Raw genomic sequence first — 72,089 nt, 5'->3', positions numbered from 1 at the left:
TGTATGTGCTGTACTGTATTTATATCAGTGTGTAGATCCCTATATAGAGCGTACTGTATGTGCTGTATTGTATTTATATCAATGTGTAGATCCCTATATAGAGCATACTGTATGTGCTGTATTGTATTTATATCAATGTGTAGATCCCTATATAGAGCATACTGTATGTGCTGTATTGTATTTTATATCAATGTGTAGATCCCTATATAGAGCATACTGTATGTGCTGTATTGTATTTATAACAATGTGTAGATCCCTATATAGAGCATACTGTATGTGCTGTATTGTATTTATATCAGTGTGTAGATCCCTATATAGAGCGTACTGTATGTGCTGTATTGTATTTATAACAATGTGTAGATCCCTATATAGAGCATACTGTATGTGCTGTATTGTATTTATATCAGTGTGTAGATCCCTATATAGAGCATACTGTATGTGCTGTATTGTATTTATAACAATGTGTAGATCCCTATATAGAGCATACTGTATGTGCTGTATTGTAGTTATATCAGTGTGTAGATCCCTATATAGAGCATACTGTATGTGCTGTATTGTATTTATAGCAATGTGTAGATCCCTATATAGAGCATACTGTATGTGCTGTATTGTATTTATATAAATGTGTAGATCCCTATAGAGCATACTGTATGTGCTGTACTGTATTTATATAAATGTGTAGATCCCTATATAGAGCATACTGTATGTGCTGTATTGTATTTATATCAATGTGTAGATCCCTATAGAGCATACTGTATGTGCTGTACTGTATTTATATCAGTGTGTAGATCCCTATATAGAGCATACTGTATGTGCTGTATTGTATTTATATCAATGTGTAGATCCCTATATAGAGCATACTGTATGTGCTGTACTGTATTTATATCAATGTGTAGATCCCTATATAGAGCATACTGTATGTGCTGTACTGTATTTATATCAGTGTGTAGATCCCTATATAGAGCATACTGTATGTGCTGTATTGTATTTATATCAATGTGTAGATCCCTATATAGAGCATACTGTATGTGCTGTATTGTAGTTATATCAGTGTGTAGATCCCTATATAGAGCGTACTGTATGTGCTGTACTGTATTTATATCAGTGTGTAGATCCCTATATAGAGCGTACTGTATGTGCTGTATTGTATTTATATCAATGTGTAGATCCCTATATAGAGCATACTGTATGTGCTGTATTGTATTTATATCAATGTGTAGATCCCTATATAGAGCGTACTGTATGTGCTGTACTGTATTTATATCAGTGTGTAGATCCCTATATAGAGCATACTGTATGTGCTGTATTGTATTTATAGCAATGTGTAGATCCCTATATAGAGCATACTGTATGTGCTGTATTGTATTTATATAAATGTGTAGATCCCTATAGAGCGTACTGTATGTGCTGTATTGTATTTATATAAATGTGTAGATCCCTATATAGAGCATACTGTATGTGCTGTACTGTATTTATATCAGTGTGTAGATCCCTATATAGAGCATACTGTATGTGCTGTATTGTATTTATATAAATGTGTAGATCCCTATAGAGCATACTGTATGTGCTGTACTGTATTTATATAAATGTGTAAATCCCTATATAGAGCATACTGTATGTGCTGTACTGTATTTATATCAGTGTGTAGATCCCTATATAGAGCATACTGTATGTGCTGTATTGTATTTATATCAATGTGTAGATCCCTATATAGAGCATACTGTATGTGCTGTATTGTATTTATATCAATGTGTAGATCCCTATATAGAGCATACTGTATGTGCTGTACTGTATTTATATCAGTGTGTAGATCCCTATATAGAGCATACTGTATGTGCTGTATTGTATTTATATCAATGTGTAGATCCCTATATAGAGCATACTGTATGTGCTGTATTGTATTTATATCAATGTGTAGATCCCTATATAGAGCATACTGTATGTGCTGTACTGTATTTATATCAGTGTGTAGATCCCTATATAGAGCATACTGTATGTGCTGTACTGTATTTATATCAATGTGTAGATCCCTATATAGAGCATACTGTATGTGCTGTATTGTATTTATATAAATGTGTAGATCCCTATAGAGCATACTGTATGTGCTGTGCTGTACTGTATTTATATAAATGTGTAGATCCCTATATAGAGCATACTGTATGTGCTGTATTGTATTTATATCAATGTGTAGATCCCTATAGAGCATACTGTATGTGCTGTACTGTATTTATATCAGTGTGTAGATCCCTATATAGAGCATACTGTATGTGCTGTACTGTATTTATATAAATGTGTAGATCCCTATATAGAGCATACTGTATGTGCTGTACTGTATTTATATCAATGTGTGGATCCCTATATAGAGCATACTGTATGTGCTGTATTGTATTTATATCAATGTGTAGATCCCTATATAGAGCATACTGTATGTGCTGTACTGTATTTATATCAGTGTGTAGATCCCTATATAGAGCATACTGTATGTGCTGTATTGTACAGGTTGAGTATCCCATATCCAAATATTCCGAAATACGGAATATTCCGAAATACGGACTTTTTTGAGCGAGAGTGAGATAGTGAAACCTTTGTTTTCTGATGGCTCAATGTACACAAACTTTGTTTAATACACAAAGTTATTAAAAATATTGTATTAAATGACCTTCAGGCTGTGTGTATAAGGTGTATATGAAACATAAATGAATTGTGTGAATGTACACACACTTTGTTTAATGCACAAAGTTACTAAAAATATTGGCTAAAATTACCTTCAGGCTGTGTGTATAAGGTGTATATGAAACATAAATGCCTTCTGTGCTTATATTTAGGTCCCATCGCCATGATATGTCATTATGGTATGCAATTATTCCAAAATACGGAAAAATCCGATATCCAAAATACCTCCGGTCCCAAGCATTTTGGATAAGGGAGACTCAACCTGTATTTATATCAGTGTGTAGATCCCTATATAGAGCATACTGTATGTGCTGTATTGTATTTATATCAGTGTGTAGATCCCTATATAGAGCATACTGTATGTGCTGTATTGTATTTATAACAATGTGTAGATCCCTATATAGAGCATACTGTATGTGCTGTACTGTATTTATATCAGTGTGTAGATCCCTATATAGAGCATACTGTATGTGCTGTACTGTATTTATATCAGTGTGTAGATCCCTATATAGAGCGTACTGTATGTGCTGTATTGTATTTATATCAATGTGTAGATCCCTATATAGAGCATACTGTATGTGCTGTATTGTATTTATATCAATGTGTAGATCCCTATATAGAGCATACTGTATGTGCTGTATTGTATTTTATATCAATGTGTAGATCCCTATATAGAGCATACTGTATGTGCTGTATTGTATTTATAACAATGTGTAGATCCCTATATAGAGCATACTGTATGTGCTGTATTGTATTTATATCAGTGTGTAGATCCCTATATAGAGCGTACTGTATGTGCTGTATTGTATTTATAACAATGTGTAGATCCCTATATAGAGCATACTGTATGTGCTGTATTGTATTTATATCAGTGTGTAGATCCCTATATAGAGCATACTGTATGTGCTGTATTGTATTTATAACAATGTGTAGATCCCTATATAGAGCATACTGTATGTGCTGTATTGTAGTTATATCAGTGTGTAGATCCCTATATAGAGCATACTGTATGTGCTGTATTGTATTTATAGCAATGTGTAGATCCCTATATAGAGCATACTGTATGTGCTGTATTGTATTTATATAAATGTGTAGATCCCTATAGAGCATACTGTATGTGCTGTACTGTATTTATATAAATGTGTAGATCCCTATATAGAGCATACTGTATGTGCTGTATTGTATTTATATCAATGTGTAGATCCCTATAGAGCATACTGTATGTGCTGTACTGTATTTATATCAGTGTGTAGATCCCTATATAGAGCATACTGTATGTGCTGTATTGTATTTATATCAATGTGTAGATCCCTATATAGAGCATACTGTATGTGCTGTACTGTATTTATATCAATGTGTAGATCCCTATATAGAGCATACTGTATGTGCTGTACTGTATTTATATCAGTGTGTAGATCCCTATATAGAGCATACTGTATGTGCTGTATTGTATTTATATCAATGTGTAGATCCCTATATAGAGCATACTGTATGTGCTGTATTGTAGTTATATCAGTGTGTAGATCCCTATATAGAGCGTACTGTATGTGCTGTACTGTATTTATATCAGTGTGTAGATCCCTATATAGAGCGTACTGTATGTGCTGTATTGTATTTATATCAATGTGTAGATCCCTATATAGAGCATACTGTATGTGCTGTATTGTATTTATATCAATGTGTAGATCCCTATATAGAGCGTACTGTATGTGCTGTACTGTATTTATATCAGTGTGTAGATCCCTATATAGAGCATACTGTATGTGCTGTATTGTATTTATAGCAATGTGTAGATCCCTATATAGAGCATACTGTATGTGCTGTATTGTATTTATATAAATGTGTAGATCCCTATAGAGCGTACTGTATGTGCTGTATTGTATTTATATAAATGTGTAGATCCCTATATAGAGCATACTGTATGTGCTGTACTGTATTTATATCAGTGTGTAGATCCCTATATAGAGCATACTGTATGTGCTGTATTGTATTTATATAAATGTGTAGATCCCTATAGAGCATACTGTATGTGCTGTACTGTATTTATATAAATGTGTAAATCCCTATATAGAGCATACTGTATGTGCTGTACTGTATTTATATCAGTGTGTAGATCCCTATATAGAGCATACTGTATGTGCTGTATTGTATTTATATCAATGTGTAGATCCCTATATAGAGCATACTGTATGTGCTGTACTGTATTTATATCAATGTGTAGATCCCTATATAGAGCATACTGTATGTGCTGTACTGTAGTTATATCAGTGTGTAGATCTCTATATAGAGCATACTGTATGTGCTGTATTGTATTTATATCAATGTGTAGATCCCTATATAGAGCGTACTGTATGTGCTGTACTGTATTTATATCAATGTGTAGATCCCTATATAGAGCATACTGTATGTGTTGTATTGTATTTATATCAGTGTGTAGATCCCTATATAGAGCATACTGTATGTGCTGTATTGTATTTATATCAATGTGTAGATCCCTATATAGAGCATACTGTATGTGCTGTATTGTATTTATATAAATGTGTAGATCCCTATAGAGCATACTGTATGTGCTGTACTGTATTTATATAAATGTGTAGATCCCTATATAGAGCATACTGTATGTGCTGTACTGTATTTATATCAGTGTGTAGATCCCTATATAGAGCATACTGTATGTGCTGTATTGTATTTATATCAATGTGTAGATCCCTATATAGAGCATACTGTATGTGCTGTACTGTATTTATATCAATGTGTAGATCCCTATATAGAGCATACTGTATGTGCTGTACTGTAGTTATATCAGTGTGTAGATCTCTATATAGAGCATACTGTATGTGCTGTATTGTATTTATATCAATGTGTAGATCCCTATATAGAGCGTACTGTATGTGCTGTACTGTATTTATATCAATGTGTAGATCCCTATATAGAGCATACTGTATGTGCTGTATTGTATTTATATCAGTGTGTAGATCCCTATATAGAGCATACTGTATGTGCTGTATTGTATTTATATCAATGTGTAGATCCCTATATAGAGCATACTGTATGTGCTGTATTGTATTTATATAAATGTGTAGATCCCTATAGAGCATACTGTATGTGCTGTACTGTATTTATATAAATGTGTAGATCCCTATATAGAGCATACTGTATGTGCTGTATTGTATTTATATCAATGTGTAGATCCCTATAGAGCGTACTGTATGTGCTGTACTGTATTTATATCAATGTGTAGATCCCTATATAGAGCATACTGTATGTGCTGTATTGTATTTATATCAGTGTGTAGATCCCTATATAGAGCATACTGTATGTGCTGTATTGTATTTATATCAGTGTGTAGATCCCTATATAGAGCATACTGTATGTGCTGTATTGTATTTATATCAGTGTGTAGATCCCTATATAGAGCATACTGTATGTGCTGTATTGTATTTATATCAATGTGTAGATCCCTATATAGAGCATACTGTATGTGCTGTACTGTATTTATACCAATGTGTAGATCCCTATATAGAGCATACTGTATGTGCTGTATTGTATTTATAGAAATGTGTAGTTCCCTATATACTAGAGCATACTGTATGTGCTGTATTGTATTTATAGCAATGTGTAGATCTCTATATAGAGCATACTGTATGTGCTGTATTGTATTTATAGCAATGTGTAGATCCCTATATATGTTTTTAAACACACTACATGATAACTACTTAGTCCAACTAATTGAGGAACCAACTAGGTACAATGCAATCTTAGACCTGGTATTAACAAACAATGGGGATTTGGTATCAGGTATTATAGTAGGGAAACCCATAGGAAACAGCGACCACAATATGGTCACATTCAATATCAGTTTCTACAAACAGCCCTATACTGGCTCAACTAGGACTTTAAACTTTAGCAAAGCAAATTTTGAAAAGATGAGGGTATTTTTCAGGGATATTGAATGGGAAGGTTTGTTTTTAGGAAAAAATACTACGGAGAAATGGGAGGCACTAAAATTCCTGCTAGCTAAAAATACACTCAAATATATTCCTATGAGTAGCAAAAAAGGGAATAAAAATCATAAACCGATGTGGCTTAACAAAAAGATTAAGGAATTTATGGGCAAGAAAAGGCGAGCATTTAAAAAATACAAATCTGACGGGGAAGCAGAGTAATTACAGCACTATAAGGAATGTAACAAAAATTGCAAAAAGGAAATAAGAGCGGCTAAAGTAGAAACTGAAAAACTAGTAGCAAAGGAAAGCAAAGCGAATCCCAAAAAATTCTTTAAATACATTAATAGCAAGAGATTAAAGAAGGAGAGTATAGGCCCTTTAAAAGACAAGTTGGGTCCCTTCACACTGTTGGACTGGAACAACCCACTAGACACATTACTACAAAATCAAAGCTTGACACAAAAAGCCATTTCCTTAACGTACAATTGCATACGGCAAGTGTTTATACCAGACAAATCCTCTACGAACCTAGCTCCATGGCTTTCACGACTTCCAAATATATCATCAAACGATATACTTCGTTCTCACACCAGAGCATGTGCTCTATTGCCTTACTCTCCATATACAACTATGTTTCTAAACATACTGCATAGAGCTTACTTGTCCCCTAACAGGAGTTTCTTGATAGGCAATTCACTAAATTCCAATTGTTACAAATGTGGAGCTAACTCAGCGGATTTATTTCATTGTCTTTGGGATTGCCCCGTAATTCGAGGTTTTTGGACTCAGGTCAGGAAATATTCTGCTGATAGCTTGATCAACTATATCCCTATGACACCTGAATGGGCCCTGTTTGGTATGCTTCCCCCTAATATTCGTACATCACATGGGGGCAAGAGGCTCTTGCTGGCTATAGGAGCAGCGGCCTGCAAAACCATTTTACAGACTTGGTTACAACCCTCTCAGCCACTGTTGGCACTTTTTAAAGCTAAACTACACTACCTATTTAGAATGCAGTGGGTGGAGGTGGTGCTGGATAGAGAAAACAAAGTTGAGAGGTTCTTTCTAACGTGGGAGTCATATATAGCTACCCTGTCACTTCCGTTAAGGACCCAAATCCATAATAGCTTTAAGGATACAGTTTGGTATATGTCGCAGGTGGTCGCTAATGACCCTCCGATCCCTCTGTGATATTACATTTTAGTTAATGTCAGATCTCGGATGGGGTATTTTATGCAAAACATGAAGTGTTCGGGGAGATGGCAGGGGGGAGGGGTGGGGCTCTGGTGGCACGGCAGGCATTCACATAGATTATATTTGATTTGACTTTTATTCTCACCTAACGTGGATAGATGAATACAAATGTGCTTTACAACATTAATGTGAAAATGTTTTATTCAATGATAACACGATAATTTGATATATGTGGTACAGTATGTTGATGGACCTACCTTTCGAAAATGTTGAACCGATTTACCACAATGTTGTTGAACTGACCCGATGATGCTTCAATAAAAAGAAATAAAAAAATAAAAAAAAAAGACAAGTTGGGAGTCTTAAGCAAAAATGATAATGACATAGCGGACACACTAAATTAGTTTTTTTCAACAGTATTCACTAGAGAGGACCCAATTCAGGGAATGACACACAATCTCAATAATGAGAATATCACACTGATAGGTACTTATTTAAGCGAGGAAGTAGTCTGTGACCGATTAAAACATTTAAAGATTAATAAATCACCAGGGCCCGATGGTATTCATCCAAGGGTTCTAATGGAGCTTCACTCTGAACTGGCAAAACCGCTATCTTTGATCTTTGAGGATTCAGTTATATCAGGTATGGTTCCCAAAGACTGGCGTATAGCGGAAGTAGTGCCTATATTCAAAAAGGGAAGTAAAGCTGAACCAGGTAATTATAGACCAGTTAGTCTTACATCTATAGTGGGGAAAGTATTGGAAGGTATTCTAAGAGATAGTATTCAGAAGTTCCTTGAAACCAACAAGGTCATTAAAAGGAATCAACATCGGTTTATGAAGGACAGATCCTGTCAAACCAACTTACTTGGCTTTTATGAAACAGTAAGCGCAAACCTAGATCAGGGTAAAGACGTGGATGTAATCTTTTTAGACTTTGCCAAAGCGTTCGATACTGTACCACACATGAGACTTATCTACAAGCTACAAGAATCAGGGCTAGGAAGCACAATATGCACTTGGGTCAAAAACTGGTTAGATAATAGGAAGCAGCGCGTTGTGGTTAATGGATCTTTTTCAACTTGGACTGAAGTGCTAAGTGGTGTGCCGCAAGGCTCAGTATTAGGACCGCTATTGTTCAATATTTTCATTAACGACCTAACAGAAGGTCTAGAGAGCATGGTGTCAATTTTTGCAGAGGATACCAAATTGTGTAAGGCTATAAATACAGGAGGATCCCGAGTCTCTTCAGAACGACTTAGTTAAATTAGAAGCATGGGCAGCCAAATGGAGAATGCGCTTCAACACAGACAAGTGTAAGGTAATGCACTGTGGTAACAAGAACAAAAATTACACCTACCTAATAAATGGGGTAAAATTAGGGGATTCTGTACTGGAAAAGGACTTAGGTGTCCTCATAGATAGCAAGCTAAGCAGTAGTACCCAAAGTAGGACTGCAGCAAAGAAGGCTAATAAGATATTAGCATGCATAAAACGGGGTATTGATGCTAGGGACGAGAGTATTATACTCCCGTTATATAAATCACTAGTGAGGCCACACCTTGAATACTGTGTACAATTCTGGGCACCGTACTACAAAAAGGATATCCTGGAGCTTGAAAAGGTACAGAGGAGGGCGACCAAACTAATTAAGGGCATGGAGACAATGGAATACAAGGAAAGGCTTGAAAGACTAGGCATGTTTACATTGGAAAAGCGGAGACTAAGAGGGGATATGATCAACATCTACAAATATATAAGGGTACAATACACAGAGCTTGCGCGGGACCTGTTTTTGGTTAGATCAACACAGAGGACTCGTGGACACTCGCTCAGGTTAGAGGAGAGGAGATTCCGCACAATACGGCGTAAAGGCTTTTTCACGGTAAGGACAATACGTGTTTGGAATTCCCTGCCCGAGGGAGTTGTAACGGCGGAATCTGTCAACACCTATAAGAATGGGTTAGATAAATTCCTAATGGATAAGGATATCCAGGGGTATGGTGCATAGTCATGCATTATAGTTACTATAAATAGGGATAAAATGCAATGGCTGACAGCAGCATCAGTCAGAAATTTTAGTCAAATCATCATGCATAGGACACCACAAATAGGTTGAACTCGATGGACAATTGTCTATTTTCAAACTCAGATACTATGTTACTATATAGAGCATACTGTATGTGCTGTATTGTATTTATATCAATGCGTAGATCCTTATATAGAGCATACTGTATGTGCTGTATTGTATTTATATCAATGTGTAGATCCCTATATAGAGCGTACTGTATGTGCTGTATTGTATTTATATCAATGTGTAGATCCCTATATAGAGCGTACTGTATGTGCTGTATTGTATTTATATCAATGTGTAGATCCCTATATAGAGTGTACTGTATGTGCTGTACTGTATTTATATCAATGTGTAGATCCCTATATAGAGCGTACTGTATGTGCTGTATTGTATTTATATCAATGTGTAGATCCCTATATAGAGCATACTGTATGTGCTGTACTGTATTTATATCAATGTGTAGATCCTTATATAGAGCATACTGTATGTGCTGTATTGTATTTATATCAATGTGTAGATCCCTATATAGAGCGTACTGTATGTGCTGTATTGTATTTATATCAATGTGTAGATCCCTATATAGAGCATACTGTATGTGCTGTACTGTATTTATATCAATGTGTAGATCCTTATATAGAGCATACTGTATGTGCTGTATTGTATTTATATCAATGTGTAGATCCCTATATAGAGCGTACTGTATGTGCTGTATTGTATTTATATCAATGTGTAGATCCCTATACAGAGCGTACTGTATGTGCTGTACTGTATTTATATCAATGTGTAGATCCCTATATAGAGCATACTGTATGTGCTGTACTGTATTTATATCAGTGTGTAGATCCCTATATAGAGCGTACTGTATGTGCTGTACTGTATTTATATCAATGTGTAGATCCCTATATAGAGCATACTGTATGTGCTGTATTGTATTTATATAAATGTGTAGATCCCTATATAGAGCATACTGTATGTGCTGTATTGTATTTATATCAATGTGTAGATCCCTATATAGAGCATACTGTATGTGCTGTATTGTATTTATATCAATGTGTAGATCCCTATATAGAGCGTACTGTATGTGCTGTACTGTATTTATATCAGTGTGTAGATCCCTATATAGAGCATACTGTATGTGCTGTATTGTATTTATATCAGTGTGTAGATCCCTATATAGAGTGTACTGTATGTGCTGTATTGTATTTATATCAGTGTGTAGATCCCTATATAGAGCGTACTGTATGTGCTGTATTGTATTTATATCAGTGTGTAGATCCCTATATAGAGCATACTGTATGTGCTGTACTGTATTTATATCAGTGTGTAGATCCCTATATAGAGCGTACTGTATGTGCTGTACTGTATTTATATCAATGTGTAGATCCCTATATAGAGCATACTGTATGTGCTGTATTGTATTTATATAAATGTGTAGATCCCTATATAGAGCATACTGTATGTGCTGTATTGTATTTATATCAATGTGTAGATCCCTATATAGAGCATACTGTATGTGCTGTATTGTATTTATATCAATGTGTAGATCCCTATATAGAGCATACTGTATGTGCTGTATTGTATTTATATCAGTGTGTAGATCCCTATATAGAGCGTACTGTATGTGCTGTATTGTATTTATATCAGTGTGTAGATCCCTATATAGAGTGTACTGTATGTGCTGTATTGTATTTATATCAGTGTGTAGATCCCTATATAGAGCGTACTGTATGTGCTGTATTGTATTTATATCAGTGTGTAGATCCCTATATAGAGCATACTGTATGTGCTGTATTGTATTTATATCAGTGTGTAGATCCCTATATAGAGCATACTGTATGTGCTGTATTGTATTTATATCAGTGTGTAGATCCCTATATAGAGCATACTGTATGTGCTGTACTGTATTTATAGCAATGTGTAGATCCCTATATAGAGCATACTGTATGTGCTGTATTGTATTTATATAAATGTGTAGATCCCTATATAGAGCATACTGTATGTGCTGTACTGTATTTATATCAATGTGTAGATCCCTATATAGAGCATACTGTATGTGCTGTATTGTATTTATATCAGTGTGTAGATCCCTATATAGAGCATACTGTATGTGCTGTATTGTATTTATATCAATGTGTAGATCCCTATATAGAGCATACTGTATGTGCTGTATTGTATTTATATCAATGTGTAGATCCCTATATAGAGCATACTGTATGTGGTGGTTTGGGATTATTAAACACAAAATATTGGCCATGGATTCCCACCAGGTAATCCAGAGATTGCACATCATTTAGGAATAGTTACCAGGCTGAACAGCAAATTACAGCCCCTTTTGCTTGCACTGTAAATTACCCACTAATGCGCGTTAATCCGTGGAATCCTCTGACATCATGTTACTCTGCGCAGTATGCACAGCCGGGGGCAGGGGGAGCCGGAAGGAGGGAGCCAGGCAGCGTCTGAATCTGCTGAAGAGGCTAAAAAACAAAAAAACAGGGGACTGGCTAATCCCGAAATTCCCGGAATTGAATCCCGGACAATTTTAGGGCTAAATTGGCCACCATAGTTAACATGTTTGCAGCACCTGCGATCAGGGAATTTGACGTGTAAATCTGCGTTACAGATTTTTTTGGAGGATACCCGCAAACGTTGAGTATCCGCCAAATGTACTATGGAGGAATGGCAGCAGGTACTGGAGTTATCTGCTGCAGCCCCTCCATTTCTGACAGCAGCCACAGCTCCCATAGAGTCTATGCGAAGCGGTCACATTTACTGACAGATCTTCCAATGGGTGTGATACTAAATGCCAGCGGTCACATGACCTACAGCGGCATCCCGAATTTTAAAATGCAGACAGGGGACAGGGCAATTCATTTACCCACCCCCTGCCCCCTACCCTAAACCCAACCTGCCAGGTGGGGGTGGCTAGAGCTAAGGACACAGAAGGTGTCTGCTACGGCTAAACCCCCCTGTGGTACATAACCCTAAACCCACACCCCCGGCCCCAACCTTCACCCCAATACTCACTATCCGGATGCTGTCGGTCAGGATTCTGGCGCCGGTATTCTGCGATGTGTCGCAATTCCGGGATTGGTTACCTGACCGTTGGCATCCTAAGCACCAGGATGCTGACCGCATCCTTTTTGAACACACCCATGAAGTGGCTTGCTGTTTTTATTTTTGGGGTGTCACCAATAGACCTGAGGACCTTCTGGGACCCCAACCCCCTAATATGTCTTCTGGGATCCAGTGTTACTGCTCTGTGACATTTTCATCCAAAATCCATCCATTGGCAAGCCCAGAACAGGCTCCCTGTGTTAAATTTATGGCCCACATACACCAACGGGAGGCCCGACTGGGACCCCAACCCCATAGTATGTCTTCTGGGATCCAATGTTACCGCGCTATAAAGTTTTTATATTCATCCAGTGGAAGGCCCCAAAGAGGCTTTCTGGGTCAAAGTTCTGCCCGGTGCATTCCGCCGTGAGATCCGACCAGGACCCTAACCCCCCTAAAACCTGGTCAAGATCCAAATGGACCACCACGCAGTGGTTTCATCCCAATTGGTGCAGGGGTGTCCGAATGCATAACCGGAGACAGACAAACAAACATGGGCTACTGCAGGTCACATGACCGAAGACCATACCTATGAGTTCTGAAACTCTTTAAATATTTTTATGTTAAACTTTTAAAATGCTGGTCACTTTCATTTACTTGGATTAACGTATGTGTGACTAATAACTGGTTACTAGCTGCCACTCAAAATTGTAGAGGAGTGCTTGCATTTTCTTGAAAAGTAATTTTTCTACATAAATTTGTCAGATTGCAAATTAATACCTGTGCGCAGATTATCCTATTTACTAAATAAATAAATAAATAAATAAATAAATATATATAGAGGTAAAAAGCTGCGCATTCAACACACTTTCCTTCAAAATGCTTTTAGTCCTTTGTTGATGTCCTAGGTCCCGTTCTGTGCGATGTACGCTGCCGCTTCCTCCTTTAGGGAATAGAGCCACTAATCCCAATGTGCATGTAATGAAAGAAGAATGGAGGGCGCAGGTATAAATCAACAGGTTCACAATTTCATTTATTTTGAACATATGCTCACATACATCTTGGTTTAAAACGGTGCACTTCTTTCAAATAAATATATATATATATATATATATATATTGTATATATACATGTTATATATACTGTATGTATACGAAGGGGTGGATTTTTACACCTTAAACCCTGCCAGCATTTTAAGTATGATGGGTATGTGTGCCAAGTTTGGTCCAGATCCGTCAAGCCATTTAGAAGCCTATGAAGAACATGCATACATACTTTGACTTATATATTTATATAAAACTGGAAAAAAAAATCTCCAGGGAGCAGGTGGCACTCGAAGAGTTTTTAATGAAGTTTTATTATGAAGTCTTCGAGTGCCGGCTGCTCCCTGGAGAATTTGGTATTTCATTTATGCTTGTGAGGATGGCAACGAAGCATTTAACCTCTGAGTGCCGATTTCATCTTTGCTTTTATATATATTGTCAAAGTCGGAAAAATATCATGCTACACGTTGCCATATATCCACCCCATGCGCTTGCCCGCTGCACGTGGACGTTCTCTCCCGTGCGTGCGCATATTCACAGCTGCGTGACGGCGCCACCACGGCCGTGCGCATTGGTGCGTGGTATGCGCGCTTACGGTAGAGTTTGTGTGCGTTTAGCGGGCGACTCAATCGTTACATAGTAAATCCAAATAGTATGTTTTATAGATAATGTTTCCCTTAATAATAACTGTAAGTTTGTTTATTGTGACTGGTCCCTGGACAGAGGTATTCCTCTTTGCATGATATGAAGGGTCAGATAGGATTTGAGCAGTGGTGTTTGGTACCTAACTAAAGAACATTTTATTAGAAACAATCCGGTGCTGGTTAGGTAAAGATTAATCGCTCCTGCATATAGTTATGTCTATTAGTAGTTTCTGGTCATTTATTCATTGTCCATGTGTTGGAAATCCTGAGTTTCCCTCCCACCTGAGCAGTCTGGGGTAGTCACAGCCCACCTGTTCAAACAAACCTATGACCTTTTGTTGTAATATGAAGACAGATTCCTGTGTCCAATGAACAATGAGATTATAGGTCCCTTTGTAGTGTACTGTATGCAGTGTATATAAGTACAGCCAGCCTGGCCAGCTCATTCTCTCTCTCTCCACACAACGGTTTTCATCTTGACTAACTTGGAGCTGGTACCAGAAGCTGCGCAGCGATCATTCCCCAGTGTGTGTAAGTTATTCTCTGTAACCAACTTGTTCCCTGTTTGTATTTGCCATATTCTCTCTCTCTCTCTCTGTTATTGTATAAGATTGTGACGCTATTGTATATTTATGTGTAGTTATTCTGCTTAGATATTGATGTTAGACTGTAGTGTATGAACTGTTAACTGTTTTCACCTTTTTACATCAGCTAGACATTGTTAGTAAAGGTGTTGGAACCTCAGCAGGGTGTCTGTGTGTTTCTAGCTAGTACAAAGGGTTTCTGTGTATTTCAAATCACTCAAACAGCTTGCTTATATATCCAGGTTAACCAGTTGTATATCATTACAGTGTTACAATTCTAAGGTTTACAGTGTAAGCATATTCTGTGTTTAAAGTTTATAAAAGTACTGTCTGTGTGTGCGCTCGCAGTGTGTATTCCATACACCCAGCGCAGTGTGTGTACGTTACTTGCGTACCATGTGTGAGGCCTTCATACGCAAATAGCGTATGATGTGCGTAGCAAGTGCACGAGGTTTAGCGGCCACTACGGCTACACGGTATTAGCATATAGCTAATGTTAAAAGGTAGATTTCTGACTCTATCAATATGTATATATATATATATATATATACAGAGGTGGATTTTTTTCATTGAAACCCTGCCAGTATTGTAAGTTGGATAATGAGGGTATGTGTAACTGTCAATAATTTCTATTTTCCTCTGACTCTCGTTAATCACTCTCCAAGCCTGCCACCGACACATAGCACTGAGCTGCCCTTATCTATGTCCAGTTACTAACCTTATGTCAGCAGCTTTTCCGGGGATATCACCTACTGCTGGTGAGCTGTGTGCTGCCAGGGCTGTGGAATAGTATGAGACAGGGCAGCAGCAACAAACTCCTGGTATAGGCAGTTGTTACCATTATGACATCACAGCATGACCTCACAGACAGACACACAAACAGAACAATGCATTTTCTCTATGTATTTTCTTGTATGGGGCCCTGACCCCGCAAGGGGTGGATCTTATCACTTGAAACCCAACCAGTATTTTAAGTTGGATAATGGAGGGTATGTGTACCAAGTATGGTCGAGATCCATCAAGGCATGTTGGAGCCTATGAAGAACAAACAAATATATATACTTTGAGGGCACTCCAGAGGCTTGATTAAAGTAGAAAATGCATTGTTGAAAGTGACATTTCGGGGCAGAGCACCTTTACTTTAATCAAGCCTCTGCAGTGCCTTCATTGACCCTGTTTGGATATATATATATATATATATATATATATATTTATATTGCACTACCAGTCAAAAGTTTGGACACACCTTCTCATTCAATGGTTTTAATTTATTTTAATTATTTTCTACATTGTAGATTAATACTGATGACATCAAAACTATGAAAGGACACATATGGAATTATGTTGTAAACAAAGAAGTGTTACTCAAATCAAAATATGTTTTATATTTTAGATTCCTCAAAGTAGCCCCCATTTACTTTGATGACAGCTTTGCACACTCTTGGCATTCTCTCAATCAGCTTCATGATGAATGGTTTTCCAACAGTCTTGAAGGAGTTCACAGAGGTGCTGAGCACTTGTTGGCTGCTTTTCCTTCACTCTGCGGCCCAACTCATCCCAAACCATCTCAATTGGGTTTAGGTCGGGTGACTGTGGAGGCCAGGTCATCTGACGCAGCACTCCATCACTTTCATTCTTGGTCAAGTAGCTCTTACAGAGCCTGGAGGTGTGTTTCTGGTCATTGTCATATTGAAAAACAAATGATGGTCCTAGTAAGCGCAAACCAGATGGGAATGCATGGTGCTGCAGAATGCTATGGTAGGCATGCTGGTTAAGTGTGCCTTGAATTTTGAATAAATCACCAACAGTGTCACCAGCAATGCACCCCACACCATCACACCTCCTCCTCCATGCTTCACAGTGGGAACCACACATGCAGAAACCATCCACTCACCTTCTCTGTGTCTCACAAAGACACGGCGGTTGGAACCAAAAATCTCAAATTTGGACTCATCAGACCAAAGTCCAGATTTCCACTGGTCTAACGTCTATTCCTTGTGTTTCTTGGCCCAAACAATTCTCTTCTTCTTGTTGTTCATCCTCAGTAGTGGCTTCTTCGCAGCAATTCGACCATGAAGGCCTGATTCATGCAGTCTCCTCTGAACAGTTAATGTTGAGATTTGTCTGCTATTTGAACTCTGTGAAGAATTTATGTGGGCTCTAATCTGAGGTGCTGTTAAGTAGCGGTTTCTGAGGCTGGTAACTCTAATGACCTTATCCCCTGCAGCAGAGGTTACTCTTGGTCTTCCTTTACTGGGGCGGTCCTCATGAGAGCCAGTTTCATTATAGCGTTTGATGGTTTTTGCAACTGCATTGGAGGATACATTCAAAGTTCTTGACATTTTCTGTATCGACTGACCTTCATGTCTTGAAGTAATGATGGACTGTTGTTTCTCTTTGCTGAGTTGAGTGGTTCGTGCCATAATATGGATTACAACAGTAGTCAAATAGGGGTGTCCACCGTGTACTAACCCTACCTCTGCACAGCACAACAGATGGTCTCAAACACATTAAGAAGGCAAGTAATTCCACAGATTGACTCTTGACAAGGCACACCTGTTAATTACAAACCATTCCAGGAGGCTACCTCATGAAGCTGATTGAGAGAATGCCAAGAGTGTGCAAAGCTGTCATCAAAGCAAAAGGGGGCCACTTTGAGGAATCTAAAATATAAAACATATTTTGAGTTGTTTAACACTTTTTGTTTACAACATAATTCCATATGTGTTCTTTCATAGATTTGATGTCTTCAGTATTAATCTACAATGTAGAAAATAATTAAAATAAATTAAAACAATTGAATGAGAAAGTGTGTCTATACTTTTGACTAGTACTGTATATATATATATATATATATATATATATATATATATATACACACACACACATATATATATACATATATATATATATATATATATAAAGATGTGGTGAAGGCAGCACTCGTACAAACTCTGAAAAGTGCGTATAGCAGTGACGTTTATTTAGACCACCACGGCCGTCATGTTTTGGGGTGGATCCCCCGTCCTCAGGGCCAGACAGCAGTAAAAGACAGTGAACAACAAGACACACATAAATACCCATACATCTAATAAACCTAAACATACACACCTGTTCAATGGTGCCACCGCCCGTCAGTTAAAAATTCAACACCATATGGTCTACATGCATATTTTCAACATGGTCAAAAGGTTCAAATGGTTGACACAACATATGGTTTTTTTTTGTAACTCTTTGCCTCTGTTTTTTTCATACTTTACCATCCACGTGGACTACGATTGGGAATGGTTGCCTATCCAAGGGGACGCAATACCCTAACTGGGGTTTGATGTGCTGAAACCTACAACTTTATACCCCAACAACATAAAAAAATAATGTGGACCTTTTCATGTGTCGACATTTTCTTTGTGTAGTCCTTTTTCACATGTCAACCTTGTGCATGTCGGGCATTTAGGGTAGACAGTTTAGGGTCAACAGTTTTTTATTGAGAAACGTAGAAAGAAATATTAAATTAAGGAAATTATGTTTATGCTGTATGTAGTCCTTAGGTTCAATTGTGTGGGGAGGGACAAGATTTGCTTCTGTTTGTCCACATACCTGTATTCAATGGTGCCACCGCCCGCCATTCACTGGGAGGGCACCGCAGCAATTTAACCATCGGGTCACAGGAGTGCCGGGCCTTTGTTTCGAATATATATATATATACTGTATATACAGTATTCCGTCTGCACTGACCGGGCTAGTAGAAAAAACTATACAGAGGTACAGAACAGGTCCAATTTTTCTGTCCTCTATGTTTCCATTTTACTCTATTCTGAATCCTTTCCATTCCTCAGCTTGCAATGTGTAGACTCTTGCTCTTATGTCAGTATAGTCTTATGAAGTAATGGACATGGTATCTGGATGACCGGTCGACAATTAAAAGGTCAACAATCAGTTAAAAATTCAACACCATATGGTCTACATGCATATTTTCAACATGGTCAAAAGGTTCAAATGGTTGACACAACATATGTTTTTTTTTGTAACTCTTTGCCTTTGTTTTTTTCATACTTTACCATCCACGTGGACTACGATTGGGAATGGTTGCCTATCCAAGGGGACGCAATACCCTAACTGGGGTTTGATGTGCTGAAACCTACAACTTTATACCCCAACAACATAAAAAAAATAATGTGGACCTTTTCATGTGTCGACATTTTCTTTGTGTAGTCCTTTTTCACATGTCAACCTTGTGCATGTCGGGCATTTAGGGTAGACAGTTTAGGGTCAACAGTTTTTTATTGAGAAACGTAGAAAGAAATATTAAATTAAGGAAATTATGTTTATGCTGTATGTAGTCCTTAGGTTCAATTGTGTGGGGAGGGACAAGATTTGCTTCTGTTTGTCCACATACCTGTATTGATTGGCAGCCACTAGCACTGGTTTTGCCTATAATTTTGACTATAAATAATTAGATTTGGTCCTTGACCACCAACCCACGGCACCCCTGCAAGAGCCTCTGCCACGGCACACAGTTTGAGAACCCCTGGGGTAGACACTGTCAACCTTTTTACTGTCGGACTATAACCCATGGACATTAGAGGAAGACTATCACGCACTTAGAGAAGAGCGGTCCGCAGTGCAAGGAATCCGGACTGCTCTGTACATTGGGGACACGAGTCCACCCTAGCCACGGCTTGGGTGTTCCCGCCAGACTCGCATCCCATGGCGAGTCCGAATGTCATCTTCCCGGCGTCGGATTCTCGTGGGACTTGGATTCTATATAAGGCACCGTAGCCAGGACTCAGCACCATTTCACATTAAAGCAAGCTGTCGTTTGCTGAGCTACATGCTGTGCTGTGTCCACAAGTGGCTGTGCTTTTTAGTGACTGTATATAGGGAACAGTGCACTCTGCTGTATACTGCGCTGTACTCTGCTGTAAATTGTACTGTTTGATGCGCTTAATGCTAGTGCACTTTGTTCACGTGCATCTATTAGCCCTGTGATCCACGCAGTTTGAACCAAGCTGCAAGTTAAAAAAACAGAAAAATACTAAGATGTTCCCAGGTCCATCTCTCCTCACAGTGCTGCAAGTATGGTGGTACGGGCTGTTACTGCGTACCGATAAGAAATTGACAGCCGATACAACTGCCCACCATGTTTGCAGCTGCCGTGTTTCCGAGGGGAAGACAGCGCAGTGCGCACTTCTCCTGCCCTGCCCCCAGTGCTCAGTCCGGTCTTCGGCGGTGGGTGCATGCATCTCAAATCAGGAGTCAGTTCATTAGCCAATCAGGCTCCTGATTGGCTGCCAGACCGTGAGCTTAGATTGGCTCATGAACCAGCGCCTGATTTGAGATACACACCGCCGCTGGAGACCGGAATGAGGGGCAGGAGAGGTGCGCGCTGTGCTATCCTCCCCTCACACAAAGCGGCGGCAGCAGATCCCAGTGGTAGGAAGCGTGGTGAGCAGCAGTGTCACTACTGGAAGCATAAGTGTATATCTGGCACTGTGGGGGCATATGTGTATCTGGCACTGTGGGGGATTATGTGTATCTAGCACTGTATGGGCATATTTGTATTTGGCACTGTGGGGGCATATCTGCCACTGTGGGGACATATTTGTATCTGGCACTGTGTTGGCATATGTGTATCTGGCACTATGGGGGCATATGTATATCTGGCACTATGGGGGCGTATCTGGCACTGTGAGGGCATATCTGGCACTGTGGGGGCATAGCTGTATCTGGAACTGTGGGGTCAAATGTGTATCTGGCACTGTGGGGGCATTTGTGTATCTGGTACTGTAGGGGCATATCTGGCATTGTGGGGGGCATATGTGGCACTGTGGGGGCATATGTGGGGCATATCTGGCACTGTGGGGCATATCTGGCACTGTGGGCCATATGTGCATCTGGAACTGTGGGGGCATGTGTATCTGGCACTGTGGGGGCATATGTGTATCTGGCACTGTGGGGGCATATGTGTATCTGGCACTGCACTACTGGGGGACATGTGTATCTGGCACTATTGGGGGGCATATGTGTATCTGGCACTGCACTACTGGGGGGCATATCTGTATCTTGCACTGCTCTATTCGGGGGCATATGTGTTTCTGGCACAGCACTACTGGGGGGGCATATGTGTATCTGGCACTATTGGGGGCATTTGTGTATATGGCACTATTGGGGGCATATGTGTATCTGGCACTGTACTACTGGTGGCATATGTGTATCTGGAACTACACTACTGGGGGCACATGTGTATCTGGCACTATTGGGGCATATGTGTATTTAGTACTGCACTATTGGGGGCATATGTGTATCTGACACTATTGGGGGCATATGTGTATCTGGCACTGCTCTACTGGGGACATATATGTACCTGGCTCTACTGGGGGCATAAGTGTACCTGGCACTGCACTACTGGGGGCATATGTGTATCTGGCACTATTGGGGGCATATGTGTATATGAATCTGCACTACCAGGGGCATATGTGTATTTGTCACTGTACTACTGGGGGCATATGTGTATCTGGCACTGCACTACTGGGAACATATGTGTATCTGGCACTAATGGGGGCATATGTATATCTGGCACTGCAGTATTTGAGGCATATATATCTGGCCCCCCAAATGTGTATCACGCTCCCATTTTCATTGGCCACGCCCCATGTGCACACACAGTACCATTAAGAATTTTTTTTCTACTTGCACCTGCCCTCCATATTTGGTGGTATTGCCCCAAGATTCGGGAGTTCTGGGACACAGTCACTCACTTTACTAGGACAGTGGTGGGAGAGGCTATGCCCTTTGACTCTGTATCTTGGCTGTTTAATCTAGTTGATAACCCTGTTTCCAAGTACAAAAAATCTCTATTTAAGCATTTTACCAATGCTCTGAAAGCAGTAATCCCAGCCTTTTGTAAGGACCTCCACCCACCTCCTATTCCCTGTTTGGTTTCAGAGGCTAGACATGTATATGGATATGGAAGAGCTATCTCTCGCCAGCCAAGATAGATATCAAGGACTTTGTCTCTACCTGGTCTGTTTGGTTAGAGTATAAAGACTCTGCTGAGTATCAGCTTCAGCTGTTGCAGTAGGGATTCCTAGACAGTCGTGTTCTACCCGCTTTGATGCTCCCTTGCTATCCTCAGAATAGCTTGTTGCCTAGAGCTGTCTTTTTTTACATCCGACCATTCTACCTCCCTTACCTGTCCCACTTTCCTCTTCTTTCTATCTCTGCCTGTGTCTTCCTCTCTTTCCTTTTTTGTTGTGTTCCTTTCATAAATGTTCTCTTTTCATATATTATTTAAGGTATTAAATTGCATTCCCCCAAGGTCTGTACGGATGACATTTTTTCAATGTCTTTGTCTATTGTGAATGCCAATAAACATTGATTATACAACCCCCCCCCCCCCCCTCCACACACACAGATCTATTCTTAGTACTGTTTGATGCGCTTTACACTAGTGCCCTATGGGGGTGATTCCGAGTTGTTCGCTTGCTAGCTGCTTTTAGCAGCATTGCACACGCTAGGCCGCCGCCCTCTGGGAGTGTATCTTAGCTTAGCAGAATTGCGAACGAAAGATTAGCAGAATTGCGAAAAGAAATTTCTTAGCAGTTTCTGAGTAGCTCGAGACTTACTCACAAATAGCGATCAGTTCAGTCAGTTTCGTTCCTGGTTTGACGTCACACACACGCCCAGCGTTCGGCCAGCCACTCCCCTGTTTCTCGAGACACTCCCGCGTTTTATCATGGCACGCCTGCGTTTTTCCGCACACTCCCACAAAACGGCCAGTTTCCGCCCAGAAACACCCACTTCCTGTCAATCACACTACGATCACTTCAACAATGAAAAATCTTCGTTCGGACGTGAGTAAATCTACTAAGTTTTGTGTTAAAAATAAGATTTTACTCACCGGTAAATCTATTTCTCGTAGTCCGTAGTGGATGCTGGGGACTCCGTAAGGACCATGGGGAATAGACGGCTCCGCAGGAGACTGGGCACATCTAAAGAAAGCTTTAGGACTATCTGGTGTGCACTGGCTCCTCCCCCTATGACCCTCCTCCAAGCCTCAGTTAGGACACTGTGCCCGGAAGAGCTGACACAATAAGGAAGGATTTTGAATCCCGGGTAAGACTCATACCAGCCACACCAATCACACCATATAACTCGTGATAGGAAACCCGGTTAACAGTATGATAACAATGGAACCTCTGAATAGATGGTTCGCAATAACAACCCGATTTGTGTAACAATAACTATTTACAAGTATTGCAGACAATCCGCACTTGGGATGGGCGCCCAGCATCCACTACGGACTACGAGAAATAGATTTACCGGTGAGTAAAATCTTATTTTCTCTGACGTCCTAGTGGATGCTGGGGACTCCGTAAGGACCATGGGGATTATACCAAAGCTCCCAAACGGGCGGGAGAGTGCGGATGACTCTGCAGCACCGAATGAGAGAACTCCAGGTCCTCCTCAGCCAGGGTATCAAATTTATAAAATTTTGCAAACGTGTTTGCCCCTGACCAAGTAGCAGCTCGGCCAAGTCGTAAAGCCGAGACCCCTCGGGCAGCCGCCCAAGATGAGCCCACCTTCCTTGTGGAATGGGCTTTTAGAGATTTAGGCTGCGGTAGTCCCACCGCAGAATGCGCAAGCTGAATAGTGCTACAAATCCAGCACGCTATAGTCTGCTTAGAAGCAGGAGCATCCAGCTTGTTGGGTGCATCTAGGATAAAAAGCGAGTCAGTTTTTCTGACTCCAGCCGTCCTGGAATATAATTTTTCAGGGCCCTGACTACGTCCAGTAACTTGGAATCCTCCAGGTCGCTAGTAGCCGCAGGCACCAATAATAGGTTGGTATAAGTGAAAACCTGATACCACCTTCGGGAGAAAGTGAGGACGAGTCCTCAACTCTGCCCTATCCATATGGAAAGTCAGGTAAGGGCTTTTTTATGACAAAGCCGGCAATTCTGACACATGCCTGGCCGAAGCCAGAGCAAACACATGACCACTTTTCATGTGAGATATTTCAATCCACGGTTTTAAGTGGCTCAAACCAATGTGATTCCAGGAACTCCAAAACCACATTGAGATCCCAAGGTGCCACTGGGGCACAAAGAAGGGGCTGAATATGCAGCACTCCCTTACAACGTCTGAACTTCAGGCTGACATCCTTCCTGGCTTTGATCAGGATAAGAATGACTACCTCCGGAATGCCTTTTTCACTCAGGATCCGGTGTTCAACCGCCATGCCGTCAACGCAGCCGCGGTAAGTCTTTGAACAGACAGGGCCTCTGCTGCAGCAGATCCTGTCTGAGTGGCAGAGGCCATGGGTCCTCTGAGATCATCTCTTGAAGTTCCGGGTACCAAGCCCTTCTTGGCCAATCCGAAACAATGAGTATAGTTCTTACTCCTCTTTTTCTTATTATCCTCAGTACCTTGGGTATGAGAGGGAGAGGAGGGAACACATAAACCGACTGGTACACCCCCGGTGTCACTAGAGCATCCACAGCGATCGCCTGAGGTTCCCTTGACCTGGCGCAATATCTTTTTTATTGAGGCGGGACGCCATCATGTCCACCTGTGGTCTTTCCCAACGGTTTACTAGCATTTGGAAGACTTCTGGATGAAGTCCCTATTCTCCCGGGTGGAGTCTGCTGCGGAAGTCTGCTTCCCAGTTGTCCACTCCCGGAATGAACACTGCTGCCAGTGCTACCACATGATTTTCCGCCCAACGGGGAATCCTTGTGGCTTTTGCCATTGCCCTCCTGCTTCTTGTGCCGCCCTGCCTGTTTACATGGGCGAGCGCCGTGATGTTGTCTGATTGGAACAGTACGGCTGGTGAAGCAGGGGCCTTGTTTTGCTTAGGGCCTTGTAAATGGCTCTTATCTCCAGAAAATTTATGTTAAGTGAAAAAAAAACTCCTGTTTGGACCATAGTCCTTGGAATTTTATTCCCTGTGTGACTGCACCCCAGCCCCGAAGGCTGGCATCCGTGGTCACCAGGACCCAGTCCTGTATTCCGAATCTGCGGCCCTCTAGTAGATGAGTCCTCTGCAGCCACCACCGCAGCGACACCCTGGTTCTTGCCGACCGGGTTATCCGCTGCTGTATCTGGAGATGGGACCCGGACCATTTGTCCAACAGGTCCCACTGGAAAATCCTTGCGTGGAACTTTCCGAATGGAATTGCTTCGTACCATTTTTCCCCAGGACTCGTGTGCATTGACACCTGTCCCGGTCTTAGGAGGTTTCTGACTAGAGATGACAACTCCTCGGCTTTTTCCATTGGAAGAAACACTTTTTTCTGGTCTGTTTCCAGAATCATTCCCAGGAACAGAAGACGTGTCGTCGGGACCAGCTGTGACTTTGGAATTGAGAATCCAGTCCTGCTGTTGCAGCACTTCCCGAGAAAGTGCTACCCCCTTACCAACTGTTCCTTGGACCTCGCCTTTATCAGGAGAACGTCCAAGTACGGGATAATTAAAACTCCCTTCTTGCGAAGGAGTATCATCATTTCGGTCATTACCCTGGTAAAGACCCTCGGTGCCGTGGATAATCCAAACGACAGCGTCTGGAACTGATAGAGACAGTCCTGTACCACAACCTTGAGGTACTCCTGGTGAGGAGGGTAAATGGGGACATGCAGGTAAGTATCCTTGATGTCCAGAGAGACCCTGTAAATCCCCCTCGTGCAGGTTCGCAATAATCGCCCTGAGTGATTCCATCTTGCACTTGAATCTTTTGTAATATGTGTTCAAAGATTTTTTATATTTAAGATGGGTCTCACCGAACCGTCCGGTTTCGGTACCACAAACATTGTGGAAAAGTAACCCTTTTCCTGTTGAAGGAGGGGTACCTTGATAATCACTTGCTGTGAATACAGTTTTTTGGATTGCCACCAACACTGCCTCCCTGGCAGAGGGAGTTGCCGGTAAGGCAGATTTTAGGAAACGGCGGGGGGGAGACGTCTCAAATTCCAGCCTGTACCTCTGAGATACTGTTTGAAGAACCCAGGGATCCACCTGTGAGAGAGCCCACTGTGCGCTGAAATTTCTGAGACGGGCCCCCACCGTACCCGGGTCCGCCTGAGCAGCCCCAGCGTCATGCTGTGGACTTACCGGACGCAGGGGAGGACTTCTGCTCCCGGGAACTAGCTGTGTGCTGCAGCTTTTTCCCTCTACCTTTTCCTCTTGGCAGAAAAGATGAGCCTCTAGCTCTCTACTTTTCTGGGGCCGAAGGGACTGTACCTGATAATACAGTGCTTACTTTTGCTGTGGGGTAGCTTGTGGCAAAAGTTTTAATTTCCCAGCCGTAGCTGTGGAAACGAGGTCTGAAAGACCATCCCCAAACAGTTCCACCCCCTTCTAGGGCAAACTTCCATGTGCCGTTTTAAATCGGCATCGCCCGACCATTGCCGAGTCCATAACCCCCGTCTGGCGGCAATGGTTTTACATAGCGCTTGTTAGTGATGCCAGTCGGCAAATATCCCTCTGTGCATCACGCATGTATAAGACAGCGTCTTTGATATGCTCTATTTTCAGCAAAATATTGTCCCTATCTATAGTATAAATATTATCCGACAGGGAATCTGACCACGCAGCTGCCGCACTGCACATCCATGCCGAGGCAATAGCAGGTCTCAATATAATGCCCGTGTGTGTGTATATAGCTTTAAGGGTAGTTTTCTGCTTACTATCAGCAGGTCCTTCAGGGCGGCCGTATCCGTGATGGTAGTGCCACCTTTTTTAATAAGCGTGTAACCGCTTTATCTACCCTAGGGGTTATTTCCCAACGTGACCTATCCTCTGGCGGAAAAGGGTACGCTGCTTTAGAAATGATCAATTTCTTATCGGGGGAAGTCCACGCTTCCCCACACACCTCATATCAATTTCTCAGATGCAGGAAAACTACTGGTAGTTTTCTGTCACCAACATAATACCCTTTTTTGTGGTATCTGGGGCAGAGGCGTAACTAGGGTTTTTGGAGCCCAGGGCAAGATCAATAATGGCGCCCCCCCCCCGCATGGTATGAGCCAAAATTCACATTATAGCACACGGTATGAGCCGAAATTCACATTATAGCACACGGTATGAGCCGAAATTCACATTATAGCACACGGTATGAGCCGAAATTCACATTATAGCACACGGTATGAGCCAAAATTCACATTACTCCACATGGTATGAGCCAAAATTCACATTACCCCACATGGTATGAGCCGAAATTCACATTACAGCACACGGTATGAGCCGAAATTCACATTACAGCACACGGAATGAGCCAAAATTCACATTACCCCACATAGTATGAGCCGAAATTCACATTATAGCACACGGTATGAGCCAAAATTCACGTTACAGCACATGATATGAGCCAAAATTCCCATTATAGAGTTAGGGGATCCTACCCCCAGAATTAACATGACCTGTGGGGCACTATGATGAGGGGAGCCCACCCCCTTAATAGACTAATTGCAGAGTTTAGCAGCGGAAGGGCTGCAGCGGTTTCTCACCCCAAGCTGCGGCGCTTCTGCCACCTCCGACACTCCACATCTTCGGCACCACCCGGGATGCAGAGCACCGCACCGGGTATGCACCCTTTTCAGTGTGGTCTGCTGCGCTCCGAAGGGGTTCTTGTTTCATGCTGCAGGATCCCGATGTGCGCCTTCCTCCCCGCTGTTACTATCACGGTAAGCATTAGTATCGTTTACCGCAGAGGCCATTTTCTGAGGCATATGTGTTAAACCTCAGGAACTGAGATGCCCTTCTCACCATACAGCTGTGTGGCCGAGCCGGGCGGGGGGGACAGCCAGCAGCAGCATGCCGGATATCAGCAGCAGAGGGTGCGGGCTGTACATACTTGAGGCAGCTGGATATTCAACAGTGCTGAAAGCCTCCGGAGCCCGCACCCCCGGAGCTGCAGTACACCGGCAGAGGACACCCATCCCCCGAACCCTGCGTAGCCCAAAGCCGGAGATCAGCAGCATGTTGAACGCGGAAGCAGAAGCTGCTTATTGCCGGTCAACATGCTGCTGATCTCCGGCTTTGGGCTCCGCACGTGCATTACAGCCCCTACCCTCGGCTGCTGATATCCGGCATGCTGCCCCTGCTGCTGGCTTTCCACCCGCCCGGCTCGCCCACCCAGCTGGATGGTAAGTGAGAAGGGCATCTCAGTGCCCGTGGTTTAATACATATCTCTCTTCGGTAAATGGCCATTAGTACATCCCACACACACTGATTACACACACACAGACTGGCCACCCCCAAATCCTACACACACCCACTCAGACTACACACACACACACATTCTTTTACTTTCCTCTCCCCCACACACACACTGGACTGCAAAAATTTACACACACTGACACTGTTCCACACACACACAATTAACACACACTCACACTGTCCCACACACACAATTAACACACACGCACACTGTCCCACACACCAGTGGCGTGCGGTGAGGTCAGTGGCGTGCGGTGAGGCACTACAGCCATAATGTCTGCCGAATCCTGCCGATGACCCCTACCGCCACCGAGCCAATGCCCGCCACTGCCTCTGAGCCGATGCCCGCTGCCACCACCAATGGCTTACAAACTCGCCCACCATCAACTGACCAGCCCTCCGCCACTAATTTGCAACTCAGTACAAAGCCGCCAATGCCCGCTGCATGCCTGCTCATCATACTTGTGATATATTGTACATTTTTATAGAAAAAAATAATAATTTGTGTTTGGGACTGGGAAGGGAGTGGGAGGAGGACATGAATGCAATTTTGTTGTCCAGGGCTTCCATTAACTTAATGGAGAAGGGTCTGAATGGGTTAAAAATGTAAAAAAAAAACTGAGTGAGGTCCCCCCTCCTAAGTATATCCAGCCTCGGGCTCTTTGAGCCGGTCCTGGTTGTTTAAATACTGGGAAAAAATTGGACAGGGGTTCCCCGTATACTATTTAGACAACCAGCATCGGGCTCTTAGTCCGGTCCTGGTTCCAAAAATACGGGGGACAAAAGATGTAGGGGTCCCCCCGTATTTTTAAAACCAGCACCAGGCTCCACTAGCCAGGGACATAATGCCACAACCGGGGGACACATTTATGTAGGTCCCTGCGGCCGTGGCATTACCCCCCCAACTAGTCACCACTGGCCGGGGTTCCCTGGAGGAGTGGGGACCCCTTAAATCAAGGGGTCACCCCCCCTCCAGGCACCCAAGGGCCAGGGGTGAAGCCCGAGGCTGTCCCCCCCATCCGTGGGCTGTGGATGGGAGGCTGATAGCCATGTAAGTAAAAAAAGAATATTGTTTTTTGTTGTGGAACTACAAGGCCCAGAAAGCCTCCCCCGCTTGCTGGTACTTGGAGAACCTCAAGTACCAACATGCAGGGAAATAACGGGCCCGCCGGTACCTGTAGTTCTACAACAGAAAAAATACCCAAATAAAAACACAACTCACACACCGTGACAGTAAAAATTTATTAAAACACACTGACACACTCACACATACTTACCTATATCCCACGCCGGTCACGTCCACTTGTCCAGTAGAATCCAATAGGGGAATCTGTAAAAATGAGAGACAGATTACTTACCTACATCCCACGCCGGTCACGTCCACTTGTCCAGTAGAATCCAGTAGGGGAATCTGTAAAAATGAGAGACAGATTACTTACCTACATCCCACGCCGGTCACGTCCACTTGTCCAGTAGAATCCAATAGGGGTACCTGTAAAAATGAGAGACAGATTACTTACCTATATCCCACGCTGGTCACGTCCACTTGTCCAGTAGAATTCAATAGGGGTACCTGTAAAAATGAGAGACAGATTACTTACCTACATCCCACGCTGGTCACGTCCACTTGTCCAGTAGAATCCAGTATGGGAATCTGTAAAAATGAGAGACAGATTACTTACCTACATCCCACGCCGATCACGTCCACTTGTCCAGTAGAATTCAATAGGGGTACCTGTAAAAATGAGAGACAGATTACTTACCTACATCCCACGCTGGTCACGTCCACTTGTCCAGTAGAATCCAATAGGGGTACCTGTAAAAATGAGAGACAGATTACTTACCTACATCCCACGCCGATCACGTCCACTTGTCCAGTAGAATTCAATAGGGGTACCTGTAAAAATGAGAGACAGATTACTTACCTACATCCCACGCCGATCACGTCCACTTGTCAGTAGAATCCAGTAGGGGAATCTGTAAAAATGAGAGACAGATTACTTACCTACATCCCACGCTGGTCACATCCACTTGTCCAGTAGAATTCAATAGGGGTACCTGTAAAAATGAGAGACAGATTACTTACCTACATCCCACGCTGGTCACGTCCACTTGTCAGTAGAATCCAGTAGGGGAATCTGTAAAAATGAGAGACAGATTACTTACCTACATCCCACGCTGGTCACGTCCACTTGTCCAGTAGAATCCAATAGGGGTACCTGTAAAAATGAGAGACAGATTACTTACCTACATCCCACGCTGGTCACGTCCACTTGTCCAGTAGAATTCAATAGGGGTACCTGTAAAAATGAGAGACAGATTACTTACCTACATCCCACGCTGGTCACGTCCACTTGTCCAGTAGAATCCAGTAGGGGAATCTGTAAAAATGAGAGACAAATTACTTACCTACATCCCACGCCGATCACGTCCACTTGTCCAGTAGAATTCAATAGGGGTACCTGTAAAAATGAGAGACAGATTACTTACCTACATCCCACGCCGATCACGTCCACTTGTCAGTAGAATCCAGTAGGGGAATCTGTAAAAATGAGAGACAGATTACTTACCTACATCCCACGCTGGTCACGTCCACTTGTCCAGTAGAATTCAATAGGGGTACCTGTAAAAATGAGAGACAGATTACTTACCTACATCCCACGCTGGTCACGTCCACTTGTCCAGTAGAATCCAATAGGGGTACCTGTAAAAATGAGAGACAGATTACTTACCTACATCCCACGCTGGTCACGTCCACTTGTCCAGTAGAATCCAATAGGGGTACCTGTAAAAATAAGAATTTACTTACCGATAATTCTATTTCTCATAGTCCGTAGTGGATACTGGGAACTCCGTAAGGACCATGGGGAATAGCGGCTCCGCAGGAGACTGGGCACAAAAGTAAAAGCTTTTAGGTCACCTGGTGTGCACTGGCTCCTCCCCCTATGACCCTCCTCCAAGCCTCAGTTAGGATACTGTGCCCGGACGAGCGTACATAATAAGGAAGGATCTTGAATCCCGGGTAAGACTCATACCAGCCACACCAATCACACCGTACAACTTGTGATCTGAACCCAGTTAACAGTATGATAAACTTAGGAGCCTCTGAAAAGATGGCTAACAACAATAAACAACCCGATTTTTGTAACAATAACTATATACAAGTATTGCAGACAATCCGCACTTGGGATGGGCGCCCAGCATCCACTACGGACTATAAGAAATAGAATTATCGGTAAGTAAATTCTTATTTTCTCTGACGTCCTAGTGGATGCTGGGAACTCCGTAAGGACCATGGGGATTATACCAAAGCTCCCAAACGGGCGGGAGAGTGCGGATGACTCTGCAGCACCGAATGAGAGAACTCCAGGTCCTCCTCAGCCAGGGTATCGAATTTGTAAAATTTAGCAAACGTGTTTGCCCCTGACCAAGTAGCTGCTCGGCAAAGTTGTAAAGCCGAGACCCCTCGGGCAGCCGCCCAAGATGAGCCCACTTTCCTTGTGGAATGGGCTTTTACAGATTTTGGCTGTGGCAGGCCTGCCACAGAATGTGCAAGCTGAATTGTACTTCAAATCCAACGAGCAATCGTCTGCTTAGAAGCAGGAGCACCCAGCTTGTTGGGTGCATACAGGATAAACAGCGAGTCAGATTTTCTGACTCCAGCCGTCCTGGAAACATATATTTTCAGGGCCCTGACTACGTCCAGCAACTTGGAGTCCTCCAAGTCCCTAGTAGCCGCAGGTACCACAATAGGCTGGTTCATGTGAAACGCTGAAACCACCTTAGGGAGAAATTGAGGGCGAGTCCTCAGTTCTGCCCTGTCTGAATGAAAAATTAGGTAAGGGCTTTTATATGATAAAGCCGCCAATTCAGAGACACGCCTGGCTGAAGCCAGGGCTAACAGCATGACCACTTTCCATGTGAGATATTTCAATTCCACAGTGGTGAGTGGTTCAAACCAATGTGATTTTAGGAGACTCAACACTACATTGAGATCCCAAGGTGCCACTGGAGGCACAAAAGGAGGCTGTATATGCAGTACCCCTTTGACAAACGTCTGAACTTCAGGCACTGAAGCCAGTTCTTTTTGGAAGAAGATTGACAGGGCCGAAATTTGAACCTTAATGGACCCTAATTTTAGGCCCATAGATAGTCCTGTTTGCAGGAAATGCAGGAAACGACCCAGTTGAAATTCCTCTGTAGGGGCCTTCTTGGCCTCACACCACGCAACATATTTCCGCCAAATGCGGTGATAATGTTTTGCGGTTACATCCTTTCTGGCCTTGACCAGGGTAGGGATGACTTCATCTGGAATGCCTTTTTCCTTCAGGATCCGGCGTTCAACCTCCATGCCGTCAAACGCAGCCGCGGTAAGTCTTGGAACAGACAAGGTCCCCGCTGGAGCAGGTCCTTTCTGAGAGGTAGAGGCCACGGGTCCTCCGTGAGCATCTCTTGAAGTTCCGGGTACCAAGTCCTTCTTGGCCAATCCGGAGCCACGAGTATAGTTCTTACTCCTCTCCTTCTTATGATTCTCAGTACTTTGGGTATGAGAGGCAGAGGAGGGAACACATACACTGACTGGTACACCCACGGTGTTACCAGAGCGTCCACCGCTATTGCCTGAGGGTCCCTTGACCTGGCGCAATATCTGTCTAGTTTCTTGTTGAGACGAGACGCCATCATGTCCACCTTTGGTTTTTCCCAACGGTTTACAATCACGTGGAAGACTTCTGGGTGAAGTCCCCACTCCCCCGGGTGGAGGTCGTGTCTGCTGAGGAAGTCTGCTTCCCAGTTGTCCACTCCCGGAATGAACACCGCTGACAGTGCTGTCACATGATTTTCCGCCCAGCGAAGAATTCTTGCAGCTTCTGCCATTGCCCTCCTGCTTCTTGTGCCGCCCTGTCTGTTTACGTGGGCGACTGCCGTGATGTTGTCCGATTGGATCAAAACTGACTGACCCTGAAGCAGAGGCCTTGCTTGACTTAGGGCATTGTAAATTGCCCTTAGTTCCAGGATATTTATGTGAAGAGACGTTTCCATGCTTGACCACAAGCCCTGGAAGTTTCTTCCCTGTGTGACTGCTCCCCAGCCTCTCAGGCTGGCATCCGTGGTCACCAGAATCCAGTCCTGAATGCCGAATCTGCGGCCCTCTAGAAGATGAGCACTCTGCAACCACCACAGGAGAGACACCCTTGTCCTTGGAGATAGGGTTGTCCGCTGATGCATCTGAAGATGCGATCCGGACCATTTGTCCAGCCGATCCCACTGAAACGTTCTTGCATGGAATCTTCCGAATGGAATCGCTTCGTAAGAAGCCACCATCTTTCCCAGGACCCTTGTGCATTGATGCACTGACACTTGTCCTGGTTTTAGGAGGTTCCTGACTAGCTCGGATAACTCCCTGGCCTTCTCCTCCGGGAGAAACACCTTTTTCTGGACTGTGTCCAGAATCATCCCTAGGAACAGTAGACGTGTTGTTGGAATCAGCTGTGATTTTGGGATATTTAGAATCCACCCGTGCTGACGTAGCACTACCTGAGATAGTGCTACTCCGACCTCTAACTGTTCCCTGGACCTTGCCCTTATCAGGAGATCGTCCAAGTAAGGGATAATTAAGACGCCTTTTCTTCGAAGAAGAATCATCATTTCGGCCATTACCTTGGTAAAGACCCGGGGTGCCGTGGACAATCCAAACGGCAGCGTCTGAAACTGATAGTGACAGTTCTGTACCACGAATCCTGAGGTACCCTTAGTGAGAAGGGTAGATTGGGACATGGAGATAAGCATCTTTGATGTCCAGAGACACCATATAGTCCCCTTCTTCCAGGTTCGCTATCACTGCTCTGAGTGATTCCATCTTGAACTTGAACCTTTTTATGTAAGTGTTCAATGATTTCAGATTTAAAATCGGTCTCACCGAGCCATCCGGCTTCGGTACCACAAACAGCGTGGAATAATACCCCTTTCCCTGTTGTAGGAGGGGTACCTTGATTATCACCTGCTGGGAATACAGCTTGTGAATAGCTTCCAATACTGCCTCCCTGTCGGAGGGAGACGTTGGTAGAGCAGACTTCAGGAACCGGCGAGGGGGAGACGTCTCGAATTCCAGTTTGTACCCCTGTGATACTACCTGCAGGATCCAGGGGTCCACTTGCGAGTGAGCCCACTGCGCGTTGAAATTTTTGAGACGGGCCCCCACCGTGCCTGAGTCCGCTTGTAAAGCCCCAGCGTCATGCTGAAGACTTGGCAGAAGCGGGGGAGGGCTTCTGATCCTGGGAAGAGGCTGCTTGCTGCAGTCTTTTTCCCCTTCCTCTGCCCCGGGGCAGAAATGAGTGGCCTTTTGCCCGCTTGCCCTTATGGGGACGAAAGGACTGAGTTTGAAAAGACGGTGTCTTTTTCTGCTGAGAGGTGACCTGTGGTAAAAAGGTGGATTTCCCAGCCGTCGCCGTGGCCACCAGGTCTGATAGACCGACCCCAAATAACTCCTCCCCTTTATACGGCAAAACTTCCATATGCCGTTTTGAATCCGCATCACCTGACCACTGTCGTGTCCATAAACTTCTTCTGGCAGAAATGGACAACGCACTTACTCTTGATGCCAGGGTGCAAATATCCCTCTGTGCATCTCGCATATATAGTAATGCATCCTTTAAATGCTCTATAGTCAATAATATACTGTCCCTATCCAGGGTATCAATATTTTCAGTCAGGGAATCCGACCAAGCCACTCCAGCACTGCACATCCAGGCTGAGGCGATTGCTGGTCGTAGTATAACACCAGTATGTGTGTATATACCTTTTAGGATATTTTCCAGCTTTCTATCAGCTGGTTCCTTGAGGGCGGCCGTATCAGGAGACGGTAACGCCACTTGTTTTGATAAGCGTGTGAGCGCCTTATCTACCCTAGGGGGTGTTTCCCAACGCGCCCTAACCTCTGGCGGGAAAGGGTATAATGCCAATAATTTATTAGAAATCAGCAGTTTTTTATCGGGGGAAACCCACGCTTTGTCACACACCTCATTTAATTCATCTGATTCAGGAAAAACTATGGGTAGTTTTTTCACACCCCACATAATACCCTTTTTTGTGGTACTTGTAGTATCAGAAATGTTCAAAGCCTCCTTCATTGCCGTGATCATGTAACGTGTGGCCCTACTGGACATTACGTTTGTCTCGTCACCGTCGACACTGGAGTCAGTATCCGTGTCTGGGTCTGTGTCGACCATCTGAGGTAACGGGCGCTTTAGAGCCCCTGACGGTGTTTGAGACGCCTGGACAGGCACTAACCGATTTGCCGGCTGTCTCATGTCGTCAACAGTTTTTTGCAAAGTGCTGACACTGTCACGTAATTCCTTCCATACGACCATCCAGTCAGGTGTCGACTCCCTAGGGGGTGACATCACTATTACAGGCAATTGCTCCGCAATTATATGTGATGTATTTCTTTAGCCATATAAGGTTTAAACATGTTTTATTGCGTCTCAGGGCGCTCCCCCCCAGCGCCCTGCACCCTCAGTGACCGGAGTGTGAAGTGTGCTGAGAGCAATGGCGCACAGCTGCAGTGCTGTGCGCTACCTTATTGAAGACAGGAACGTCTTCTGCCGCCGATTTTTCCGGACCTCTTCGCTCTTCTGGCTCTGTAAGGGGGCCGGCGGCGCGGCTCCGGGACCCATCCAGGCTGAACCTGTGATCGTCCCTCTGGAGCTAATGTCCAGTAGCCAAGAAGCCCAATCCACTCTGCAGTCAGGTGAGTTCGCTTCTTCTCCCCTTAGTCCCACGATGCAGTGAGCCTGTTGCCAGCAGGTCTCACTGAAAATAAAAAACCTATTTAAAACTTTTACTCTAAGCAGCTCTGGAGAGCTACCTAGCATGCACCCTTCTCGGCCGGGCACAAAAATCTAACTGAGGCTTGGAGGAGGGTCATAGGGGGAGGAGCCAGTGCACACCAGGTGACCTAAAAGCTTTTACTTTTGTGCCCAGTCTCCTGCGGAGCCGCTATTCCCCATGGTCCTTACGGAGTTCCCAGCATCCACTAGGACGTCAGAGAAAATGAGAGACAGATTACTTACCTACATCCCACGCCGATCACGTCCACTTGTCCAGTAGAATCCAATAGGGGCACCTGTAAAAATGAAAATGATACTTACAAACTTCAATCCACAGGAGGAGAGAGAGAGAGAGAGAGAGAGAGAGAGAGAGAGAGAGAGAGAGAGATGGGGGGGGGAGGAGGAGGGGGGGGGGGGAGTGAGAGAGACTAACCTGCTGCTGCTGCTGCTGGGGAGACCGGCACACACTGTAGGGCCACGACGGGAGGACGGAGCCGGCGGAGGAGGGGGAGAGCCGCACACCGCCGCTCCTGTCAGCGGCAGCGGAGGAGGACGGGGCGCACACTACAGACGCCAATAACCGCCGGGACAATTAACACACACACACACAATTAACACACACGCACACTGTCCCACACACACACACAATTAACACACACGCACGCACACTGTCCCACACACACAAATAACACACACACAATTAACACACACTCACACACACTCACACTGTCCCACACACACACACACACAATTAACACACCCACACAATTAACACACATTCACACTGTCACACACACACACACACACACAATTAACACACTCACACTGTCCCACACACACAATTAACACACACTCACACTGTCCCACACACACAATTAACACACATTCACACTGTCCCACACACACAATTAACACACATTCACACTGTCCCACACACACACAATTAACACACTCACACTGTCACACACTCACACAATTAACACACTCACACTGTCACACACTCACACAATTAACACACACTCACACACAATTAACACACACACACTGTCCCGCACCCCCCTCCCCCGACAGAAAAAAATATAAACATAACTGTAAAGCCCGCTCACCTGTTAAGGCCGCGCGCGCGCACCTCCGAGGTCGCGGTCGCGCGCACGCGCGATCGCGTACAGTACACTGTGCAGGGAGGAGGGGGGAGGAGGAGGCTCCTGGCTGCCGCTGCCTGTCCAGTGTGACAGGCACAGCAGCCGGGGAGACAGGGAGAGCGTCGCAGGTAGCGCCGGCGGAATCCCTGTCGCATGGGGTGTGCAGGCCGTGCCGGTGGCGCCCCCTCTGTTGGGGCTTCCACGGCGCCCAGGGCACGTGCCCTGCTCGCCCCGTGCTAGATACGCCTCTGCCCACACACACACAATTAACCCACACTCAAACTGTCCCACACACACACACACAATTAACACACTCACACTGTCCTACACACACAATTAACAAACACGCACTGTCCCACACACACACAATTAACACACTCACACTGTCCCACACACACACACACACACACACACAATTAACACACGCACACTGTCCCACACACACACAATTAACACACACGCACACTGTCCCACACACACACACACACACACACACACACACACACACACACACACAATTAATACACACGCACACTGTCCCACACACACACAATTAACACACACTCAAACTGTCCCACACACACACAATTAACACACTCACACTGTCACACACACACACACACACTGTCCCACACACAACACACATGCACACTGTCCCACACACACACACACACACACACACACACACACACACACACACACACTTAACACACACACACACTGTCCCACAAGAACAATGTCCCACATACACACACTTAACACACACACACAATGTCCCGCACCCCCTTCCCTCCCCTGTCCCGACACTGCAAGAAAGTATAAAGTTTACCCCGGCCCGCTCACCTGAGGCTGCACTGTTCAGGGGCCGCGCACCCCCCGAGGTCGCGCACGCGCATGCGCGCACCTCCGCGGTCGCGATCGCGCACTCACGATCGCGTACTTTGCAGGGGGGGGGGGGTAGGGGGAGGCTCCTGGCTGCCGCTGCCTGTCTATTGTGACAGGCACAGCAGCCGGGGAGACAGGGAAAGCGCAGCGGGTAGCGTCGGCGGAATCCCTGACGCATGGGGCGAGTGGGCCGTGCAGGTGCCGGTGGCGCCCCCCTCTGTTGGGGCTGCCATGGCGCCCAGGGCACGTGCCCTGCTCGCCCCGTGCTAGATACGCCTCTGATCTGGGGTATTATCAGAATGTGTAATACATTTTTCATTGCCTCAATCATGTAACGGGTGGCCCTATTGGAAGGTACACTAGTCTCATCGTCGTCGACACTGGAGTCGGTATCCGTGTCAACATCTGTGTCTGCCATCTGAGGTAGCGGGCGTTTTAGAGCCCCTGATGACATGTGAGACGCTTGGACAGGCACAAGCTGAGCAGCCGGCTGTCCTATGTCGTCAAACCTTTTATGTAAGGAGTTGACACTGTCACGTAATTCCTTCCATAAGTCCATCCACACCGGTGTCGACCCCGCAGGGGGGTGACATCCCATTCACAGGCATTTGCTCCGCCTCCACATCATTATCCTCATCATACATGTCGACACAGCAGTACCGACACACAGCACACACACAGGGAATGCTCTGACAGAGGACAGGACCCCACAAAGCCCTTTGGGGAGACAGAGGGAGAGTATGCCAGCACACACCAGAGCGCTATATATCACAGGGATATCACCTATAGAGAGTGTTTTCCCTTATAGCTGCATAATATATATATACTGCGCCTAATTTGTGCCCCCCCCTCTCTTTTTAACCCTTTTCTGTAGTGCAGGACTGCAGGGGAGAGCCAGGGAGCGATCCCTCCAGCAGAGCTGTGAGGGAAAATGGCGCCAGTGTGCTGAGGGAGATGGCTCCGCCCCTTTTTCGGCTGGCTTTCTCCCGCTATTTTATCGTTTCTGGCAGGGGTTAATATACACCTATATAGCCTCTGGGGCTATATATGGTGTCAGTTTGCAGCCAAGGTGTTATTATTGCTGCTCAGGGCGCCCCCCCCCAGCGCCCTGCACCCATCAGTGACCGCAGTGTGTGGTGTGCATGAGGAGCAATGGCGCACAGCTGCAGTGCTGTGCGCTACCTTGGAGAAGACAGAAGTCTTCAGCCGCCGATTTTCCGGACCACCTTCTTGTTTCTGGCTCTGTAAGGGGGACGGCGGCGCGGCTCCGGGAACGGACGACGAGGTCGGGTCCTGTGTTCGATCCCTCTGGAGCTAATGGTGTCCAGTAGCCTAAGAAGCCCAAGCTACCACCACTTAGGTAGGTTCGCTTCTTCTCCCCTTAGTCCCTCGTTGCAGTGAGCCTGTTGCCAGCAGGTCTCACTGAAAATAAAAAACCTAAACTATACTTTCTTCTAGGAGCTCAGGAGAGCCCCTAGTGTGCATCCAGCTCAGCCGGGCACAGAAATCTAACTGGGGCTTGGAGGAGGGTCATAGGGGAGGAGCCAGTGCACACCAGATAGTCCTAAAGCTTTCTTTAGATGTGCCCAGTCTCCTGCGGAGCCGTCTATTCCCCATGGTCCTTACGGAGTCCCCAGCATCCACTAGGACGTCAGAGAAATACTAACCGCATGCGCACTGCGAACCATGCGCATGCGCATTTTTGCCTTAATCGCTCCGTTGCGAAAATCGGCAACGAGCGAACAACTCGGAATGACCCCCTATGTTCAAAGCACTGTGACTCCATGCAGATTGGACCAAGCTACGTGTTCCAAATAGAAAATAATAAATATAATAAAATATATATATATATATATATATATATATATATATATATATATATATAAAACTATTGTTTGCACTGTTCTGTGCATTGTACCCCAGTATGCTGTAGCATGTTTCATAGATGTGCTATAAACTGGCGTGTGTTTGTGCCGCTGCTCTGTCACTTAGTAACCAGCCAGCTCGCTGCAGCCTTTGGCCATTATTGGTGGTGAAAAGAATATTGGGCCTAATTCAGATCTGTTCGCTCGCTAGCTATTTTTTTGCAGCGCTGCAAACAGATAGACGCCACCTATAGGGGAGTGTATTTTAGCTTTGCAAGTGTGTGAACGCGTGTGCAGCCGCCCTGTACAAAAACAGCTTGTGCTGTTTCTAAGTAGCTCTGACCTTACTCAGCAGCTGCAATCACTTCAGCCTATTCGAGCCCGGAATTGACATCAGACACCTGCACTGCAAACGCTTTGACACGCCTATGTTTTTCCAACCACTCCCAGAAAACAGTCAGTTGACACCCACAAACGCCCTCTTCCTGTCAATCTCCTTGCGAACGGCTGTGTGAATGGTTTCTTCGCTAGAACCAGTGCACAACAACGATCCGCTTTGTAACCGTACGCCGTGCCTGCTCATTGCGGTGCATATGCATGCGCAGTAGTTACCTGATCGCTGTGCAGAGAAAAACGCTAGCGAGCGAACAGATCTGAATTAGGCCCATTGTGAGCTGTGACATGGTCAAAGTTGACTGGAGATGACTGGAAATGAATGTTACTGAGGTTAATATAACTCTAGGAACAAAAAAAGAACCCAATTATGTGATTTTTAGCTTTTTTGGTCAATCTTGTCACAGCGATTTGCCAAAACCAAATCCAAAACCACATGACGAATCAGAGCCACATCCAAATCCTGCAAAAATGATCCGGGGCACATCTCTACACAAAATAGTTTTCCCTTTGCAAGCTGCTATTTTGCAGTGTTTCAGGCAGGGGCATAGCCAGAACTTTGTGGGCCCCATAGCAACATTTTGTCCCAATGCTTATAGAGAGACATCTTGCCACAGTTGTTAATTTTATGACATTAGTGTCCTAGTTCATTTTCTAAACTACTGTAGTAGTGCATTAGTTAATGTTATGCCCCATAGTAGTACCCTAGTGTTTTTTATATGGACCATAGAAGTTCCCCAATTCACATTATGTCACACTGTGGGGGTGCCAGTACACATTATACCACACAGTATCCCCAATGCATATTATCATATACATTTCATATTATGCCATACTATAGTGCCTCTACTTCATACTGTGCCACATTACAGTGCCCCAGTTCATATTATATAATATTATAATGTCCTTCAGTTAATTTTATATCACATTGCAATGAGCAGGTTCAGGGGCCTAACTAGATGTATTGTAGGTCCCAAGCCAATCGTTTGTAAGGGCCCCTATGTACCACCCAATGGTAAAACTGTATATAACCTATGGCTTTGGCAGGAAAGGTGGGCCCCATAGCAGCTGCACTCCCTGCATCTATGGTAGCCATGCCCTTGGTTTCAAGGCTTACATAGCTTCCAACTTAAGAATATGGACAGTGCTCACTTTGTCAACAACATCATACCTAGGTTTACCAGCTGGGACTCCCCTGATCATTTCCATCTGCTGGTTCATATGAAGGGAGACTTCCCCTTCTGATTATGACATCAGCCAAAATAGTCATATGGCATTCATTACTGACATCATAGTGTATCTGTGAATACCAGGAGCTGTGGATAAGAGAAGTGTGCCCAGCACTCAGATTGTCATATGTACCCAAATATATGGTACCCAACATTTCCACTACAATACTAACAAGAGTTTCTGCAGCAGGGTCCATAGGTTATCCACAGGATAACAATGGGGGATATGATGGAGCGTCAGCGGATTGGCACCAATCGATCAAAGCTTTCTGGCCTCCCAGGATGCAATGGGCCCGTCCATATATCCCCGCCAACTGGCTCAGGCAAATCAGTTTTTTGTTTGGTGCGGCAGGAGCTGGACCATGGTCAGAGGGCTGCTGTTTTTTAGCAGCCCTAAGCTTTCTTATTTTTATAGTCTTACTATTTTTCTGAGTGATCTTTCTAAACAGCGTCTTATACGCATATTAGAAAGAGTCGCTCCAACGACCCTCCGCCGGGTCGCGACAACTCTTACCCACGAGTACAGTGCTGTTTCGGCGTGCGTCTGTGTCAGATATACTAGCAGGTCCATCAGACGTCACCAGGCTGTGTCCGGAGCACGGGGAGAAGGTAAGGCATCGGTTCCACTTAAAAGGGGAATACGGACACAGCCGCACTGTTTTGGGAAGGAGACTACCAAACAGTAGCTGACACGCCGCCAACGCGGGTGCTCCAGCGCTAGGCCTTAGGGATCATAGGCACCAGGAATAGCATGAGGCCGCGATCCCTAGGGTTGATGTCAGCAGGGGGAGTCAGAAGCTCTCCTGGTCACCCCTCCCCCGGTTCATGACCAATTTCCGCCGAGTCTCCCGCCATGAACTGTTTCCCCGCTTCCGTCTCAGACGCTACCACGAGGGGACCCGGTCGCAGCATAGGCGGCTATGTGACCGGTGCGTCTGTGTTCACTGACTGCTACCACGAGGGGACCCGGTCGCAGCATAGGCGGCTGTGTGACCGGTGCGTCTGTGTTCACTGACTGCTACCACGAGGGGACCCGGTTGCAGCATAGGCGGCTGTGTGACCGGTGCGTCTGTGTTCACCGAGCACTACCACGAGGGGATCCGGTCGCAGCATAGGCGGTTGTGTGACCGGAGCGTCTGTGTTCACTAGGTTCAGGGAGCAGCAGTGTACACTAGTACCGTCTGGATCCACTCAGCGTTCGCTAACGTATGGTCGATCTTGGAAGCGGGGCGAGTCTCCCTGTATCCCACTCTGTTGAGTATGGGTAATACAGCAATAAATCTCTATCTACCTTTTGAGTATGAATAGTTAGATAAGTGCATATTGTATATGAGTCTGTATACATTTACTGTTGTTTCTTTTGCATTGCGTCTGAATACGTTAGATCTGTTAAACATGATTCAGTAAATGTGTTCTCCTACATGCTTAAAATGTTATTGTAGTTGATGATGTACTCATATTGCTTATTATACTAATGTATAACATGTGACTGACTGCTAGTATGATGCTGACTTTATATATGTCTGTCAGTTTGTTTTGCAGATCCTCAATGCTGGTGCATGAGTAGGGTCGGATGGATATCATTTTAAAGAAAAAAGGTTAAAGTGATTACAGTCACAAAATTGTGTAGTACACTGTGGAAGTGCTGATTATTTATCATGTATAAGTGCGGCAATGGTGAGGACACTCATACCATGTTTGTTTTGCAAAGCTGTATTATCCTCTCATGATCTGGTTCAGGATGGCTTGTGTGCATAATGTTTTAGCTGAGCAAAAATACGAGGCAGAGGCAGGTAAAAGTATATCCGCTTTGGGCTATCTTTGCACAGACTTGATACAATAAGTTGAATGGATAATTCCCCCAAAAAATCTGTACCAGGGATAGGGTTACACTATTAGCCCTTATATGCAGATCCACTTATGGTGGATCACTCCTAGCAGCAGCTTCTCAGAACCGGTGGTAAGTAAATCTTCACCCTCACAGGCTACACATTGGCCCTCATTCCGAGTTGATCGGTCGCAAGGCGAATTTAGCAGAGTTACACACGCTAAGCCGCCGCCTACTGGGAGTGTATCTTAGCATCTTAAAATTGCGACCGATGTATTCGCAATATTGCGATCACAAACTACTTAGCAGTTTTAGAGTAGCTTCAGACTTACTCTGCCTGTGCGATCAGTTCAGTGCTTGTCGTTCCTGGTTTGACGTCACAAACACACCCAGCGTTCGCCCAACCACTCCCCCGTTTCTCCGGCCACTCCTGCGTTTTTTCCGGAAACGGTAGCGTTTTCAGCCACACGCCCATAAAACGCCGCGTTTCCGCCCAGTAACACCCATTTCCTGTCAATCACATTACGATCGCCGGAGCGAAGAAAAAGCCATGAGTAAAAATACTTTCTTCATAGCAAAGATACTTGGCGCAGTCGCAGTGCGAATATTGCGCATGCGCACTAAGCGGAATTTCACTGCGATGCGATGAAAAATACAGAGCGAACGACTCGGAATGAGGGCCATTGTTCAGATTCATCACAAGATGAAAGCCCAATTTATTCTACTTCATCATATGAAAAAGAGGTGGGTCTCAGCTCTGGAATTTAGCTGAGCTAATGAAAGCAATGAAGCCATTCTATCCTTAGAGGATACAGCAGAGCCTGTGTTAAAAACCAAGGCACCTGTGTTTAAACATCCCAAAACCTGAGTTTCCAGGGTCAGATCAGCTGACGGAAATCATGGAAGAGGCTTGGGCTACGCCCGATAAGAAATTAAATTCCAATTATCCTCTTCCAGCTGGGGATTGTTTAAAAAAAAGGGGAGGTGGCTCCTAAAGTAGATGCAAAATAATCTACATTGTCTTTGCTTTCAACATCACGGATAGGAGTGTGGAAAAAAACATTTATTTTCCTCTCTAGGGCAGTCATAAGGCCAAGCCTTGGCTTCGGCTTGAATGGCAAAGGCAGTGGTTGCCTGGGCTGATGCATTGGAAGGAGATTTCTCAATAGAACAAAGATCTCATATAGCTCATATAAAAAATAAAAATAAAAAAAACTGCAATGTTCCTGGAAGCATTGGATATGGGCAAAATATTTACTCCAGGGCATCAGCCCTAACTATACCTGCTCTTAGAGCAGTTTAGCTGGGTACTTGGAAGCTGATTCATAATCTAGGAAGGTTTTGGAATCATTGTTTTTTCTGAAAATATTCTTTTTGTTAAGAATTGACAGATATTCTGGAGTCAGAAGCAGACTCCAAGAAGGTCAGGTTCCTTTCACATATAGTTTCAAACCTAAAAGTTCCACATTTCGGCCCTTTTTGGTATCTAACAAGTCGGGGAAGACTAGGAAAGCATTGGGCTATCAGAAGATCTACAGCTACACCACAAAACTGGATGGGCCCAATATCACCTGATTTTTGGGAAACTAAGCAGTGTTGGGCCTGGTTAGTACTCAGATGGGAAACCATCTGGAAATACCAGGTGCTGTAGAAAAATAAACCATCAGTCTGATGGTGTGGGCCTCCGCCTGGGAGACCCCAGGCTGGGGAGCCGACTTCTTCAGGACACACAGATCTGGCACGGTATCTCTATTTTATGCTTTTGCCTTCAAGACAGCCTGCCACCTGTGGGATTATGACTGAACGCCTCTAAGTTAAAATCCCCCCTAAGCGCAATGATAGTTGTCGCCATAGTAATCCTGCTCAGTACGAGAGGAACCGCAGGTTCAGACATATGGTGTATGTGCTTGGCTGAGGAGGCAATGGGGCAAGGTTTTACTCTAACCTGGTTTTAGTTGGAAGCCAAATGGGTCATTTCGGCCCATGCTCAATCCTAAAATGCTGAACAAATACATTTGGAACCTCAGTTGCACGTGGAATCGTTACGTTCCTTATGTGTGGCATGGAGCCAGGGGTTTTATCGTATCCCTGGATATACAGGATGCTTACCTACATGTTCCTATACCACTGTCAAACAGTGTTGTCCAAGGTTTGCTATCCTCCAAACAGCATTTTCAGTTCTAGCCCTTACCCTTTGGGTTAACCGCAGTCCCCAGAGTATTTACCAAATATATGGGGGTAGCCAGCAGGGGTTAAGGATTTCCCATACCTCGACGATCTTTTAATTCTGGCACAGTCACAGAGACTGCTCTTTTGTCATCTGAAACAGACAGTAACGTGTTTGCAGAGGCACGAGTGACTCATCACTTGGAAAAATCATCTCCAGTTCCGTCACACCGGATGACTCACTTGGGGGCTGTACTGGATCAGGTCTACAGAGAGTAATTTTTACCTCGCAACAAGATATCCAGGGTTCAGCATAGGATTCAGGACTTGCCACACAGTCAAACGGTATCCATTCACGCAGCAATGCGGGTGATGGGTTTGATGGGATCTGCATCGACAGGAGGGAGTATGCACAATTCCACTCTAGGTCTCTGCAGCGTCTGATTCTTACCAAATAGAATCTACAGTCACACCACACTAGATATGCCTGGATCTCATCGGATCAGGGAAGATAATAGGATTTTAATACCTACCGGTAAATCCTTTTCTCCTAGTCCGTAGAGGATGCTGGGGACTCCAAAAGGACCATGGGGTATAGACGGGATCCGCAGGAGACATGGGCACACTATAAGACTTTGAATGGGTGTGAACTGGCTCCTCCTTCTATGCCCCTCCTCCAGACCTCAGTTATAGGAACTGTGCCCAGGGAGACGGACATTTCGAGGAAAAGGATTTTTGTTACAGTAAGGGTGAGATACATACCAGCTCACACCCCAAACACACCGTACAACTGGATTAGCAGGAATACCAGATACAGTATGAACGAAAAAACAGCAACTAGCTGAACATAACCGATACACAACCTTCGTGTAACCGAAAACAACAACTAACAATACAACTGCAAATAACAGTCCGCACTGGGATGGGCGCCCAGCATCCTCTACGGACTAGGAGAAAAGGATTTACCGGTAGGTATTAAAATCCTATTTTCTCTTACGTCCTAGAGGATGCTGGGGACTCCAAAAGGACCATGGGGTCTATATAAAGCTCCAGACTGGGCGGGAGAGTGCGGACGACTCTGCAGCACCGATTGAGCAAACATAGTAGCTGCTCGGCAAAGTTGAAGTGCCGAGACCCCTCGGGCATCCACCCAAGATGAGCCCACCTTCCTGGTAGAGTGGGCCTTCACTGACTTCGGCAACGGCAATCCGGCCGTAGAATGAGCGTGCTGAATCGTATTACAAATCCAGCGTGCAATAGTTTGCTTGGAAGTAGGATTTCCAATCTTGTTGGAAGCGTACAGGACAAATAGAGCCTTCGTTTTCCTAACAAGAGCCGTTCTGGCAACATAAATTTTCAAAGCTCTCACGACATCGAGAGATTTTGGCACTGTCACGGCATCTGTAGCCACCGGCACCACAATAGGTTGATTTATGTGAAACGAAGACACCACCTTCGGCAGAAAATGTTGACGAGTACTCAATTCTGCTCTATCCACATGGAAAATCAAATATGGGCTCCTGTGAGACAAAGCCGCCAATTCCGACACCCGTCTGGCGGACGCTAAGGCCAAAAGCATGACCACTTTCCAAGTGAGATATTTCAACTCAACCTTTCGCAAAGGTTCAAACCAGTGAAAGATCCCACGGTGCCACGGGTGGCACAAACGGAGGATGGATATGCAGCACTCCCTTCACGAAAGTCTGAACTTCAGGAAGGGCGGCCAATTATTTTTGAAAGAAAATAGATAAAGCCGAAATCTGCACTTTGATGGAACCCAATTTCAGGCCTGCATCCACGCCTGCCTACAAAAAATGGAGGAAACTACCCAGCTGAAACTCCTCCGTAGGAGCTTTCTTGGCTTCACACCACAACACATATTTTTCCAAATACGGTGATAATGCTTCGCTGTGACCTCCTTTCTAGCCTTAAGGAGAGTGGGGATGACTTCCCCGGGAATACCCTTTCGAGCTAGTCTTGAAATACGCATCGCCCCTGCAGTAACTGGTCCTCTCTGAGAGGAAGCGGCCAAGGATCTTCTATGAGCAATTCTAAAAGATTCGGATACCAGGCCCTCCGTGGCCAATCTGGAACGACGAGTACTGCCGGAAACATTGTTCGTCTTATGATCCTCAACACTTTTGGAATGAGAGGAAGCGGAGGGAACACATATACCGACTGAAACACCCACGGAGTCACCAGGGCGTCCACTGCACTGGCTTGGGGGTTCCTTGACCTGGAACAATACCTCGGAAGCTTCTTGATGAGGCGAGACGCCATCAGGTCTATTTGAGGAATTCCCCAACGCCTTGTCACTTCTGCAAATACCTCTTGATGAAGAGCCCACTCTCCTGGATGGAGATCGTGTCTGCTGAGGAAGTCTGCTTCCCAGTTGTCCACGCCCGGAAGGAAGACTGCTGACAAAGTGCTCACGTGTTTTTCCACCCAGCGGAGAACTCTTGTGGCCTCCGCCATCGCCGCTCTACTCTTTGTTCCGCCCTGGCGGTTTACGTACGCCACCGCTGTTACATTGTCCGACTGAATCAGGACAGGCAGACTTCAACGAAGGTGTTCCGCTTGCAGAAGGCCGTTGTAAATGGCTCTTAACTCCAGAACGTTTATGTGGAGACAAGTTTCCTGGCTTGACCATTTTCCCTGGAAACTTCTTCCTTGTGTGACTGCTCCCCAGCCTCGGAGACTTGCATCCGTGGTCAGCAGGACCCAATCCTGGATCCCGAACCTGCGTCCCTCTAGAAGGTGAGAACTTTGCAAAATCCCGACATGGTCAAAATACCAACATTTAAAATACCGACAGGGTCAAAACACAGACACGTAAAATGCCAACAGGTCAAAATGCCGACATGAGTTTTTCATGATTTTCCCATTGAAACCGACTTGTTCATACTTTACCATCCCAGTGGACCTGGAGGGGGAATATAATAGTGTGCCGAGCACAGCGAGGCACCGTGCCTGAAGCGAGGGGACGCGGTACACTTATATGATGTCCATGTCGACCTATGTCGACATACACACATAAAAACCCAATGAAAACTCATGTCGGCATTTTGACCTGTCAACATTTTACATGTCGGTATTTTTACCTTGTCGGAATTTTTAATGTCGGTATTTTGTCCATGTCGGGATTTTGACCTTGTCGGGATTCTGACCATCGGTCAATTGTTGTCGGGATTTCGACCGTCGGGATTTAGATTGTAGGTATTTCATACCGATCCCATTAAGGTTATTCAGTCAGCGCTGGCTGTTTACTGTATAGACTGCCTACTGGGGCGCTGTGTGGCTGGCTCCATATACTCTGTGTCTCTCTGAAGGAACTCTGGGGAAAACTGTGTCTGCATTTGTGTGTGTGTGTGTTTGTATAGCTCACAGAAACATGTCTAGGAACTCTGTATCTTGTGCTGCAGAGTGTGTATCTTCTCCCGAGGAGTCTATTCCGTGTACTCAGGACTGTAATATACCTTCTCAGCCTTCTGAATCCGAACCCCCATGGGTGGATTCTATTAGGGGAATGATATCCCAGATTTCATATCGAATAGCTCTAAATGAGACTGAAACACAGGTTTTGAGAAAGTCTGTTGAGGTTTTGTCGTATTCAGCTCCCACTACCTCTTCAAAGACCCCAATTGTTTACCCTAAGAAGTGTGCTCTTGCCCACATAATGCAAGCTGACACGGATACCGACTCTGATACAGGGGACGGTGATGGGGATATGCAGGGGGGAGATGCATCCCTTGCTAAGGGGGTGCAACTCATGATTGAGGCTATTAGGGACATTCTACACATTACTGATAAGGTACCTGAGCAAGTAGAGGAGGCTTACTTTACTGACAATAAGAAATCCTCCCTTACTTTCCCTGCGTCTAAGGAATTAAAGGCATGGGCCCTCATTCCGAGTTGTTCGCTCGCTAGCCGCTTTTCGCAGCAGTGCACACGCTAAGCCGCCGCCCTCTGGGAGTGAATCTTCGTTTAGCAGAATTGCGAACGAAGTATTAGCAATATTGCGAAAAGATTTTACTTAGCAGTTTCTGAGTAGCTCGAGACTTACTCTTCCAGTGCGATCAGTTCAGTGCTTGTCGTTCCTGGTTTGACGTCACAAACACACCCAGCGTTCGCCCAGCCACTCCCCCGTTTCTCCAGCCACTCCCGCGTTTTTCCCAGAAAAGGCAGCGTTTTTTCACACACTCCCATAAAACGGCCAGTTTCCGCCCAGAAACACCCACTTCCTGTCAATCACACTACGATCACCAGAACGAAGAAAAAACCTCGTAATGCCGTAAGTAAAATACCAAACTTCTTAGCAAATTTACTTGGCGCAGCCGCAGTATGAACATTGCGCATGCGCAGTTAGCGGAAAATCGCACCGATGCGAAGAAAAATAACGAGCGAACAACTCGGAATGAGGGCCATTGTTTGAAAAATCCTGGGAAACCCAGAGAAAAAATTCCAGATCCCAAAAAGGGTTCTCATTGCTTTTCCTTTCCCTGAGGAGGACAGGAAAAAGTAGGAAATCCCACCTGTAGTAGACGCTTCTGTGTCTAGGTTGTCTAAAAAAGTGGTTTTACCTGTCCCTGGGTCCACCGCTTTAAAAGAGACAGCTGACCGTAAGATTGAAACTACACTCAAATCCACATTATACACAGCTATTGGCATAGCTTTAAGACCCACTATTGCTTGTGCGTGGATTTCTAAAGCCATAGTAAAGTGGTCAGGCACATTACTAGAGGAATTAGATTCTTTGGATAGAAGTGACATTGAATTGTTTTTACGTCACATACAGGACTCTGCAGGTTTCATGGTGGAGGCCATGAAGGACCTTGGCCATCTTAATGCGAGGGCTTCTTCCATGGCTGTCTCGTCACGCAGGGGACTCTGGCTGCGTTAGATGCGTGGATCTCCACGGCAACTGCGGGTAAGTCAACATTTCTTCCCTCAGCAACACCGCCGACTAGGAAATCTTATCCTACGTCTACAATGCAGTCCTTTCGGACCGCGAAAGTTAAGAAGTCCAAAACCCCTTCTACTTTCTTTAGAGGAGGTCGGGGGAAATCCAGAAAACCTGCACCAGCAGGTTCACAGGAACAGAAACCAGGTTCTGCTTCCTCAAAATCCTCGGCATGACGGTGGACCTCCCAGCCTGGAGATCGGGCAGGTGGGAGCAAGGTTAAGAAATTTCAGTCATGTCTGGGCGTCATCAGGTCTAGAGCCCTGGGTACAAGATATTGTTACCCAGGGGTACAGACTGGAGTTTTAAGAACGCCCACCTCACAGATTCTTCAAATCAGGCTTACCAGCTTTGCTGACAGAAAGTGCTATCCTACAGGAACCCATTCAAAAATTGCTAAAGTCAAATGTGATTGTTCCAGTTTCACCTCACCTAGCAAACAAGGGTTATTACTCAAACCTGTTTGTGGTACCGAAACCGGATTGTTCGGTCAGGCCAATATTGAACCTAAAGTCATTGAACCCTTCTTTGAGGGAATTCAAATTCAAGATGGAGTCTATGAGAGCGGTGATCTCAGGTCTGGAGGAGGGGGAATTTCTAGTATCCCTGGATATCAAGGATGTGTACCTTCACATTCCGATCTGGCCGCCTCACCAGGCTTATCTAAGATTTGCGCTGCTGGAATGTCACTATCAGTTCCAGGCACTGCCGTTTGGCCTCTAGACGGAACCGAGGGTGTACACCAAGGTCATGGCGGAGATGATGCTACTCCTCCGCAAGCAGGGTGTGAACATAATTCCTTATCTGGACGATCTGCTGATAAAAGCGTCTTCCAGGGAGAAGCTATTGCAGAGCATTGCTCTCTCAACTCAACTGCTCCAGGATCATGGATGGATCCTGAATCTTCCAAAGTCGCATCTGGAGCCGACAAGGAGACGGTCCTTCCTGGGGATGATCCCCGACACGGAAGTACAGAGGGTGTTTCTACCGGCGGAGAAAGTGTTGGTGATACAAACAATGGTCTGGGATGTCCTGAAGCCAGCCCGGGTATCGGTTCATCAGTGCATTCGCCTTCTGGGGAAGATGGTTGCCTCCTACGAGGCTCTACAGTACGGAAGATTTCATGCATGGTCTTTTCAACTGGATCTCCTGGACAAATGGTCGGGATCTCATTTTTACATGCACCAGAGGATACGTCTGTCACCGAAGGCCAGAATCTTGCTCCTCTGTTGGCTGCAAACTTCTCACCTACTAGAAGGCCGCAGGTTCGGGATTCAGAATTGGATCCTCCTAACCACGGATGCCAGTCTCAGAGGTTGGGGAGCAGTCACCCAAGGGGAAAACTTCCAAGGAAGGTGGTCAAGTCTGGAATCCATCCTTACGATAAACATTCTGGAACTAAGGGCCGTGTTCAACGGTCTTCTACAAGCGGCACATCTTCTGAAAGATCAGGCCATTCAGGTTCAGTCGGACAATGTAACGACAGTGGCATACATAAACCGACAAGGCGGAACAAAGAGCAGAGCTGCAATGTCAGAGGTAACAAGAATCATCCTCTGGCCGGAAAAGCACGCGGTGGCGCTGTCAGCACTCTTCATTCCGGAAGTGGACAACTGGGAAGTGGACTTCCTCAGCAGATACAATCTCCATCCAGGAGAGTGGGGCCTCCACCCAGAGGTGACACGTCTTTGGGGCGTACCTCAAATAGACATGATGGCCTCCCGCCTCAACAAGAAGCTTCGGAGGTACTGTTCCAGGTTGAAGGACCCACAGGCAGTGGCAGTGGACGCCCTGGTTACTCTGTGCATGTTCAAGCCAGTGCATGTGTTCCCTCCACTTCCACTCATCCCAAGGATTCTTAAACTAATAAAAAGAACAAGAGTTCAGGCGATCCTCATTGCTCCGGACTGACCAAGAAGGGCTTGGTACGCAGATCTTCTGGAGCTTGGGTACAAGAGGAAGGGATTTAGTTGTCAGTGGACTGCTTCCGCTGTCACCCAAAGACCCGTGTAAAATAGGTGAAGTTCGGGGGGGGGGGGGGGGGGGGGTCGGATCTAAACAAACCGATCCCACTTATCTCTACTCCTCGGGCATAGTTTCTAGAGTCTAGACTGAGTCTAGTAGGAGGGGCATAGAGGGAGGAGCCAGCCCACACTGTTAAACTCTTAAAGTGCTCATGGCTCCCAAGGGACCCGTCTATACCCCATGGTAGTAATGTGGACCCCAGCATCCTCTACGTACTACGAGAAAAGGATTTACCGGTAGGTAATTAAAATCCTATTTTTTCCTCTTCCTAAATCCTACCAAGTCCTGCTCCAAGGCGTAGGGCCTGACTTAGTGGTGCACATAGTGTTGATGCCACATATAAGTGGCCAATGTCTTCAGTCTGCGCATGCGTCCCAGTGGTTTCTGCTCTAAGACGCTGATCAAATACTGCACAGAGAGAGATGGAAATATGATGGGCATTTCTGGGAGGTAAAATGGGCGTGTCATGGGCGTGTCACCGCTGCGCTGATCCAGGACTTACCTATAATAGTGTCCATTATAATATGTAGACAGCAAATGCAAGGACCTACACTAATTAAAGCACCTAAGGGCAGGTGGGAGAGGTGCGAGGTTCTGTAAGAAGGAGTTTCCATCTTCAGGTGTACATATACAGTATACAGTTGCAGAATAAAGGTCTGGACTGCACAACCTAATTTTTTACATCATGTGGTAGGTGGGCATGCGTTGTAAGAACCTTATTTGTACTCTGTGTAAGTTTGTAGAGTTTATTATCATTGTTCTGTTTATTGGTATTGTTAGGGCTTAACACCTCTCATTATGTTTCAAATTAGGGCATGCAATCCAGTTACCCCCCTTTATTAGGGAGAGTCCACAGTTGGTGTTTTGTTAATTATGGTCACTCTGAAAAGTAGTTAGTGTACATATAAGCCAAACACAGTATGGTACCCCAGACAATCAGCTCCTGACAGTTGGGATCTGATTGGCTGGAGCACCATTTATCATACACAACGAGTTATAAATAGCTAAAACTTATACGTAAATGCAGGGCCTGCGCCACCATTAGGCAACTTTAGGCAGCTGCCTATGGGCACTGGCCACTGGAGGGCGGTGCCGCGCGCTGGCGATGAATGATTCCTTCATTGTTCGTTTAGCAGTGCTCCTCTTCCTTAATAGATGGGGAGCAAGAATGCTGCAGCCGCCCATCACTTATTTCACTACTCCCTCTGCAATACTCCCTGAGTCTCTCCCCCTTCCCACCGCCCATCACCCGCCGATCCCCCTCCCACCGCGAATGCACCCTGTGATCACATACCCCGCATCCAACCCCACTGCCATTCATCTCACACACACACACACACACGGAACTGATCTCTATTACTGATCAGATCGGCGGTACAGAGCTCCTGGCTCGCCACTGATAACAACGGACAGCTGCCGGCATTGCAGAGCAGTGATAGGCTCCTGCTGCAAGCTATGTGCCAGCTGCCCAATAGTGAGTTACGCTGCCTGCAGCATGCAGCTCAGTGATTGGCTGGGCGCGCAGGCTGCAGTGAAGAAGAAGGCGGGATCCTTGTCAGTGTTCAGAAGACAGCCAGAGAGAAAAGTGCAGTCTCTCTCCTGCTATGTTCATATGTCAGCACAGCCTGTCTTTGCAGTCAGCAAAGCAAATGTAAGAAAGGCTGTATTATTATTATTAAAATATATATATACACATACATACATAGATGTCATATCATCTCATCCCCCAAGAAGGTGACAAGGTGCGGGACTCGGGAGATTGGAGTTGGATTCTGAATCTGCCTGATCGTGTTGGGACCCGCAAGTCAACTCTGAGGTCACTGAGTGGGAGAAATATGTATGTATATGAAAGACACTGTACTGACCACCGTACAGTACTAACCTTTCATATCTTTAATCCTTCATCAGAGTACTGTTTATTAAATTTTTCGGCCACAGCCAAGGGTGTGGGGCTAACATGAGGGAGAGGGACCACCTGTCTTAAGTGCCCAAGGCCCCCCGAAGGTTTGATCCGGCTCTGGTCTAGTGGTTCTTGCACACCCCAGGTAGAGCACACTATCTTTTGTGAGATTAATTATTGTAAGAGAGAGAAGTGTTCATGAGGCCAAAGCAGGAGTAACCAGTCACCAACTAATCCATGTCATCACCATGTTATATATTTAGGATCACTAATGGCATATAGGGCATTACCCATACTGTCACAATCCAGGAATGTTTTATTGATTGCACCTTATGAGAATTCTGTCCATTTTCGTATATTCAGTATTGTGGGGCAGTCACTAAAATGATATCAATATTGTATGGCGGTCACAGTAATGGGCCCTACACACTGGGCGACATGACTGCACGATATGAACGATCTCATTCATTAATGAACGAGATACCGTTCATATCGTGCAGTATGGAGGCTCCAGCGATGAACGATGCGTGGCCCCGCCCTCGTTCATCGCTGGTCCCCCGTCGGCTGTACATGCAGGCCAATATGGAAGATCTCGTCCATATTTGCCTGCACTTCAATGCAGCCGGGTGACGGAGGGAGTGAAGAAACTTCACTCCCCCCGTCACTGCCCTCCCGCCGCCGGGTGCCCGTCGGCCGTATCTACCGTCGGGCAGCTCGGCGGCAGATCGGCCAGTGTGTAGGGCCTATAATGCTCTCCGTTGTGTCTGGTGTTTACTTAACAGCTTTCTTTATTGTCTGTCGGTCATTAAAATGCTCTTCGTATTGTCTGGCGGTCATTAAAATGTTCCTCATATTGTCTAGGTGTCACTGAAATGCTCTCCGTATTGTCTGGCGATTATTAAAATGCTCTCCGTATTGTCTGGCGGTAACTAAAATGCTCTCCGTAGTGTCTGGCGGTCATTAAAATGCTCCTCATATTGTCTAGGTGTCACTGAAATGCTCTCTATATTGTCTGGTGATCATTAAAATGCTCTCCGTATTGTCTGGCGGTAACTAAAATGCTCTTAGTATTACATGGTGGTCCTGCAGTGTTACTGTTATTACTTTTTATAGTGTTATTATTTTTATATTTATGTTTAAATCTAAAAATTCATATAATATTTAAAGAAGTCAATTATGTATGTGAGTGGCTGGGTGGAGGGTATTGGGGGAAGCGGGGGCGGTATTGTTTGACTTTTGCCTAGGGTGTCTAGAAACCTTGCACCGTCCCTGGGCCCCTATATGTGGAAGTAATCCTTGCTGGGCACATTCAGCAATATCCTAAATTAGATGTGTTGGTTCTGACAAATCATGTAAGAGGTTATAGACAGAACTTTAGCCTTTGTGTGTATAACTATTGCTGCCATTGCCTGCCGCAGCAAAGGTATGTTTGTCCTTAGGATCATATATACAGTATGTATACCATATTTAGGGGTCTATTCATGAAGCAGTAAAAAGTGTGAAATTGCCCATGGCAACCAATCAGTGTTGATATAACATTTATAAAATGCATAAAATGATATGTTGCAGCTGATTGGTTGTCATGGGCAACTTCTCCACTGGCTCACTTTTCCACACTTTGCACTGCTTTATGAATAGACCCCTTAGGGGGGACATGTCTCAAGCCTTGGAGAGAGGTTATGTGGAGTAGTTGCTCAAAGTAATCGGCTTCTGTCGTTTTTCTTAGCACAGTCCGAATGTGGCTTCCTATAAGAATCCCTTGCAGACTGCGCATACTCCGCAGCGAACGTGTGCAGCGTTTTGTATCACTGAGCCATTCTGAGTTGAGCGTATCTCGGCCACTTCTCTCTCTCACTCTCTCTGTGAAATTATATGGGTGTCAACTGAGCATCAACTGGGCGTACTCACGTAAAAGAACCATCTCATGGATGTATTGTGGGTGTGTGGCTAGAGTTCTGTGTATGCCGAATGGGACGCCAATTTCAGTAGTATCTCTTGCTCCTAGTATGGGGTAGGCAGTGTCAGACTGGGGCACGAAGGGCCTACCAGGGGAATGCAGCAGTAGGGGTCATGTTTAGGGGAGTGGCCAGCAGTGGCGTCGGAATGGGGGGGGGGGGCAAGGGGGCAGCATGCCCCCTCACAAACATCAAAAAGGGGCAGGCGCTGGGGAGTGGGAGCGCTTAACTCTGGATCCCCGCTGATACTCCCACTTTTAAAGTCTCCCGCCGGCGCCGCAGCATGCTGCCCCCCTGTCCTGTCCTAGACGGTTCTTCACTGATGCATTACTGGGAGGAGGCGGGATGTCCCAGCAGGCCCAGCATGGCCACGCCTTCTCCCAGTAATGCATCCATGAAGAGTGAAGAGCCAACCAGGACAGGATATGTGGCAGCAGGCTGCGGTGCCGGCTGCAGACTATTTACAGTAGGAGTCCCTGTGGGGATCTGGAGGTAAGCGCTCACCCGCCCCCCCCCCCCGCAAAACATTCCAGCGCCCCTGGTGGCCAGTCTCCAGAGTGGGTTTTGCCAGTCGACACATTGGTTTTCCTATCCATTAGAGAGTGCATGGTCTAGGCACTTTGCTAAATATATATATAGTATATACTGCTAGTGCATACATGATAATGTACCAGATTAATAACAGCAATGTACTGTAGAGAATGCACCATAGTCATGTGCAGTATAAGGTTACGTATGTAGGATGTATAATTCCAGTGCAGAGTATGGAACCAGATCCCTATATGAGGAGGTGGGGTCCCAGACAGTGGGGCCCACCGTTTCCCCCTGTACCCCTGTGGGCCAGTCCAACCCTGGGGGCAGGTGTGAGTGCCAGTAATAGTGATCACTGACGGCTGCCGTAGCAGACATAGGGGGACGTACTAAGCAGTGATAAAAATGGAGAAGTGAGCCAGTGGAGAAGTTGCCCATGGCAACCAATCAGCATTGACGTAACATTTATAATTTGCATACTTTAAAAGTATACAGAGCAGCTGATTGGTTGCCATGGGCAGCTTCTCCACTGGCTCACTTCTCTACTTTTATCACTGCTTAGTACATGTCCCCCTAAGGGGTCTATTTACTAAGCCTTCGATGGAGATAAAGTTGCTGGAGATAAAGTACCAGCCAATAGGCTCCTGTCATTTTTCAAACACAGCCTGTGACATGGCAGTTAGCAGCCGATTGGCTGGTACTTTATCTCCATCTACCGGTGCAGTCGCAGAGATCCATGCTACTCAGCATACAGGTGGATCCCCACATTACAATTCCCTACGTGACCCGGGTACAGAATTTCTGCAGTTACATGCAACGCTGAATCAGGCCCTATGTATCTAATTTTTGTACCAGGTATTATATTTAAAAAAAAATCTGTATGTACTATATATTCACTTATGGATGACGGTTAGTGGACGGAACTTTCTTTCTTGGGAGCCACCCAATCTCAGCCTGCATCTGTCACCCACAGGTTACCTAAAGGGACTCTCCTAAGGAGCTGGCTCACCAAATCCCGTCCCCGGCTGCTTCTGTTCATCGCTGGTTTAAAAAGACCTCAAGTCACCCTTATGAGGAGGAAGAGGATGAAACGTACCAAAGTTGCAAAGGCCACGTAAGCGGTAAATAGAGTAACAGAGGTTATAGGAAGTAAGGGGATGAAATACAAAAGCCATATCTATGGGAACTGGGAATGGGTCATACAGAGACAGCATGTGTTCAGATGGTAAAGGTCACAGAACAATGGAAGGATTGAATGCCTACTGAAATATACATAAGATTAAAACAATAAATTAAAACTTACCTGGACGCTGCACCAGGATTGGTGATCGATGGGCTTCTTTTCTTTGAACAAGTCAGCTGATCGGTGCGGTCCGCTGAGGTGCAGTGAAAGTTCTGGCAGGCACCTCAGCTGACCGCACAGATCAGCAACCTGGTCACAGAGCAGGAGCTCCATGTTCACCAACCCCTGGGTTCAGGTAAGTTTCATTATATTCATTTTCTCTGTGATCAGCCTGTGGTCTATTAGAACTGGCTCTGGGTTCTGCTCTGCCTGTCAGAATGCAGGAAGGGCAGAGCAGGAGCAGGGGAAACGGAGGGAAGCCTGTATAACACCATCTGAAGATGGCGTTATTATCGCAAGGCCCCCAAGGTTATTTTTCTTAGAATATCTTTTTAGTAAATTTGAAACAAATCACATTTCCTTTACAGGAATGGGAAATGCGATCTACATACTAAAAATATGTGACTTTGAGAGCATGGAGGAGAAGTTTGTAAATTCTCCTCCAAAACCCTTAAATGCATTTAAGTGATACAAGTGAAAAGGATGTGAAGACACCTATTCTCACATTATTTTAGTAAAACAAATATTGCTAAATATACAGTACTGTGCAAAAGTTTTAGTCAGGTGTGGAAAAAATGCTGCAAAGTAAGAATGCTTTCAAAAATACACGTGTTAGTAGTTTATTTTTATCAATGAACAAAAAGCAAAGTGCATAGTTTTTGAAGGTACTCGGCAGGGAGGTTGTTCCAAACATCTTGGAGAACTAACCACAGATCTTCTGTGGATGTAGGCTTGCTCAAATCCTTCTGTCTCTTCATGTAATCCCAGACAGACTAGATGATGATGAGATCAGGTCTCTGTGGGGGCCAAATCATCACTTCCAGGACTCCTTGTTCTTCTTTATGCTGAAGATAGTTCTTAATGACATTGGCTGTATGTTTGGGGTCGTTGTCCTGGTGCAGAATAAGTTTGGAGTCAATCAGACGCCTCCCTGATGATATTGCATGATTGATAAGTACCTGCCTGTATTTCTCAGCATTGAGGATACCTGACCAAATCCCCAACTAACACTTCTATATTTTAAAGCATTCTTACTTTGCAGCATTGTTTCCATACCTGCCTAAAACATTTGCACAGTACTGTACTAATGATCTAAGAATCTATAAGGACCTTTGCAGTACACAATGCAGATTTATCAGTTGAACGAAATATCTGGTCACTGGCTCTTACTGTAGTTTGGTTAACTGTCCAAGTCAGAGGTGAAGACCTCTGTTGGATTCATAATACAGTGCATCTGGAAAATATTCACAGCTCTTCACTTTTTCCACATTTTGTTATGGTACAGCCTTATTCCAAAATGGAATAAATAAATTTTTCCCCTCAAAATTCTACACACAATACCCCAGAGGTTCTCAAACTCGGTCTTTGGGAGCCCACACAGTGCATGTTTTGCAGGTAACCCAGCAGGTGCACAGGTGTATTAATTACTCACTGACACATTTTAAAAGGTCCACAAGTGGAGCTAATTATTTCACTTGCGATTCTGTGAGGAGCCTGCAAAACATGCACTGTGTGGGCCCCCAAGGACCGAGTTTGAGAACCTCTGCAATACCCCATAATGACAACGTGAAATTTTTTTTTTTTAGAGTTTTGCAAATTTATTAAAAATAAAAAACGAAGAAATCACATGTACATAAGTATTCACAGCCTTTGCCATGAAGCTCAAAATTGAGCTCAGGTGCATCCTGTTTCCACTGATCATCCTTGAGATGTTCCTACAGGTTAATTGGAGTCCACCTGTGGTAAGTTCAATTGATTAGACATGATATGGAAAGGCACACATCTGTCTATATAAGGTCCCACACTTGACAGTGCATGTCTGAGCACAAACCAAGCATGAAGTCCAAGGAATTGTCTGTAGACCCCCAAGACAGCACTGTCTCAAGGGTACAGAAAAATATCTGCTACTTTGAAGGTCCCAATGAGCACAGTGGCCTCCATCATCCGTAAGTGGAAGAAGTTCGGAACCACCAGGACTCTTCCTAGAGCTGGCCGTCCATCTAAACTGAGCGATCGGGGGAGAAGGGCCCTTGTCAGGGAGGTGACCGTGAACCCGATGGTTACTCGGTCAGAGCTACAGCATTCCTCTGTGGCGAGAGGAGAACCTTCCAGAAGGACAACCTTCTCTGCAGCAATCCACCAATCAGGCCTGTATGGTAGAGTGGCCAGATGGAAGCCACTCCTTAGTAAAAAGAACATGGCAGCCCACCTGGAGTTTGCCAAAATGCACCTGAAGGACTCTCAGACCATGAGAAACAAAATTATCTGGTCTGATGAGACAAAGATTGAACTCTTTGGCGTGAATGCCAGGCGTCATGTTTGGAGGAAACCAGGCACCGCTCATCACCAGGCCAATACCATCCTTACAGTGAAGCATGGTGGTGGCAGCATCATGCTGTGGGGATTTTTTCAGCGGCAGGAACTGGGAGACTAATCAGGCTAGAGAGAAAGATGAATGCTGCAATGTACAGAGACATCCTGGATGAAAACCTGCTTCAGAGCGCTCTTGACCTCAGACTGGGGCAACGGTTCATCTTTCAGCAGGACAACGGGGATCAGTACTAAATCCCGCTGGACAGGATCCCGGCGGTCGGAATCCCGATGCCGGAATCCCGACCACACAATCCCGACAGGGGTGGGTGGCGAGCGGAACGCAGCCCTTTGCAGGCTCGCTTCGCTCGCCACGTTGCGGGCACGGTGCCTCGCTACGCTCGGCACACTATTATATTCTCCCTCTATGGGTGTCGTGGACACCCACGGAGGGAGAATGTCGGGATTGTGCTGGTCGGGATTCCGGCGTCGGTATTTCAACCGCCGGGATTCCGTCCGGCGGGATCTTGACCGCCTCCCAGACAACGACCCTAAGCACACAGCCAAGATATCAAGGGAGTGGCTTCAGGACAACTCTGTGAATGTCCTTGCATGGCCCAGCCAGAGCCTAGACTTGAATCAGATTGAACATCTCTGGAGAGATCAGAAAATGTCTGTGCACCGACGCTTCCCATCCAACCTGATGGAGCTTGAGAGGTGCTGCAAAGAGGAAGGGGGCGAAACTGGCCAAAGATAGGTGTGCCAAGCATGTGGCATCATATTCAAAAAGACTTGAGGCTGTAATTGCCGCATCAACAAAGTATTGAGCAAAGGCTGTGAATACTTATGTACATGAGATTTCTTAGTTTTTTATATTTAATAAATTTGCAAAAATCTCAAAAAAAGCTTTTTCATGTTGTCATTATGGGGTTTTGTGTGTAGAATTTTGAGGGAAACAATGAATGTACTCCATTTTGGAATAAGACAAGATATGAACAAATTCAGCGCTAGTATCTGGTTAAATAATTATACTGAAATAATTTTATTTTAAGATATGTATCATAAATCTCATGTACATTGACATAAAATACTGTTGCAACAGATAAAAAATAAATTGTAAAAAATATCAAAAATAAAAATAGGGCAAAAGTCAACACTGCTAGATTTTGTAAAAAAAAATATTTTTCTTGAAATGCTGGGTACATTGAAAGAAGCCTGATTCCTAGGGAAATTGTAGTACCGTTATTACCAGTTCACTGTATTGAGTCCTCCGGTAGGTTAGCACTCCTTCAGCAATGGAGATCCTCTCACTGGTTAGATGCTGGTACTGATTGCAGGAGATGGACCGTAGCAGGGTCCTGGAGTTGTTATCTTTCCCAGAATTCGTCCCTTAGGTTAACAGTTGCCAATAGTTGGATAACAGGCAGGTGTCAAAGATTGAAGGTCCCAGTCTTACCACCAACGCGTTTCACTGCCGTAGCAGCTTTTTCAAGGTGTGGATGCAGTGTACAATAAGCCCTTAAATAGCAGTGTTAATCATAATGCCCCACAGGTGTGCCATAAACAATCAATAATCAATCAGTTTTAAAATGTATCAAATTCAAATACTAACCTAGTCACATTGTAGTATCAAATGCCAGAAGACAGTCCTATTAAGCATTAACAAAAACGAGGTATGGAAAGTGCTTGAAAACACTTTTTTTAATAAATCCGATAAGGTCACGTGATCGCTATTTCCGGAAGCAGGAAATATTGCCATAACATACTAAGCGTGAGTATCAAGCCTCACTTTCAATCCGAGGCAGGAAAATTGATTTAACCAATCAGGAGTTGGTCACGTGATCCCTGTCCGACCACGTGACCTCGCAATCCAACTTATTGCCGGGCAACATTAGGTAGCACTATTCCGGAAACCCTTGTTTGGTTAAAGAACAAGAAGAAACTAACTTAACATCGATAGGTCAGGTGACCTGAATACGGTCACGTGATGTCGCTTGTATCGGGTTGCCTAGCTACGCTAGGAACCTGAAAATACTATCTATAGTTAATCATATCAGGCCACTGCAAGCCCCCTATGTTATGTCCATGGGTTGCCCCCGCCGCCGTATGGATGGCAATGCCCGGCGTGACCCGCGGCCGCTAACGCGATGGTAGTGCACACCACGCATATCAGTCCCACGTCGGCCGCTGCACCCCACGACATCACCAATTTGAACATTTTGAAGCATACATTATGTCGGTCTCTTAAGTTATATAGTCACTGATATTAGATCTTTTTCTGATTAGGGCGCAAAATGTAGTAACAATCCTTACCAAATCATATGATCTACATGGTGCAACTGATTACTTTGCGGAGCTAAAGACCAGTAAGTGCAAACCTAAAAGTCATAACCAAAAATTACATATTGAGATATAAATAACCACAACATAAAGTTTGGGATAAATCCAGTATGGAGTAGGGGAGCCCCCGCTACCAGATGGACGGTGCCACCCGGTGCAACCCCCGGCCACTATTCTGGCCGTATTGTACCCCTGGTGCACCATCCACCCAGCAGCAGCCGCACCCCCCAAGCCCCCCCGGGATCCCCAGGTTACACCTACCAATAACTCCAAATAAACTAAAGGTATTAAATCAGTTAATCAAGTCCGGTGACCACATTCTGCGGTCACTTGACACTCCATAATATTTATAATCTTATGTTATAAGTGGAAGCCTCATCTTAATTTAGTAACAAGATGAGAATCCATAGTTGAACATAGTCATAATTGGGAGCTAAATCACAACTCTCCCATCCTCAAAATACATTTGCTAGATTAATTTAAATTGACAACAATGTATTCCATTTGTTGATTAGAAAGTATGACAAAGAGTCACATATAATCATGGTAAACAGGTTCAATGACCCTAGATAATTACTTGTTGTTTGTTCTTAATCTTTCATAATTCATCTAAATCAACATCTAATAATTTATAATTATCACTATGTATTATTTCATTGTTCCAATAAGTTTGATACACAAATAGCAATACTTATAAATCACCCTCTCCTTTCATAAAATTGCGTTCAACTACAAGGCCTCATTAAGGCCACTAGGGTATAGCGAATCTAACTGGAATGTCCAGAAAATTTCCTGTTTACAAAGGCGGGTATACCTATCTCCTCCTCTTTCTGTTTTTTTTTATATGTTCCAAGCCTATGATCGTTAAAGATGATGGATCCTTATTGTGAAATCTCAAAAAATGTCTTGGGACACTATGATTCATAACCCCATTGATGATATTCCTACGATGCTCCATGAATCTTAATTTTAGACTTCTAGTTGTCCTACCTACATAATTCAATTTGCAGCTACACTGCAGGAGGTAGATGACCCAAGAAGTATTACAGTTGATCAAACTAGAAATTTTATGAATTTTTTGATCAACAGGAGAAATAACTTCCTTGGTTTTGTTACACACATGGAGACAGGTAGTGCACCTGTTGGCCCCACATTTATAGTAGCCACAGATTGGCGACAATACCCATGGGATTTCCTTTGAGGTTTTTTCATATGTAGTTTTCAATTGACTGGGAGCTAAGATTGTTTTTAAAGACTTGTTTTTTCTTAAAAATAAACTCTGGGTTGGAGGGAAGTACTTTAAACAAAATAGGGTCACTTCTTAACATAGGATAATTCCGTTTGATGATGGATTTAATATTTTTTGATTCATTGTTGAACTTAGAAATGAAGGCCAACTCTATGTTCTTTTTATCTGACTTCGCAGCTCCAGTGTTATGCACCAATAATGACTGTCTATCCAAAGCCAATGTTTCTTTCATAGCGTTATCCAATATGTATTGAGGGTATTCTCTGTCTCTAAATTTCTCAAGTAATTGGTCTGCCTGTACCAAAAAGGATTCCATAGTCGAACAATTCCTACGTAGTCGCATCAGTTGGCCCCTTGGAATGTTATTTTTCCAGGGGTCATAGTGTGCGCTTTTATAGTGCAGATAGCCATTGTTTCCTACTTCTTTTACAAAATTTGTAGTTGTAATCTGATTTTCTTCAACATTTAGGGCTATATCCAGGAAGGAAATATTGGTTTTGCTAAATTGCGATGTGAACTGTAAATTTAAAGTGTTATTATTGAGAGAACAAGCAAACTCTGAAAAAGTGTCCAGATCCCCATCCCAAATCATAAATAGATCATCTATGTAACGGCCATAGAGTACCAGCCTGTCCCCGAGCCCGCCGCCCCACACGTGTTGATCTTCCAATTTACCCACGTATAGGTTGGCGTAGCTCGGGGCAAATCTGGTCCCCATGGCCGTCCCCATAGTTTGAAGAAAAAAAGTGTCCAAAAAAAGAAAATAATTGTGTGAAAGAATGAATGAGATAGAGTCAACTAGGAATTGTTCATGTCTCTCGGAGAGGTCACCATCTCGAGAAAGTATCTCATGGATCACTTGGACCCCTAAATTGTGGGGGATGTTCGTATAGAGAGCCGAAACATCCAGAGTGGCAAAGGCATAGGTCGATTTCCACTCCACATTCTGTATAAGTTGGAGAAAGGTGTGTGGTATCTCTAATGTGTGACCTCAACCAAGAGACACGAGGTTGTAGAAAACTATCAACATAGGCTGAAAGAGAGGAAGTTAAAGAATTGATACCAGAAATAATAGGGCGTCCCGGGGGTGATGTGAGGGACTTGTGAATTTTGGGTAGATGGTAATAAACTGGAATAGTGGGAAAATTAGGTAAAAGAAACCTAAGTTCCTCCCTGGAAATAACCCCATATAATATTTTTTTTTTTTTTTACAAAATCTAGCAGTGTTGACTTTTGCCCTATTTTTATTTTTGATATTTTTTACAATTTATTTTTTATCTGTTGCAACAGTATTTTATGTCAATGTACATGAGATTTATGATACGTCTTAAAATAAAATTCTTTCAGTATAATTATTTAACCAGATACTAGCGCTATATTTGTTCATATCTTGTGTCTTGTTTATATTAAGGGTCTAACTAACCCTTCATTCAGCAGCTTGAGGATTTACAACATCTGTCAGCGCCATTCTACCTTGGTAGTTCTTCTTACACAACCATTTTGGAATAAGGCTGTAACGTAACAAAATATGGAAAAAGTGAAGCGCTGTGAATACTTTCCGGATGCATTGTAAGTTTACAGGTTCTGGTGTGATTCATACTGAGATTTCTTGGGTTCATTATATTAATGTGTGACATAGGTTTTGTTACCATGTGATGGGGAGATGTAAGACCTGGTGACTTCAGTTAGGTACCTGGAGCAAACCTTTCTTAACAAGTGAAGGTCCTAAAGCAGAAGACAAGTGAGGTCCAACAGATTATTACTTTTCTAGCTTTAATGATGAACCATTTTACAGTTTAATAATATTATAGACATAATAGATGAAACAATGTTTTAGAAATGCTTTTGCTTCCATGACATGGTCATTTTGCCATGTAAGATGAGACTGGAGGCAGAATACACGGTACTACCAGGTCTAAGCTGCCCCCAGGGTTGGCCATAAGGTATTCAAATTGTATTTCTATTTCCGTCACAAAATGATGCACACATAGCACTGGTCACACCCACATAGCACTGGCCACACCCATACCGCACTGGTCACACCCACATAGCACTGGACACACCTCCTACACTTATCGCAATAGGCCTGTTATCATTTTCAGCTCCAGGCCCATCTGGCCATTAATCCAGGCGGTGGTTTTATTGGTTCTCTTACATTAAATTATAATTTAGATTTTTCCAACAGATATTTTTTGTCCATTTCTCTGAAATTCATCGTATTTGTGGAAGGATTTCACCACGTGAATCTAAAACACTGAGGACACTTTACAGAGAAACGTGTGTTACAGACATGAGTGGTTCAGATTCCACCACGTATTACTGTTACGCGAGATGTATATGCCGATTTCACTGTGGGTTTAAGTGACACATGTACAGAGGCAGAAGCAGCACTGTGTCCTCTACATAACTTCTATATTTATTAACAGTTTCTTATAAAGCGCAGCAGATTCTGTTGCGCTAACAATACCTAAGAAACCACCTCCTGCCTTGCACATAACATACCTTCCTTCATCTGCATGACCAAGATCTTCCTGTGCACAGCCTTATAATGCTTCCATGTGAACTTTGGTCTATTCTAGGAGATAAATATAACATGAATTTTATATGAATATTTTTGGGCAGCCCATCCCATTACTATCTGGGAAAGAGCAGGATTACAATCAGTACGTCAGTGCTGGAAAAGTCTTCTAAAAACCTCCCCCAATGTTTTAAAAGGGCTGTCATTTAAAAGGCAAAGCCTACCTCCTGTGACCCTTAATCGGGCCTTGTTTGGGATTTATGAAAGGTTTTCCTTTCTAATTGTGAAGTTACTCAAAACAGTTTCAGGGCCGGATTCAATCAGCCACAGTAATTAACGGTTCTGGTATGAATGGTCGACAATGTTCTGGTCGACAGTCATTAGGTCGACCACTATTGGTCGACATTGACATGGTCAACATGGACACATGGTCGACACATGAAAATGGTCGACACATGAAAGGTCGACATATGAAAAAGTCGACATGAGTTTTTTAACTTTTTTTGGTGTCGTTTTTTGAGTAAAGTGACTGGGAACCCCAATTAGTGCACCGTGTCCCCTCGCATGGCTCGCTTCGCTCGCCATGCTTCGGGCATGGTGCCTTCGCTTCGCTCGGCACACTTTACCGTTCCAATCGTAGTCCATGTGGATCGTAAAGTATGGAAAAGTTCCCCAAAAGAAAAAAAAAGTTAAAAAACTCATGTCGACCTTTTCACGTGTTGACCATTTTCATGTGTCGACCATATGTCCATGTCGACCATGTAAATGTCGACCAATAGTGGTCGACCTAATGACTGTCGACCATAACATGGTCGACCATGTGAACGGATACCGTAATTAACCGCGGTCTAATTGGTCTGCCATGGCTATTCCATTACAGCCCACCATACGCTTGCAGGCTGCGATTGATGTGGATTTCTGTTTGAGCCTGAGGCAGACTGGAACAGAGATCCGCGGTACGTGCCCTTATTGCAGGTGCCATGAACGCATTAAACCATAGCTCTGGGTGCTTTTCCCTGAATATATGGGTTAATGCGCATTGAATGGGTTAATTAGCTGCAAATTTACTGTGTGAGAAAAAGGGTCTGTAATTGAATAGCACCAAAGGCTATCACCCTGTGGATTTCTGTTTGAGCCTGAGGCAGACTCGAATAGAGATCCGCGGTACGGGCCCTTATTGCAGGTGCCATGAACGCATTAAACCATAGCTCTGGGTGCTTTTCCCTGAATATATGGGTTAATGCGCATTGAATGGGTTAATTAGCTGCAAATTTACTGTGTGAGAAAAAGGGTCTGTAATTGAATAGCACCAAAGGCTATCACCCTGTGGATTTCTGTTTGAGCCTGAGGCAGACTGGAACAGAGATCCGCGGTACGTGCCCTTATTGCAGGTGCCATGAACGCATTAAACCATAGCTCTGGGTGCTTTTCCCTGAATATATGGGTTAATGCGCATTGAATGGGTTAATTAGCTGCAAATTTACTGTGTGAGAAAAAGGGTCTGTAATTGAATAGCACCAAAGGCTATCACCCTGTGGATTTCTGTTTGAGCCTGAGGCAGACTCGAATAGAGATTCGCGGTACGTGCCCTTATTGCAGGTGCCATGAATGCATTAAACCATAGCTCTGGGTGCTTTTCCCTGAATATATGGGTTAATGCGCATTGAATGGGTTAATTAGCTGCAAATTTACTGTGTGAGAAAAAGGGTCTGTAATTGAATAGCACCAAAGGCTATCACCCTGTGGATTTCTGTTTGAGCCTGAGGCAGACTGGAACAGAGATCCGCGGTACGTGCCCTTATTGCAGGTGCCATGAACGCATTAAACCATAGCTCTGGGTGCTTTTCCCTGAATATATGGGTTAATGGGCATTATATGGGTTAATTAGCTGCAAATTTACTGCATGAGAAAAAGGGGCTATAATTGAATAGCACCCAAGGCTACCACCCTTTTTCCCACGCGTTAAATGACTGCAGCTAATTGTATCCGGCCCTCAGACTCCACTGTTTTACTTCCATTATTTTATTCGTGTTGAAGACATCCCCCTATTTGGCTGTGCTCCTTGTAAAATGAGAAATGTAATTTATGGTTTGTCAGTGTTATGTAACGTATGGCGATATTGTAGTTGTCACATGCTCCAATGAAGGAAACATAAAAAAAACAAAACCAATAATAAAGTAAAACACTATTCAAATTAATTTTGAGAATGTTCTGTGTATATTCCATATAGAATGATGACCAGATGTACAAGTGCTAATTTGGTTGACAAAATAAAAAACAATTTGCACATGGAAATTGTCAAATATTCTGATTGTGTTGCATGCAAAGTGTCTGTAGGTGTGGCAGTGGCAAATGCAGGATCTCTAGTGGGATGGGGGGGGGGGGGGGGATTCCAAATGCAATCCACAATCTATCACTCTGGAACATGGAATGCAATATTAATATTTAACACTATAGATAGTTTGTAATATAGGCTGCATCAAACAATCATATAATTAAATAAATAAATTAATAATATAAATAAGTGGTCAGGAAAAGGTTAAACATACTATAATAAATAAATACATAAACATAACAGAACCAGTAGTGCACTTTCTACGCATTCTCCCACCTCATGGTAAGGCTCCTGTCTCTTCTTCCTGGTAGCTACTCTCTGGTCCAGTGCACTTGGTAGAAGCTACCACCACTGGGCATGTGCAGTTCAGCTCTGTCCCTTAAACTGCATGCTCTCGTAATTGTATTATATATCATTGCTATTACTGTCATAATTTGAGACCCCTGCCAAGAAGAGGAGGGGGGTTCCAGGCAACCGGAAACCCCCCATGCGTTTGCCTATGTGTGGGGCAGCCGCGGGAAGGCTGTATTACCACCTTATGCTAAATTGTAAAGCGCAACGGAATTTGCTGCGCTATATAAGAAACTGTTAATAAATTATGCTGATGGGAGTACCCCTTCATTTAATGCTGGGATCGTATCCGTGCAAGCGTAAATCCGTGCTGTCCAATGATTTTACACCGGCATTTGCGACTGTCATTAGCATAAGCACTTGCAGAAGCCGCCAGAAACAGTATGCTCAGCTCAGAATCATGCAAAGCTTTTGATTCACACCCACCACACTTCCATGACACTCCTACAAGTCAGGGTTCTTCCATGCAATCAAATTGCCACCTCCCAGTTCCCGCTCTATAATACCTTATTTCACGGAAAGATAGATGCAACCCCGTACAGAAGGGACATATGCAAAAACTGGCTGTTTACATCCTTATAGGTAGATCCGTGTGACCCAGAATTAGCCCCTAAGTATGTGATATATTTGTACACATAATAATTGTTGAACAATCCCACAGCGCTGACGTGTTTCAAATTAATCAAAATATTTAAAATAACATAACAATTAAGCAAACAAGTTGATGTAGACAATGATTAATAAGGTGAAAGATACAGCAAGCAGTAACATAGCAGTTATTGTGTTATAGAGAAGACAGATATAGATATAGAAATCACCTGGAATGTGACACCTAACCAATGAGTCGTATACAACCCAAAATGTCAGTGGGTCAGGTCAACCCTCAGCCTGCGATCCGCTATGTGTGGTGAGATAAAGAGGAGGACATTTACTAAGCAGTGATAAAAGTGGAGAAGGGAGCCAGCAGAGAAGTTGCCCATGGCAACCAATCAGCATTGACGTAACATTTATAATTTGCATACTATGAAAGTATACAGAGCAGTTGATTGGTTGCCATGGGCAACTTCTCCACTGGCTCACTTCATTTTTATCACTGTTTAGTACATGTCCCCCCTAAGTGCTGGACTTTGGTGAAGTACCTATTATTTTTAAACTATTATGTTTTAATTGTCTATAAATCATGTTGTCTACGGATAATTATAAAAAGTTCCATTAATTGGTCTCTTCGGTGCATATGTGTGGACATTTTCCCTTTTTCTGGCATTCATAAACATGGGGATACAATATCTGCCCCCCTACATGTCAGAATTCACCAAATGTTAGTTGTAATAGCTTGGGGGAGATTTATCAAACCTTGGAGAGAGATGATAAAGTATCAGCCAATCAACTCATAACTGTCATTTTTGAAATGCAGCCTGTAAAATGACAGCTTAAAGCTGATTGGTACTTTATCTTTCTTCACTTCCTCTCCCTCCAGCCTTTGATAAGTCACCCACTTTATTTGATATCTAGTGAGTGCTGACACCTGGGATAAAGTATTTAAGTCTGGTATCATAACACCATCTGTCTCTGCAGAGTGAGTGCCCGATCCCCCCATTTCCTGGAGGACGCGACGGCCAGGCCTCATGGAGATGTCTGCAGCTGGCACCAGTGCAGAAGAAGAGAAGACTGAAGGAATCGGCGTGAGACAGTCTACAGTCTGGACTGTTGTAACTCCCCAGCCTGCGTGTAAACCAACAATACAGTCCTATTCTATGTATACACAGCCTGAGAGGAGTCATTACTGCGCCTAGAAAGGGGACAGGGGGACTGGGAGGCAACGGTGGGAGACGAGCGGGAGCCAGTGAGGCCAATACATGAGTCTTCACTGAATCAGTAATGAGTCTTCAGGCGGCAGGGAGGGGAACTCTGGATTAGAATAGGGAAGAGTTGAGATGAAGGGCGGGATGTACTGTAGTTCTAGTTTGGCGGCTGTGCGGGATGCTTTCCGAGCTCTGATGTTTTCTTTAAAGGGGAAATCCTTTACAAGGCTAAACCATGAATGACTGCCCCTTTTAAAAAATGTCCAAGTTAGGCCAGCATTTTGCACGACCGCCAAACTCGGACTTATTACATCCCAGTCTAATTGTGAAGAGCTGGAGAAGAAGGAATGGGTGCAATTAATCATATGGTGGTGGTGGCGGCTTGAACGGGATAGGGTGTATGGGAGGTTTATGGTAGAATTGGATGGACTATTCGAGAACGGTAGGGGTACATTTTCTAAAGCTTCTAAAAATTAAGAGTGCTGGTGTTGCCTATTGCAACCAATCAGATTCTGTCTATCATTTTCTAGTATACAATAGATAAATGACAGCTACAATCTGATTCAGTTCCTATAGGCAGAACCACCACTATTCATGTTTAAAAGCTTTATTAAATCTATCTGTACTTGATGAAATTAAACACCGAAAATTATCTGTCATTGAGTTATTGATATAAAAAAATGGGGTTGAAAGGCAGAACCTTTAATA

The 72,089-nt window shown here is 44.4% G+C and overlaps 1 long non-coding RNA gene across 1 annotated transcript; it reads left to right on the top strand.

The window, feature by feature from the left end:
• The first annotated feature begins 37,485 nt into the window (after positions 1-37,485).
• Positions 37,486-71,868, top strand: LOC134911850 (uncharacterized). The gene is made up of 4 exons (XR_010176897.1): positions 37,486-37,525; positions 43,300-43,367; positions 58,108-58,255; positions 71,155-71,868. It is a non-coding gene; the product is annotated as an uncharacterized LOC134911850 (long non-coding RNA).
• The last annotated feature ends 221 nt before the right edge of the window (positions 71,869-72,089 follow it).

Source organism: Pseudophryne corroboree, chromosome 4 (genome assembly GCF_028390025.1).
Source record: "Pseudophryne corroboree isolate aPseCor3 chromosome 4, aPseCor3.hap2, whole genome shotgun sequence".
Lineage (NCBI taxonomy): Eukaryota > Metazoa > Chordata > Amphibia > Anura > Myobatrachidae > Pseudophryne > Pseudophryne corroboree.
This window is presented reverse-complemented; position numbering and strand designations above follow the sequence as displayed.